Source organism: Phalacrocorax aristotelis, chromosome W (genome assembly GCF_949628215.1).
Source record: "Phalacrocorax aristotelis chromosome W, bGulAri2.1, whole genome shotgun sequence".
NCBI classification, from domain to species: Eukaryota; Metazoa; Chordata; class Aves; order Suliformes; family Phalacrocoracidae; genus Phalacrocorax; species Phalacrocorax aristotelis.
The window spans coordinates 13187102-13259190 of NC_134310.1; the positions used below are offsets into that span (position 1 = coordinate 13187102).

Below are 72089 nucleotides of genomic sequence, written 5' to 3' on the forward strand. Positions count from 1 at the left end.
AAACCAGCACACCTTGACATCCCTTGCCACATTTAGTTCCAAGTGGGCCTTGGCGTTGCTCGTATCTCTACATACCCTGACAACGTTCCTATATTCCTCCCAAGTGGCCAGTCCCTTTTTCCACATACTATAAACCTCCTTCTTCCATTTGAGTTTTTCTAGAAGTTCTTTGCTTATCCATGTGGGTCTCCTGGCTCCTTTGCTTGACTTCTTCCTCACAGGGATGCACCAGTCTTGAGCTTGGAAGAAGTGGTCCTTGAATACTGAACAGCTTTGTTGGACCCCCCTGCCTTCTAGAGCCCTAACCCATGGGATTCCTCCAAGCAGGTCTTTGAAGAGGCCAAAGTTTGCTCTCTTGAAGTCCAAGGTCGTAATCCTACTTGTTGCCCTGCTTCTACCACACAGGATCCTGAACTCCACCATCTTGCGGTCACTGCAGCCAAGGCTACCACCAACTCTCATATCCTCAACCAGCCCTTCCTTTTTTGTTAGTATAAGGTCCAGGAGCACATCTCTCCTCATTGGCTCCTCCCACCTGCATCAAAAAGTTATCCTCAGTTATTAGAGCACTGAGCTCTAACAACAGTGAAGTCACTCTGCATTTTTTCACAGCTTGAAGTGTAAAAGCTGTCTTTTGAAGCTTGGAAAATGCTTACTTTTTCCAAATTTCTGTCAGTGTTGCGGGGGGTATTTTTTTAGATTGTAGGGGAGGATCTAGCAGACGAAAGGAATGGATTCATCTAGAATGGCGTGGAGAAAATATGTGTTGACTGAACCTGTTCATTCTTTATTTAAATAGTTGAAATAGATGGCAATTCTCCTTTTAGTCAACGATATGAAATTATCAACAATAAAACATTCTTGTAAATGTCTGCCAAACCATACAATTTGTCAAGTGTATTTTATTTGGAGCTTATAACATGAATCTATTCTTTTTTCAAAATGCCTGATATAAGTGCCCTCTCTGGCATTTACTGTACATGGGATAGCCCCTATGTATGCTGTCACCAACTTGGTTGAGCCAGGAAGGTTATTAACCCTTCAGCATGAAATCCAAGGTGAAGGTCAGTGGCATCCTGGTCAGAGTCTACAAAGTTAAATGATTAATAAATAAAGCTCTGAAAAACTTAATCTGGAGGAGATGTCGCTGATTTGACATATAATTTTAACACTTTTCTTAATTTGGCTGCCCAGATTATGTGATGAAAATGAAATAGCAAGCTAGCCATGTAGTTCTGCCCCACATTAAATGGCTTTTGATCTTTTGTACTGGGGATCAGAATCTTTTCTGTCCCTGATTGGTTCTCCATATAATACAGATTCAATATTTTAGAAATATTGAAGGTGAACCAGAAAATTCCAGGAAGAAAGGGACATTTTTTCTTTCCCAAACCTCAGGTATCTGAATTTGAATGCTATGTCAGTCATGGATTTTTATGCAGCATTTAGAGTAGAAGTCTGAATACATGGTGAAAGGTATATGGTGTGTATATATTCAAAGCTTATTTATGTATCTTCTGAAAACTCTTGGTTTTGATAAATTGGGTTTTTAAAAATCACAGAATCACAGGTTGGAAGGGACCTCAGGGATCATCTAGTCCAACCTTTCTAGGAAGAGCACAGTCTAGACAAGATGGCCCAGCACCCTGTCCAGACGACTCTTGAAGGTGTCCAACGTGGCCAAGTCAACCACTTCCCTGGGGAGATTATTCCAATGGTTGACTGTCCTCACTGTGAAAAAATTCCCTCTCATGTCCAATCGGAATATCCCCAAGAGCAACCTATATCCATTCCCCCTTGTCCTCTCCCTGTGACTCCGTGTAAAAAGGGAGTCTCCATCTTCTTTGTAGCTACCCCTTAAGTACTGGTACATGGTGATGAGATCCCCTCTGAGCCTCCTAGAGATCCCCTCTGAGCCTCCTAATAATTAGGAGTGGGTACTCTGAAATTGGACCCTCCTTCTGGTACCAACTTTATCACTTGCCCAGAAATGGCCACCCCCAGGAAACTTTATGAGGCACAAAGGCCTCAAGTCAGTAGGATACAAAGACATACCAATGTGCTCTGATACCTTAAAGTTTATTCACACAAGTTCTACTACTGAACTTGGATCAGTGCTGCTAAATATAAGCAGTTACAGAATCCCTTTTCTCCTGTCTTGTTTTTGATGTACCACGGAAAAGAAGCTAGGCTCTTCAACATGACCTGTAATATTGCATAGGAAAATTATGCTTCCTTGACAAGGACAGATTTAAATATGATGGAGTCAAGTACAACATTGGTCACCACTTACATTCCCAAAAGGCTTCAAGATCTTCACTCTCTCTGTCTCTCATTTTCAAAACTTGAGAACAGTCCTAAAACAACTACAAAAGGTTCAAATTCCACTAGCCCAGCATATGGTCCTTTATTGGCTTGAGCTGTTTGCTTATCATTCTTGGTCAAAATCACAAGAAGGCTTTTGATACATCATGTGGTGTTGACACTCACTGGATAGAAGAACAAAAAAAGGATTCACTGTATTTTGTCATATCTCACACAAAGAGAAAGACTACTCAAAACGGGGACACTGGAACTACTGTATCTTATAGTGACAAGGTACAGTGCCCACCTTGTTTTTTTTCTTGGACATCAGTGTAATTAAATGAGAGAGAACCACTATTTCCACTCCTCCCCTGCCACAGATGTTTTAAAAGGTCTGTCAGATTTCAGATATGATAGAAAGGAAACTTTTTTGTGTGTGTGACACTTTTTCTTAAATTGAGAAAATTCCTAATGATGTGAGTCAGCTTTTGGATTAAATACAGTTTTTGCTATAGCTGTCCTAGATGCTGTCACTAGCCAGTTATTTGGGGCCTAAACTGCATAATTTAAGACAAAACTTGTTAGAGTATAAAATATTTCTCATGGCTTGTATATTCATGGTTGAACTCAGAACTGCTCCACTACAGTAGTAGGCGGTGCATTTAAAATGACTGGTTCTTTTTTCCAAATAACAGATTATCTCTCCCTCTAGTCATCACATAAGATGCAAGAGAGTATTTTATCCATTGCCTGAATGATTCAAACCAGTGTAAGTGTCCTATTTCTATTTTCAGGTTATAAAACTCCTCAGATATTGTCAGGAAATTATCAACATACAACCAAATTCCTGGAACCTTTATCTCAACAGAAAAGCCAATCTTCACATAGAAGTACCTCTTTTTGATGGTCAGAGACAGGCTCTTACTTCCTTTTTTCTAGTAAATAGTAGATCATTTGCAGCTACAAAGATGACTTTCACTTTAACACTTCCAACATTTTGTTATCAGAACCTGGAAAAAATAACACTCTCATGAGTGGATCAGCATAGCTGACTTGCACTTCAGTAATGAGTACTCTATAGAAATCCATTCAATGGTTAAGTTGGTAGCTAGAACTTTGAAAATTATCTGTGTCCTGATTTTCTTTCTCTTGGAGGATTAAAACACCTTTAGCTCACTAACCAAAGTCAATCCTATCGTGTGAGGCTATCAGTGAGAACACAGCACTAAAACAAAACAAAAAATGGTTTGGCTGAAACTGCATAAACAGCAGAAAAACTAACTACAAATCAACCACTTTACGCCATAAATACCTGCAGCCATCAGGGTCCATTGAGCTCTCCCTCCATAGCAGCTGGCTGCGCAGCAGTGATCTCCCCTTGAGTAGGGACGCTTCTCAAGGTCACCCCTCAAGGCTGAGAGATCCCTTGCCTGACACCAGACATTGATGGGTTGGTAAGTGACATTTTTTGCATGCATGTAACATTTAAGATACCTATAGTAAGCTTACACAATAATCTTTGTATCCCATACTAACTTTAAGTGTAGTAAATAGTATTGATTGCCAGTCCATCTGTACTTATTAAATATTTTACATACCTAAATTTACTGATTATAAATCAATAAACTAACTACCAGATCACATCTGTCCGAGTGATCTCTGACTCTTCTCCTGTGACATTAACTAAAACAAATGTTTCATTACAAAGGTACGTTGATGCTTCCTATGTTGCATTTATATTAGGTCAGTTGTCATTGAGGTACTGAAAAGATATAAAATGACATGCATGTGGACTTTACTAAAAGTAGGTCCCACTCCTCCTTTTCAAGGTTTTATCACTTAAATATGACAGGCCTATACAGCACTGAAGATTAATGGTGAGCTATTAATTTCCATAACTGTCTATTTAAAAAATGTGGGAAAAAATGCAGAGCATCTCCCTGCCTCTTTAGCATATGAGCTTTCTTCCTCACTCAGATGAATGATTTGCTGCTTCCTAAACTGTGAGTCAAAATAGCTGCTTTTAACTTTCTTAACTGGTTATGTTGCCAACATTTTCAGAAATAGTATCAGCATGTATCTTATGTAAGAAGGGCTCAAAGGCTAACCAGTGAATTTGGAACTGCAATGAAATGCTTTCTTTTGGTTTTTTTTGGGGGGAGAGTTATTTAATAAAGTTCAGAATTTCATCAAGTTAGAGCCACTGCTTTACTTCCACAAATTGTTTGTATAGGAGGGCACAGGAAAAAGCAAATGCTGACTAGAAAAAAAATTCTAGATACGTTCTACCCCTATACTTTGCACTGACTAATAAAACTGTGAATGAGCGTGACAAATAACTTTTGTTACGAATTGCACTAATTCCTCAGCACCCTGAGAAGTTGTGTTCCCTGTAACAGTACGCCATGGCATTCTTTAATCACATTTATTGCTTGTTACCTTTTTATAGAAGCCCTATTCTTGCACCAGTTCGGAAAAGGCTAGTGCCAACCTTGAGAATATGTTGTAGTATAAGTATCATTGATATCCAAGATAAGAAGTAACAGGTGTCCCACCCCCAGCTTCTGGCAGAAGCATCACTACCTGCAGGCAGTCGCATGTTCCACTTGCCCCAGAAGTCCCCCCCACTCTTCCAGTCCCCTGATGTAAGGACCCTGGAAGTCTCTCCCCACAACACATATGGGGTCTGCCATTTTATTTCAGCCACTGTTTCATGGCATGGAACCTCCATTCTGTAAATGTCATACCCCATGTGTTTTCATACTGCTTTTTGATTGGCTGACTGCAATTTTTGACACAATCGTACTCCATGCATTCTCAAGCAGCCCTGTGATTGGCTGGCAGGACCAGCCATCCCTTCCTGTCGGAGCAAGAAGCCCCCTACCACTAAATGCACAGGGTCAGTAATTTTATTTCAGCCACCATTTTATGGCTGATAGCTGCCAATTTTGACAGCGTCCTGTGATTGGCTGCCAGGACCAGCCTCCACTTTCCAGTTAACCTGGAAGTATGTCAGAAAAGGAAGCCCCCGCTCACTACATACACAGAGGCCACCATTTCTGATGGTGTCATTCCCTATGTATATATATAGATATGTAAATAAATATATAAAGTGTGTGTATATATAGATGGTATAGATACGTGGTAATCATACTTTTAAGGACTGAGATAAACCAAATATAGCTGGGTTTTGCTGTCCTGCCAGCAAATTCTACCAAGCGCTGTACAATTTCTCAGATCAGCTTGGAGGAATATTGAAACATGAGGCTTTTGTCTCTCACTCAAGAGAACCCATTTACTTTGTATGTTGTGATGTGGATGTCTCCTTCCTCCCCTATTCTTTCCTCTAACACACTTATTCCTGGTAGCAGTTGGCTTAAGTTGGATCAAGTTTGTTCATTCAGATTCATTTGAGAATGCTGAATTCCTGATTAGTTATAAGCACTGTTATTATATGGAGAGCTAGTTTTATCCTCATTTCTCTTGTGGAAATCAGGCTTCTCATCAATGTGGAAAGTCTGGGTATACAGAACCAATATGATCACAGTTGGAAAACAGTCATTATAGTGAAGACAGACTGAATTTAGGAAAAAAATGACTTGATGAATCAAAGGTTTATTTCAGTTGGTTGTATTAGAGAGCTTCTGAGGAACAAGTTCCTCCCTCATGAAAAAGATTTTATGTTCACTTCTAACTAGTTCCAATGAAATTAATTTTGGATCCAATTATCCTTCCAAGTCTGTGAATGAAGGTGAGAGTTGGCATATTCCTGTATGAAAATAAATTTCAGTATTGTTCTCCCATTCAATCTTTGCTTAACTCCTTGCAGACATTGTTTAAGGAGAAATTTTGAGTGGAGTGATACTGGGACGGGAGCAGTCATCATCTCTGGCCTTAAATGTTACCAAAAGATATTTGTTACCATAGAGTTCTTTCCTATGGGAAGCTGTCATCCTCTTTTTATTTTATTCCTACTCCTTCCCATGAGTAAGACAACATGGATTGAGAACAGCAAGAAAACTTGTACAGTTACCTAATAAAACTTGCCTCTTGGGAAAGCGTGAGGAGTTGGTCCATTATCCTTACTTTTTTTAAAGCTTCTGAAAGGAGGTGACTGTGGAAAGGGATGTGATATTCTTATGACATTTAGCTATTTACACAAACTGTATGGCTACAAGCATCTGAAAGCAAGCCTGATAATTCTGCATAGCCAGTCATGAAGAATGTGAGACATTTGGTTTTGTGACTATGACAGTGAACTTTGCCTATATGATTATTTACTATTGATGTGTGACACATGGAAAAAGAGTTAACTTTGGGTGAGTTTACATAGACAAGGACTGACTGTGCAAGGCAGCAAACTCCAACTTGGCTCACTGTGGCGTGCAATATACTCACTGGCAAACCTGTGTTGGAAGTCAAACTCCATTCTGAGATGAGAAAACTGACCATCTTCAAGACAGTTCAAGTGAAAATGAAGGATTCATGACAGCATTACTTGTGAACTCCAAGGTGGAGATCTTGATATCTTCTTGGCATTAGCAGCTACCTTTGAAAACTTATGGAGGATGCATGAAACAATGGAAGGCTGAAAAAGGGAAAAAACCTGCTGTCTACTTCATTTAAGTTTTAAGAAGGAGAAAAAGGGTAGCTGGTGAACTGTCTTGCAGCTTAATATACATTTCTGCAGAAACACTGGACAAATACAGTAGAGTTTGTAAGTATCTAGAAGGAAACAAGGAGATGAGAAACAGTCAACAGATCTGCTATCATGTCTTATCAATTTAATTTCTGTCTTTGAAAATGTGGAAAGCTTTCTTAACAGAAAGAAACAGCAGATGTTACACATTTTGCTTTTAGTAAAAAATTGTTGTATTGTTTCACCTGATGCTTTTTGGCTAGGAAGCATGGTTAGCTGTATGTGCCACAGGCTAGATGCAATACTAGTTGGAAAACTATTCTCAAAATTCAGCGGCTTAATGTCAGTGAATATGATCTGTATGTAGCACTTATCAATACTTTGTATTAATAACTTGGATGATGAAATAAGAGTACAATCATTAAATTTACAGGTAACAAGCTGGAAAAGAATGAGAATATATAGACAGACTTAGAATTAAAACTGATCTTGACAAGTTGATGAATACTAGTTAACAAGGAAAAGTGCAGAGTACTGCATCCCAGTAAGAACCATCATTTATTCAAATACAGAATGAAAAGCAACTGAGTAAGCACCACTTCTGCAAAAAGGGATCCCAAACTGATTGCAGTCCATAGGTTTCATGAAACAACAGTGCTGTTTGGATGAGAAATTAAACACTACTGGAAGTTAAATTAAGATAGCTTGTGAAAGCAAGGTGAAACAATTGTTCTTTTTCATGATTCAGTGCTGCGAGGTTTCCATGGCAGTGCTGTATTTTAGATACCATGCACAGAGGAAAAATCATTTGGAGAGATTCAAATAAATAGCAACCCGGTCAAAGAACTAGAATAAATTATCTCTAGAGCAAAAAATAAAATTGTTAATATGTTTACCTAACCAAGAGAAAGTAAGCCTCCAAATACATTAAAAAATGTTACAAAAGCAAAAGACAGTCTATTCTCCCATACACATGACAAATACATCAGCAATCAATGAGTTTAAATTACAAAAAGGAAGCTTTGGCTACTAGTTAAGGTTTTTCCCAAAAGATAAGGGAACAATGTACAGGGAAACCGTGGAGCCCTGGTGGCATGCTGTAGCTGTGAAGAACAGATTAAACAAACGTCTTTCAGGAATGGCATGTAGATGATCCTTCTTTAATCAGGTGGATGGACTGGATGCCCTCTTTAAGCTCCTTTGAGTCTTCTAGTCTGTGACATTGACCGTTAGCCAGGCAAATTTTAACTAAAGGTTCAAATTGACTTGCTAACCTCATTGCAGGGCTGTAGATCAAAACTGGGGCAACTAAGAGAAACCTGTAAAGGGAGCATAGATTTTAGGTAAGACTGTGTTATTTTAAACTTCTTCCTTTCCCATGTATAATAGGCAGTTTGTCTTTTGTTACTTTTTATTTTCAGACTGAACTCAGGTACCCAAATGGCAGTGTGTAGTGGAGGTCAAAACTCAACTGGTCATGCTGAATTAAAGCACATAGTAGAATGAAATATTGTAATCTGGATGTCAAAGTACAGAAAACTTGAAGTATGCATTGAGATATTGGCATGAGCAGCCTTGTTGCATGACAGTTGTACCTTTTAAAGATGGCATGCTTTGTTTTAGTCATAAGTGAAAAACATAGCCCTTAATTTCTCATGGGACTGTTTACTTTAGATCAATTGGCCATATGCAGATGAGTCAATTATTTCAATATCATAGTAGCAAGACTTTATTCAGTTTTGAGGTTGTTTATCTTTGCCTTTTGGAGCACTGTCATGGCTTAGCCCCAGTCAGCAGCTAAGCACTACACAGCTACTCGTTCACTCCCCCCATGCCAGTGGGATGGGAGAGAGAATCGGAAGAGCAAAAGTAAGAAAACTCGTGGGTTGAGATAAGAACAGTTTAACAGATAAAGCAAAACAGTAATAGTAGTAATAATAATAATATAATGAAAAGGTAAAGCAAAAGGTGTGTGCACAAGCAAAGCAAAACAAGGAATTCATTAACTACCTGTGAGCGGGGACATCTTAAACTAGATCAGGTTCTTCAGAGCCCTGTCCAACATGACCTTGAATGTTTCTAGGGATGGGGCATCTACCACCTCTCTGGGCAACCTGTTCCAGTGTTCCACCACCCTCGTAGTAAAAATTTTTTTCCTTATATCCAGTCTAAATCTACCCTCCTTTAGTTTAAAACCATTACCCCTTGTCCTGTCGCAACAGGCCTTGCTAAAGAGGTTGCCCCCATCTTTCCTATAGTCCCCCTTTAAGTACTTGAAGGCCGCAATAAGGTCTCCCCACAGCCTTCTCTTCTCCAGGCTGAACAACCCCAACTCTCTCAGCCTGTCTTCACAGGAGAGGTGCTTCAGCCCTTGAATCATTTTTGTGGCCCTCCTCTGGACACGCTCCAACAGGTCCATGTCCTTTGGTCAGTTTGGATCAGCTGTCCCAGCTGTGTCCCCTCTCTCCCAGCTTCTTGTGCCCCTAGCAAAGGATAGGAAGCTGGAAAAGTCCTTGACTAGTATAAGCACTACTTAGGGACACTTAGCACAGACTTAAGAACAACTGAAACATCAGTGCGCCATCAACAGCGTTCTCATAAGAAATCCAAAACACACTATACCAGCTACAGTGAAGAAAATTAACTCTATTCCAGCCAAAACCAGGACAAGCACTAACAACAGGAATGGAAACTTACTTAAACTGTAACAATCGACATCTCTATTGTCTGTTCTTTATTCATCTTCCTAATAACTGAGCATTTGCTCTCTGTGCAGATGAACAAATAAATGTTTACTAGTCTCCTTGGAAAGCAACAGGATTTTACTCTGTGTGTCTGTATATATTTCTCTCAAGGTGAACTTTCCATGACAGACTAATATGCAGTATATCAGTTTTTTCTTCATATAGAGAGAGCATGTATGAATGAAAATGCTACTGAAAACAAGCATACAAAATGCAAGAAAAAGTGAATGTGTAAGCTGGAACTGCAAGGATGCTACTTCCCTCCCCGCTCTTCCTTTAGTCTTATCCTGGCTGCCCATACCAAGCCATAGAAATCTGACATTCAAGCTTTTTGTTTTTAATAGAAGTGGTCTCTACTTGTTTTCTTATAGAATTAAGGGTCACAACTGAGAACAAATGTTATCTTCTGAGATAAATCTAATACAAAAATCTTGGCACACAAAAGAAACCACTAATCCAGAAGATTAAGAAAAAAATTAAGAACAAGCTTTATGTGCATGTGTGTTTAAACAAAAAAAACCCCCCACCCACTTATGTGAGTAGACTTAGAGTAGATCTAAATAATTTAAAACAACTATTAGCACTAATAAAGTTGCATCTTGCAACTCTGATTTCCAGTCTTTCTACCTTCACCAGAAGGCCAGATACAGTTAAATAAAAGCAGTTTTTCCATTTAAAAAAAAATATCAGAAGAGACTTCTATCCTCATTTTAGATGACTTGGAATATTCATTTTGCTGTGTGGCATTTGACACAGAGCAACCAAATGAAAATGGTTTAGTTTTTAATGCTGTGGTATCAAGAGAGCTGACAACTACTGCAGACTTATGAGTACTATATTATGAAATTATAATATTGCAATATTAATAAGTTTTAATGTAATTACAATAAATGTAATATAATTTGGAATGTCAGAAAAAAAAATATTTGTTTCTACATGCTACAAAGCTGTAGCACCTACAATGTCCACTTGAAATTGCTGCACTGTATTCTAAGGGGAAAATTAAATCAAAGTTTGCCATTCTATTGTTCTGTAAATAATAGATTGAAAGAATAATAAACCTTATCTTGCCAATCTACTCTCCCTTCTTTTTTTCATAAAGAGCTGAAAATAGTTGTGAAGGAAGTTTTTTATGATTACAACTAAAAATCTGAAAGAATACCCGCACATATTTTTTTCTTGGTGTTTCTTGACCATTGAAGTAACACAAGCTCTGGGAAATCAGTTTGATGAAGTTACTTTCCCCATTTCTACACACCATTTTGATTTAGTACACTGATTGCCATAATACTGAAAAATTAACTTTAAATTGAGATTATATTTACAAAATTATTGCATCTGAGAGAAAAATGTGCTGTCTTTTGTTTGTTTTCTAGTATGCTCCCTCTTATGTGAGCTTTAATGTGTACCTATGCCATTTTTTCAAGTATTCTTACAGAGGCATTAACAACAATGTTTTTAATACATTATTCTTTGATATCACTTTATTTGAGAAGTGGAAGATGTTTTCAACTTAAAATGCAAAGAAATTTTTATTATACTGGAGTAGATTACTTAAATGAAATATGTTTATAGCACTACAACAAGGGATTTTTTCACCAATTTTATGCCATCAGGTTTTCTGCTGCCTTAATCTTATTGGCACAGAACAGTTCATATACAAATTCTCAGAATAATGGCAGCTGTCTCTTTTCCTAATGTATCTATAGATGTTTGCATTATAAAAATAAATACATAATCCTTCTTGCCTCCAACTGAACTCTTAAACTTGATGGCATTTTGAGTTTTAAAGGTTAATTATACACTTTGAAAAAAATATTTTGTTACTAATTTAAAATTTGTTTTTCATTATTGGATATAATCAGTCCTAAAGTTCATAACTTCAGCTATTCACTCTGAAGATTCCCACACTTGTGAATTCTCTTTCCCTATCCCCTCCCAGTGTGTCCACAACATAGTCCCAAGCAATATGTCAGTGTTACAGTAGTCACTAAGTTATAGCAGAAGGGAAGAAAAGGTCACCAAATCTGCAAGGAGAGCTGCTGTTTTCACTGTCCTCCATTGCGCTCTCTAGAAGAGATTAATTCAGTATTGAGAAATCAAAATATATTGAGAAACTGTTCCCAGGCAAAGAGCTGCTACATTTGATTTTCATCATCTCAGGACTGATGAGCTTCACATTGAGCTGCACTTTTTTCCATTGCCACTGAGCCCCAGTGATAAGAATTCTTGCCTTTCTGCTTGTTATATTTTAACCTACCTATTGATTTTCTCATTTGAGAAGTTAAATGGCGTAGATATTGCAGGAAAGTCTGAAGTAACTTTACACTACTTCAAAGACTTATCTTTAAAGGAAACTGTTGGACACGTCTGCTGCTGTACATCCAACCCATTGATGGCTAATGCTTTAATGCTGTGACCAGTACCCCCTGCTCCTGATCCCTGGTAATATGGTTAGCATAACTAACACCATTTTATAAAGCAAATGGCCATTCACTGTGACTGAGCTGATCACATATTCATTCCCTTTCCCCTCCTCATCAGGTCCTGTGAACTAAGTAAACAAACCAAATAGATTTCTTCTTCCCCTCCCTACCAGCCTCAAGATTCCTGGGCCCAAGGCTGACTACTCCCCTTCTTATTGACTTTGAAAGTCCCAGGCACCTGGCCAACCAGGTGGTGGTGATGACCCCATCACAGAGCATGGAAGCATAACAGCACACAGAGCACTGTCTATAAAATCAAGCAGTTACAAGTTTTAAGTGGGATTGGAACTGGTGTTGGATGGTGAAGTCTATGACTCTTTGGTGGTCAGGGATACCTTCCCTGTCTGTGAGGATTTATCTTCCTCTGAGAACTGAGTTGGTGACTTGTATTCTTTTATGTGTTTTCAAGTCTAGATTAGGATTGTTATGGCAAGCCAAGTATTAAGATTTGACACAATCTGCAGAGGGTCCAGGTGATTAGAGACCATAAGTGGTGCTATAAAATTCTGTGCTATGCTACTTATAAAATTGTACTACACTGATTGTGCTTATAGAAACCTTGTGCTATTCTGATCATAAACTCTATCCTATGCCAACCATAAAATCCTGTTAAGAAAATAAAGCTTTAATTGTAACTACAATTTAGTGCTGTTTTCATTCTGCCAAGGATCCCTAAAAGAACCTGTCTGTCCCTTAATGCTGGGTGACAAATGCATTTAATTGACTTATGTAATGTGGAAAAATTAATTAACAAATGTTCTGGGAACTTTACTGACTCATTTATAGTGAGCTCTTTGCAGATAAATGTACTGTGGAACTTGGCACTCTTCATGCAAGCTATATTAGCTGTCACTGGAAAGCTATTTTTAGACCTTGGGCTATTTAGATAATTGAAGCTTTTCCCATTTTCAAGTAATGCATCCTGTGTTGTGGAACTCAGCTGGCAACCAGCTTTGTGTAAGCGAAGTAGCCAAATAAGGCTCTGTGGAGTACGTTAGAAGAAATAAAGAACTATCTCCAAGTTTGGGCATTTAGTGGCCATCAAAAGAGAGAACTATAGCAAATACATGTATAAGTGTAGGTTTCATTAAGTAACCTACAAAGAGCTATAACACTGGATCATGTTTACTTACGGCATTATAAATGCATGAGTTCTATCAACTTTCTGTATAGTGTTAAAAGTGTATTCAGCATTGCTAACACAGGAATTCAGAGATCTATGGTTGAATACTTAAGTGCTTAAGGGTGAATGGAATTATTTCAGCAAGCCAAACATCTTTAAGAAAGGGCCAGGCCCAAAACAAACTGGATTCTGATGAAATACAATATTTCTGTAACTGCTTTAAGATTTTTTTCCTTTAGCTTTCCTGTTTGAATGTTAGGCGCGTGTAAGAAAAACTTGCTGACTGGGGCTAAACCACAACAGTGAGGTAGGGCTGAATTTCTTGGCACCCAAAATTTATCTGGGTCCAGAATTAAGTGTTCTTCTCTATAAGTAGCCCAAGGAATATGATCCAACAGGCATTTAACAAGATAAAGCTGACTAGAAAATGTGAGGTTTTTAAGTTTTGTTATGTACACTAACCACTGTGGATATACTAAACACATTAAATTCTCTCATCAGCATAACCTTTATCTCCTATAGTGTCCATTAGAGTTTAGTAAGATTATAAATGATGATGTACTGTTCTCCCTTTTTTACAAACCTAAAATATTTGAGAATAGAATAATGGGTCATAAAAGCTGCACTGAAAAACTTAAGTGGTTTAGTAATCTGTGATATGGTTAGTTTCTGTCTTGAATGCTTAAATAAATCACATGAAATAAAGGAAAGTACATTGGTTGGCATAATACTTCCCGTAGCAGATTATATCCAAAATAGTTTTGGGTGTGATATTTTTAAATATCTATTGTGGAATATGAGTGTACTGGTTTTGACTGGGAGAAAGTTAAATTTCTTCATGGTAACTTGTAAGGGGTTATGTTTTGGATTTGTGATGAAAACAGCATTGATACACTGATGTTTTAGTTATTGCTTGTCATGGTTTTAGCTGGGACAGAGTTAATTTTCTTCACTGTAGCTGGTATAGTGCTGTGTTTTGGACTTAGTATGAGAATAATATTGAAAACACGCTGATGTTCTAGTTGTTGCTAAGTAGTACTTATACTAGTCAAGGACTTTTCCAGCCTCCCATGCTCTGCCAGGTGCACAAGAAGCCGGGAGGGGAGGGGGCACAGCCAAGACAGCTGATCCAAACTGGCCAAAGGGATATTCCATATCATATGACATCATGCCCATTATATTAACTGGGGGGAGTTGGCTGGGGGAAGCAGCAATTGTGGCTCAGGCACTGGCAGTGTCAGTTGGCGGGTGGTGAGCGGTTGTATCACTTGTGGGCTTTTTTCTGGGTTTCATTTCTCTCTCTTGGTCTTTTCCTTTTTATTTATTATTATTATTATTGTTATCATTATCATCATTATTACTATTTTATTTTAATTATTAAACTGTTCTTATCTCAACCCATGAATTTTCTTACTTTTGCCCTTCTGATTCTCTCCCCCATCCCACTGGGGTGGGGGGAGTGAGCGAGCAGCTGTGTGGTGCTTAGTTGCTGACTGGGGCTAAACCACGACAGCCCTTTTTGGCACCCAATGTAGGGCTCAAAGGGTTTGAGATAATAACAGTTGCTGGTCACAGCATCGACTCTGTTCTCAATATTACTTTATCCGATCTGCACCATGCTCTTGATTTTGCTGTACCTCTTAGAGATTGGTGTTGGTTTTTGTCATCTGCTGTGCTCTGCAATGATTAGGGATGTTTTGCCTGGGGGAGTTGTTATTAAAACACTGGCCTTGAGTTTTATTTGATATTTGAGGTTTATATTGAAGCTGTTACTGTACATCGGGTACCACCTCATGGAGACAATTAGCAATTATACCTCCTCCTCCGAGAGATTTTTCATGGAGGAAATACAGAATGGCACCTTAGATACCTTCTTTTATAACGCCTCCTCACTCATTACAACTTTTCAGTATTTTGAACATCCTTCGGTAGTTAAGATATATCTATTGGTATTTCTTTGGCAGATTGGTTTGGTATTGCCTAAGGTTACTAAACAATTTAAGAATATCATCCAGAGATCTGCCCCAAGGCTCGATAGTTATGAGTGGCAGGGTATGTGGGATAGTATGGTGTGCTGGTTTTGGCTGGGATAGAGTTAATTTTCTTCACTGTAGCTGGTATAGTGCCAATGGCACATTGATTCTTTAGTTGTGGTTAAGTAGCAGCTAAGTGTTGCTAAGTAGTGCCTATAGTAGTTAGGGACCTTTCCAGTTTCCCATGCTCTGCCACGTGGGCAATAAGCTGGGAGGGGCCACAACCAAGACAGCTGACCCAAATTAGCCAATGGGACATTCCATACCATGTGATGCCATGACCAGTATATTAATCAGGGGAGTTGGCACATGGGGGGAGGTGGTTGTGTCTCAGGGACTCGTGGTGTCAGCTGCATAACATATTGTTTGTTTTGGTTGTTCATTCCTCCTTCCCCCTGTCCTGGGTTTTGCCTCTGTCTTGTTATTTTCCTTTTCATTACATTATTATTTTTGTTGATATTATTGTTTTATTTTAATTATTAAACTGTTCTTATCTCAACACGTGAGCTTAATCACTTTTACTGTTCTGCTTCTCTCCCCCATCCCACCAGTAGGGGAGAAAGCGAGCAGCTGTGTGGGGCTGAGTTGCTGGCTAAACCACAACAGTCTCTTTTGGCACCCAATGTGGGGCTCAAGGGTTGGAGATAATAACAGCTGCTGGTCACAGCACTATGTTCTTGTTTTTGCAGTTGGTGTTAAAGACTGGTGTTCATCTGTTTAGTCTGCTGTGCTCTGCTGTGATTAGTAAAGTTTTGCCTAAGAGAGTAGTTATTCAAACACTGGTCTTCAGATTTATCTGGTATTTGGGTTTTGTGCTGGAACCATTGCTGTACTTTGGATACCACTTCACTAAGGCAATTAAACTTCCTCCTCTGAGATATTTTATATGGAGGTGTTGTGGATCAGGCCCAGTCGGCAACTAAACACCATGCAGCCGCTCGCTCATTCCCCCACCCCTGTGGGATGGGGGAGAGAATTGGAAGAGAAAAAGGAAAAAATCTTGTGGGTTGAGAAGAACAGTTCAGTAATTAAAATGAAATACATGATAACAAATATGATTAAAATAATAATAATGATGATAATATAATAACAAGGAAAAGGAAGGGGGAAAAAAAAGAACCACAAATGATACAACCGCGCACTACCCACTGACTGACGCTGCTGGTCCCTCAGCTGTGAGTTCTACCCGCTCCCCACTGGATCGCTCCTCCCAGTTAGTGTACTAGGCATGACATTACATGGTACAGAATATCCCTTTGGCCAGTTTGAATCTGCTCTCTTAGCTGTGCCCCCTCCCCTCCCGGCTTCTTGTGCACCCAGCAGAGCTTGGGAAGCTAAAGAAGTCCTTCACAAGCATAAGCCCTACTTAGCAACAACTAACCAAAACATTGGTGTGTTATCAACATCATTTTCGTACTAAGACCAAACCACAGCACTACACCAGCTACAGAGGGAAAAAATTAACTCTATTCCAGCTAAAACCATGACAGTATCTACCCCTTATTCCATATCATTTACATCATGCTCAGGTCCAATACTATTCAATACAAACTCAATAACGCCTACCCACCTTCTCATCCTTTAATAGAATATCCAGACATTGTTTATCATTGCCTTATTCTATGGGCCATCCCTGTAAAACGTCTGTGAAATGTCCACAAATGTCCACTGGGTTTATTTAGTCCTTTGTATTCCATCTATTGTACGACTCTTTCAGGGCCATGTTCTTTGACCCAGGTGTCTATGGGGTTGTTTTGGAAATGAGTCCCATTGTCTGACTCAGTTCTCTCTGGGGTGCCATGTCACCACAGGACTTGTTTTTGCAGGACCAGGATAGTGTTCTGGGTGGTGGCGTGGGGGACAGGATATGTTTCCAGCCAGCCGGTGGTTGCTTCTACCATTGTAAGCACATGGCGCTTGCCTTGGCAGGTTTGTGGAAGTGTGATAAAGTCAATCTGCCAGGCCTCCCCATATTTATATTTCAGCCATCGTCCTCCATACCAGAGAGGCTTTACCTGCTTCGCTTGCTTGACTGCAGCGCATGCGTCACATTCATGGATAACCTGTGCAATAGCATACATGGTCAAGTCCACCCCTCGATCATGAGCCCACCTGTATGTGGCATCTCTCCCTTGACGGCCTGAGGTGTCATGGGCCCACCGAGCTAGAAATAATTCACCCTTATGTTGCCAGTCCAGATCCACCTCAGCCATTTCAATCTTGGCAGCCTGATCTACCTGCTGGTTGTTCCGATGTTCTTCAGTGGCCCGACTCTTGGGGACGTGAGCACCCACATGACGTACCTTCACAACGAGGTTCTCTAACCAGGCAGAAGTATCTTTCCAGAATGCAGCAGCCCAGATGGGTTTGCCTCTGTGCTGCCAGTTGCTTTGCTTCCACTGCTGTAAACACCCCCACAGGGCATTTGCCACCATCCAGGAGTCAGTATAGAGATAGAGCACTGGCCACTTTTCCCGTTCAGCAATGTCTAAGGCCAGCTGGATAGCCTTTACCTCTGCAAACTGGCTCGATTCACCTTCTCCTTCAGCAGTTTCTGTGACTTGTCGTGTAGGACTCCATACAGCAGCCTTCTATCTCTGGTGCTTTCCCACAAGGCGACAGGACCCATCACTGAACAGGGCATACTGCTTCTCATCTTCTGGCAGTTTGTTATGAAGTGGTGCTTCTTCAGCACGTGTCACCTTCTCCTCTGGTGATAATCCAAAATCTTTGCCTTCTGGCCAGTCCATAATCACTTCCAATATTCCTGAGCGACTGGGGTTTCCTACTCGAGCCCGCTGGGTGATCAGTGCAACCCATTTACTCCACGTAGCATCAGTTGCATGGTGTGTAGAAGGGACGTTTCCTTTGAACAGCCAGCCCAGCACTGGCAGTCGGGGTGCCAGGAGAAGCTGTGCTTCAGTACCAACCACTTCTGAAGCAGCTCAAACGCCTACATATGCTGCCAATATCTCTTTTTCAGTTGGAGTATACCAGGCTTGGGACCCTCTGTATCCACGACTCCAAAACCCTAGGGGACGACCTCAGGTCTCCCCATGTGCTTTCTGCCAGAGGCTCAAGGTAGGGCCTTTCTCCCCAGCTGCGGTGTAGAGCACATTTTTATTACATCTTGTCCTGCCTGGACTGGCCCAAGAGCTACTGCATGAACTACTTCCTGTTTAATCTGTTCGAAGGCTTGTCGTTGCTCAGGGCCCCATTTGAAATCATTCTTTTTCCGGGTCACTTGATAGAGAGGGCTTACGATCAGACTCTAGTGTGGAATATGCATTCTCCAAAAACCCACAATGCCCAAGAAAGCTTGTGTCTCCTTTTTGCTGGTTGGTGGAGACATGGCTGTTATTTTGTTGATCACATCCATGGGGATCTGACGATGACCGTCTTGCCATTTGATTCCTAAGAACCGGATCTCTTGTGCGGGTCCCGTCACCCTACTTGGTTTTATGGCAACAGCAGCTTTCAGAAGGATTTGGACTGTTTTCTCTCCTTTCTCAAAACCTTCTTCCACTGTGTTGCCCCACACAATGATGTCATCAATGTATTGAAGGTGTTCGGGAGCTTTTCCCTGTTCCAGTACAGTCTGAATCAGTCCATGGCAAATGGTAGGACTGTGTTTCCACCCCTGGGGCAGTCGATTCCAGGTGTACTGGACACCCCTCCATGTGAAAGCAAACTGTGGCCTGCATTCTGCTGCCAGAGGGATGGAGAAGAATGCATTAGCAATATCAATTGTGGCATACCACTTGGCCGCCTTTGACTCCAGTTCGTATTGAAGTTCTAGCATGTCTGGCACAGCAGCACTCAATGGTGGAGTGACTTCGTTCAGGCCACGATAGTCTACTGTTAGCCTCCACTCTCCATTAGACTTCCGCACTGGCCATATGGGACTGTTAAAGGGTGAGTGGGTATTACTGATGATTCCTTGGCTCCTCAGTTGGTGAATGAGTTTATGGATGGGGATCAGAGAGTCTCTGTTGGTGTGATATTGCCACCGGTGCACTGTTGTGGTGGCGATTGGCACCTGTTGTTCTTTGACCTTCAGCAACCCCACAACAGAAGGGTCCTTTGAGAGACCGGGCAAGGTAGACAGCTGTTTAATTTCCTCCGTCTCCAAGGCAGCTACACCAAAAGCCCACTTTTACCCTTTTGGGTCCTTGAAATACCCTCTCCTGAGATAGTCTATGCCAAGGATGCACGGAGCCTCGGGGCCAGTCACAATGGGGTGCTTTTGCCACTCATTCCCAGTTAGGCTCACTTTGGCCTCCAATACAGTTAGCTCTTGGGATCCCCCTGTCACTCCAGTAATGCTAATGGATTCTGCCCCTATATAGTTTGATGGCATTAAGGTGCACTGTGCGCCGGTGTCCACTAAAGCTGTATACTCCTGTGGGTCGGACATGCCAGGTCATCAGATCCACACAGTCCAGTAAGCTCAGTTATCCCTTTCCTCCACCTGGCTGGACGCAGGGCCCCTCTAGTCCTGATCATGGCAGTCACAACTCCCTTCCTGTAAATGTGAATCAGGAGTCCCTCTATTACACTTAGAAATAAAATCTGCGCTTCTACTCCTCTGTCTGGGGACTTGCTCACTGGAAACTGGAGCAGCAGCTTTCCTGGAGGCGCCTCCCTGAGTGACTGTTCTTCCTTGCAGTTCATGTACTCATGCCTGTAGGGTCGAAGTAGGCTTGCCATCCCACCTCATCATGTCCTCTCCGTGGTCACGCAGGTAGAACCACAGGGTGGCCCTTGGTGTGTGTCCTCTCCTTTGAGCCAAAGGACGCTTATTCCTAACAGCTGAGACACTACTCTGTCAAGGTGGGGAGTAGGACATATCTTATTTGAGTTGCTAGACCTCTGGGGATAGTTTCTCCACAGCAGAGACGAGCGAGGAAGAGATATTTTTTTCGTAATCCCGGAGTCTACCACCACCGTTGGTGCCTCGTCATCTTTCCAGGACATTACTGCCAATGAGTTTGCATGCGAAGATGGTGCGCTCCGTACAAACTTCCGCCACATGGGTCGTGTGCACTCGGCTTCATCTGGATCTTTGGATGACCGTTGATCGTCCAGGTCACCATAAATCACCTCAAGCACAGCTAATTCCCTTAGATACTGGGTGCCTTTCTCCATAGTTGTCCATTTTCCTGGGCGATATGTAACATCTTCTTTAAAGGGATACCTTTCCTTCACTCCAGACAGGAGTCGCCTCCAGAGGCTGAGGGCTTGTGTTCCTTTTCCAATTGCTTTGTCAACGCCCCCTTCCCCAGAAAGGGATCCCAGTTGTTTGGCTTCTTTTCCCTCTAGTTCCAGGCTACTGGCCCCATTATCCCAGCATCGGAGCATCCAGGTGACAATAAATCTTTTCGCATATCTCGCAACTTGCTTAAGGAAAGGGATCGGGTGGTCTCTATTTCATTTATTACTTCTTCTTCCTCTCCCCGTGACGGCCCTGCTTTTTCATCATCTCGTTCTAAACGAGTTGACATCTGCTTCCAAGATTTCGTCTTGTGTATGGGGGCAACTGATACTGGCACTTGCTGATTCTCTGAGTCAGCTCCAGTACTTGTTGTGGGGGTGTGAGTAGCCACAGTGCCATTCCTCAGGGCTGGATTGTCTACAGTGCCTGTCACTTTGCATTTCAATCCAGAGACATTCTCTTCCCCTTGGGAGCACTGAATACTGTTGAGCAGGGCTCGGTATGCATGGGCCAGGCCCCAGCATGTTGCACTTATCTGTGTCTCTCTGGAGTTCCCAGTGTAACAACATATTTTCTCCAAATATTCTACCAGTTTTTCAGGATTCTGCACTTGTTCGGGGGTGAAACTCCAAAACACTGGGGGTGACCACTGCCCTAGGTATTTGCCCATGCTATCCCACATGCCCTGCCACTCATAACTGTCAAGCCTCGGGGCAGATTTCTGGGTGATATTCTTAAATTGCTTAGTCAAAACCAAAACAACATGCCCAAAAACTAACAATAAGTGCATCTTAACCACCCAAAGATGTTCAAGATACAAAAAGGTTGTTGTAATAAAGGCAGAGACATCATAGAACAAAGTTGCAAAGGTACTATTCTGTATTTCCTCCATATAAAATCTCTCAGAGGAGGAGGTATAATTGCTAATTGCCTCAACAAGGTGGTATCTAAAGTACAGTAACAGTTTCAGCAAAAACCCCAAATACCAGATAAAGCTGAAAACCAGTGTTTGTATAACAAATCTTGTAGGCAAAACGTTACTAATCACAGCAGAACACAGCAGACTCAGCAAACCAACAGCAATCTTTAACACCAACTGCAAAAAGGACAACATGGTCCTGTGACCAGCAGCTGTTATTATCTCTAACCCCTGAGACCCACGTTGGGCGCCAAAAACACTATCGTGGTTTAGCCGGCAGCTCAGCCCCACACAGTCGCTCGCTCACTCCCCCACCGCTAGATGGGGGAGAGAATCAGAAGGGTAACGCTCGTGGGTTGGGATAAGAACAGTTTAATAATTAATATTAAAAGAAACAACAACAAAAATGCAATGGAAGGAGAACAACGAGAGGCGCAAGGTCCCGGGGGAGGGGGGAAGGGAGGGGAGAGGGGGAACGAACCGCTAAAACGAACCGCACGCGATACAGCCGCTCACCGCCTGCCGACCCGACGCCGCGCCGCTCCCGAGCCGCCAACTGCCCCCCTCAATATACTGGTCATGGTGTCAGATGGTATGGAATGAACCTGCCATTGGCCAGTCGGGGTCAGCCGCCCCCACCATGGCCCTGCCCCTCCCAGCCTCCCGCCCACCCGGCAGAGCACAGGAAGGTGGAATGTTAGCCGACCGCCACGGTGAGGAGAATTAACCCCTTCTCAGCCAAAACCAGCACACTGTGCGTTTTTGAGAAAGGAAAGAAAACAGTCCAAATCCTTCTGAAAGCTGCTGTTGCCATAAAACAAAGTAAGGTCAAGGGACCCGCACAGGAGATTTAGTTCTTAGGAATCAAATGGCAACATGGACGTCGTCAGATTCCAATGGATGTGATAAACAAAATAACAGCCATGTCTCCAGCAACCAGCAAAAAGGAAACACAAGCTTTCTTGGGCATTGTGGGTTTTTGGAGAATGCATATTCCAAATTACAGTCTGATCGTAAGCCCTCTCTATCAAGTGATCCGGAAGAAGAATTATTGCAAATGGGCCCCCGAGCAACGACAAGCCTTTGACCACACTAAACAGGAAACAGTTCATGCAGTAGGTCTTGGGCCAGTCCAGGCAGGACAAGAGGTAATAAAAATGTGCTCTACACCGCAGCCGGGGAGAAAGGCCCTACCTTGAGCCTCTGGCAGAAAGCACATGGGGAGACCCAAGGTCGACCCCTAGGATTTTGGAGTCGTGGATACAGAGGGTCCCAAGCCCGGTATACTCTAACTGAAAAAGAGATATCGGCAGCACATGTAGGCGTTTGAGCTGCTTCAGAAGTGGTTGGTACTGAAGCACAGCTTCTCCTGGCACCCCGACTGCCAGTGCTGGGCTGGCTGTTCAAAGGAAATGTCCCCTCTACACACCATGCAACTGATGCTACGTGGAGTAAATGGGTTGCACTGATCACCCAGCGGGCTCGAGTAAGAAACCCCAGTCGCTCAGGAATATTGGAAGTGATTATGGACTGGCCAGAAGGCAAAGATTTTGGATTATCACCAGAGGAGGAGGTGACACGTGCTGAAGAAGCCCCACTTTATAACAAACTGCCAGAAAATGAGAAGCAGTATGCCCTGTTCAGTGATGGGTCCTGTCGCCTTGTGGGAAAGCACCAGAGATAGAAGGCTGCTGTATGGAGTCCTACACGACAAGTCACAGAAACTGCTGAAGGAGAAGGTGAATCGAGTCAGTTTGCAGAGGTAAAGGCTATCCAGCTTGCCTTAGACATTTGGAAACGGGAAAAGTGGCCAGTGCTCTATCTCTATACTGACTCCTGGATGGTGGCAAATGCCCTGTGGGGGTGTTTACAGCAGTGGAAGCAAAGCAACTGGCAGCGCAGAGGGAAAACCATCTGGGCTGTCACATCATAGCAAGATATTGCTGCCCGGGTAGAGAACCTGGTTGTAAAGGTACGTCATGTGGGTGCTCACGTCCCCAAGAGTCGGGCCACTGAAGAACATCGGAACAACCAGCAGGTAGATCAGGCTGCCAAGATTGAAGTGGCTGAGGTGGATCTGGACTGGCAACATAAGGGTGAACTATTTCTAGCTCGGTGGGCCCATGACACCTCAGGCCATCAAGGGAGAGATGCAACATACAGGCGGGCTTGTGATCGAGGGGTGGAGTTGACCATGGACATTATTGCACAGGCTCTCCACGAATGTGACACATGCGCCACAAGCAAGCAAGCGAAGCAGGTAAAGCCTCTGTGGTATGGGGGACGATGGCTGAAATATAAATATGGGCAGGCCTGGCAAATTGACTATATCACACTCCCACAAACCCGCCAAGGCAAGTGCCATGTGCTTACAATGGTAGAAACAACGACTGGCTGGCTGGAAACATATTCTGTCCCCCACGCCACTGCCCGGAACACTATCCTGGGTCTTGAAAAACAAGTCCTGTGGCGACATGGCACCCCAGAGAGAATTGAGTCAGACAATGGGACTCATTTCCGAAATAACCTCAGACACCTGGGCCAAAGAGCACGGCATTGAGTGGGTGTATCACATCCCCTATCACGCACCAGCCTCTGGGAAAATTGAATGGTACAATGGACTGTTAAAAACTACACTGAGAGCAATTGGGGGTGGAACATTCAAGCACTGGGATACACATTTAGCAAAAGCCACGTGGTTAGTCAACATGAGGGGATCTGCCAACCGAGCTGGCCCTGCCCAGTCAGAAATCCTACATACTGTGGAAGGGGATAGAGTCCCTGTAGTGCACATAAAAAATATGCTGGCGAAAACTGTCTGGGTTCTTCCTGCCTCCGGCAAAGGCAAATCCATTCATGGGATTGCTTTTGCTTGAGGACCTGGGTGCACTTGGTGGGTGATGCGGGAGGATGGAGAAATCCGATGTGTGCCTCAAGGGGATTTGATTTTGGGCGAAAACAGTCAATGAACTGAATGGCACAATGTGAACTGCTATATAATATTGTGTGTCACCTCTGTGTTGTATCAGTGATATCAGAGTACGAGCCTCCCAACCCATGGAAGATAAACTGTGAAATAAGCAATGTACAGCAGTCATGGAATGATGACTAGCTTGGTATGCAGCAACCCAACACCACACACACCACCTCTCCCACCCTGACAGACTGTTACGAGAGATGGAGCCCAGAGTCATGGACTGGGTGAACTCAATGGACATTTTAATGGACATTTTACAGGGAAGGTCCATAGACTAAAGAAACGATGCCTGTGTATTATGTTAAAGGATGGGAAGGGGAGGGGTGGTGGTCGGTAAGTTTGTATTGGATGGTATGGGACCTGGGCATGGTGTAAATGGTATGGAATAAGGGTGGAGAATGTGCTGGTTTTGGCTGAGAAGGGATTAATTCTCCTCACTGTCGGGGGTCAGCTACCTTTCTAGCTTCCCGGTTCTGCCATGTGGGCAGGAGGCTGGGAGGGGCAGGGCCACGGCAGGGGCGGCCTTCCCCGACTGGCCAATGGCATGTTCATTCCATACCATGTGACACCATGACCAGTATATTGAGGGGAGGCAGTTTGTGGCTTGGTGGAGGTGTGGTGTTGGGTTGGTGGGTGGCTGTATCTTGTGTGGTTTGTTTTGGTGGTTCATTTCCCTCCCCCCTCCCTCCCCCCTGGGTTTTGCTCCTCTTGTTGTTCTCCTTTCCATTGTATTTCTGTTGTGGTTTTTTTTTTTAATTTTAATTATTAAACTGTTCTTATCTCAACCCATGAGCGTTACCCTTCTGATTCTCTCCCCCATCTACCGGAGGGGGAGTGAGCGAGCGACTGTGTGGGGCTGAGTTGCCAGCTAAACCATGACAAGTACCATAAGAATTTAGTGGTCTTCAGTACCTTTAACACCAACAGATAGGAACAGCATATATTGGCCTCCTGAGTCCCTGTCTGCTAATCTAGTGAACCTTGCCTTAGGCCAGATGACATTTTGATACGAAACAGAATGGACTATCATCATTGTTAGAGGTTCAGCTGCGTGCAGCATGCAGGAACAAGATGCTATGGTATCGCTTCATTTCTGGAATGTTGAGGAGCTGTATTAATACCTTGCAAAGCTCTACTGACCAACACAAATAGTAGATAGTGCTTTACAGCATCTGGTATCATTAGACTTCCGAGGAATCAGCAAGACACACCTTATTGACCCCAATTCATCAAACCAACCTTCAGATCCCAACTGCAAACCACTGAGTTATCTGTCTTTTAAAGTAATACCCCTTCCCCAGTTTCCTGCCAACCCTACCAAGATGTGCAATCCCTGCCCCTGCAATATGTACTGGAAAATACCAGACAACTTGAACAGAGGTCACCAGTTAAAACAGTTTTTAAACAGTGTCCTGTAAAGGCATTCATATCCTGCAAGTTATTGATATTTTCTATATTTAGGAGATTGTATTGCAGCTTCCCATCTGGAACCTAGCCTCAAAAAAAGCATTGATATAAACCAGAAAAAGGAACTGAAGGTGCTGAAACTTAGCTCTTGTGCTAATTGGTAGTGTAGCTCCAGAAATAGTTTTTTCCCCTATGTAGTTGATATATAGCATATGTATTTCTACAGTAATTTGATCCTTATGGCTATTATTTTATAGAAAGACACATTAAATGTTTAAGTCAATCTACGGCTTACAGTTAAAGCATTTAAAAGTATTTTTTTAAAAAAAGTTTATTTTCCACAAAGAAGAACAATAGATAAAATTAAATTGCTTTCCATAGTTTTCTTAAAACGGAGTCTGCAAGGACATATTCGCCACCAAAATTAAAAAGAATTTTACAAACAGCCATAGACTATAATCTTAAAGCAAAAATTTAATATTGCACTTTGTTTCTCTAATGCTTGGATTTTACTTTTTTTCCTAATTCAGATCAAGATTCTATATCAAATATTGTAATGCCTCTGAAGAACTAACAAAAAAGTTTAAATGGGAAGTCTGATAAGGTTTTAGAATTTTTCATTCTGATCACAGCCTGTGATGTGATGTCAATTACTACAATATTGGTTAATTCTGTTTCATATATATAGTTTTCCATTATAGTATAAGTACTTTAATGCTATGTATATCAGCAATTGTTCCCTAGTCTGTTAAAACAACAACAACAACAACAAAGTAAAATCACCAAATGCCTTTTTATGCCAAAAATCTTACCAACTTTTTTTCTGGTTTGTCTGGTTTTGTCTGGTTGGAGAGGGTAGAAAGAAGGGACATTCACAAAATTGGCCAGCATAAGACATGACCCAGTTTCCAGTTCTTGCTTATCAAAGCCCAAACCTTTGAACTGAATCACTTAAAATGTGACTCTCATTTTAACCATCCTGTCATCATTTTTGAAACCTGAAATATCTTTCATGTTCTCATAAAGGCCACTTATGGAAAAGCCTATTTCGTCATATTTATGAAGCCTTAAAAATAAGACAGAACTTTGTAAGAATGAGCACAATGTGGAAACACCACCTTTCCCTCTCCCCCTCCCTTATGAGCTGTTTTATTGCACAAGGATATACACAGTAAATTAGTTTTTAAGTAGTCAACATCAGACGTGTCTTTGACAACAGCGTTGGGTGGTTTTTTGTTTTTGTTTTTTTTTTTTTAAACATGATTTCTGAAAAGGAAATTTATGTTTACAAATCTCTAACATAAAAGCACTGGTCAGATCTAATGGCTCCATCATTCTTTTCTTCTTTAGGGTACACTCAAGGGGTGAGTGCTTTTTCTATATAATTTCTTGCACTCTAGATGAATGTATGTTTAAAGTTGTTGGGGTTTTCTGTTTTGTTTTAAAGCTCCAGGACTAGCCCAGGAGACAATCAGAGCAATTCTCCGCAAACTAATTTGAGTATGGCTGGTAACACCAATACTCTGGCCTAGTTTTATTATAGTTTTAGTCTTACTATTTTTACAGTATCATAAAACCTGAAGATAACACAAAGTGCACAAACAGAGCTGCTACTTAGTTGCCATAGTTCAAACTTTTCTTGCAGTCTGAAATATACTTTCTACTGGAGACTCATTTTGCATATAATTTTTGGTGATTAGGTAACTATGTATTATTAAAAAAAAAACAAAACACAAAACCCAAAACCCACCACCAAAACAAAAGAACAACCCAAACACAAACCAACCAACCAAATCTTCTCCTTCCTATCCCTACTAGCTGAGATATCTCTCTGCCTATGAGCCCTGGACAGCATACGACTATCCCCTTTTAAAGTTCTTGTCACACTTTGCTGGCATCTTCTAGTGCTGCTTTAACTTTTTAAGTTTTGTGCATGTCCCTATTCAAAATACCCCCCCAAAGAACAAAACCAAAACTTGAACACAAAACAAAAGAAATAACTCAACAGTGCAATGTAACAAAACAAATGGCATTCTAACAGTTTGGCAAGTGATGAGTTCACCTGAGATTAAGTGATCTTTAGCCAGTCTGTAACAAAATGTTGCTTTGCAATAATAGCATAGAGGCAACAAATTCTTAAAAGAAAATAAGAAGGTATACAATCTTGACAAAGTCTCTTAATTAGTTTCCTTCTGTTATCTCTTCCCCCCATCCCCATATATCTGTTGCTTGTCTACTGCAGCTGGCTGCAAAACATACAGCAAGGGTTGGCTTGAAGGCACATGATGTTTGTAAATAAATCCACAATAGGAACCAAGCTGGAGAGGTGATACATGATCAGCCTACTAGGAAAATTCTGAGCATGTGCATATGGATGTAAAGTCCAAGCTACATTAATTAAAAAAAAAAAAGCCAGTGCATTTGTCAGACTTCATCGCTTTTTTTTTTTGTCAAAGCTTTCTTTTGTTCCTTGTGCAGATCACAAACAATTAAGGGGGGTAACAACAGTCCATCATAAACAAGAAAAAGCTGTAGTAACACTGAACCGCATAACATAAGCAATAAGCATGTGCAAATTTTCAAATCATAAGAAGCAGCCATTCCTCTCTCACAACATGGTTTGAGTGTTATGAAGCATATGACACTAGTAAGGCTGCTCCTAGTACGTGCCACTTTAAGGGGGGGTGCTCAGGTTTTCAAGCACGTGAAGCAGTCCTATGACGTGCTGTAGGTGTCAATGCATGATCACAGGTTGTTTTCATTTATTCACTGTACAGGCAAGAGTAATACCATTTCCTTTAAAAGCAAGTCTCCACTATGACACCTTGATCTTCAACATAACAGGTATGATTCAAAACCCAAGTCAAGTCAGCTTTTTATGGATTCCTTCAATGAGAGGGGCAAGATGGTCTCTCATCTGTGGGTTGATCTGGGTTTGGATCAATCTAACCAAAAACAAAACAAACCAAAAACCAAACCAAAACCAAACAAAAAAGCCACAACAACCCAGTGCATTTTAGAATCAACTGCTAGAAATAAAAATCAAAATTCACAAGTTTAAGACCATTATAATGATATATGCCGTTCCCAGTCCAAAGATTATTTAAATAATTGAAAAAACTTTGTCAGACAAAACTTTAGATAAGAATGACTAGAAATATTAATATTACATAGTGGAAGACTTTAAACTACAGGTTGATGGTAATTTAAGGATAAGCATGAATAACTAATATAAAAGTTTAAAAATTTCTGCTTTACTAGCACTGAAGTCTTAAATTATTTGATATATACAAAAAAGATGACATATCACTAGAAATGTAACTTAAGAAATATTTAATTGATTTGAGAGAAGTAGAGAATTTTTGCTCGAAAAGGCAGAAAGTTATCAATGAAAAAACATTCTACTTTTAAATTGAAAGTAATTAATCCTCAAATATCCTATGGGATGTTTCAAAAGTTCATGTGTTCTAAACCTTACCTCTTCTTCCTTTCTATGGGAGAAAGAAGGGGTACAGCCTGCTAACTTAGGTCTCAAAAACTGGATGATAAGAATAGCCTAAGTGTACAGTGCATCTTTTAGACAACACTGTATCAGTTAACTTAATATAGCTTCTTTCTAAATCTTAAAATACCTAAAATGAAAAGGACTCAGGAGTTGTGCTCTCAGGAGTTAAGCTATAGCAGAGTTCTCAGGAAAGTACCTAGCACACAGAAACGGCCCTCTGCCTGCTCATTAGCACAGTAGTGTTTCAAGGCTGTGTGGGGGGAATCGTGCTATGTAATACTATTTTCCTAAAGTGGGTGAATTCAGGCAAAATTTGGCCAGAGGACACTTTTTTCTTTTGTCCTATATCACTGCTTTTTCTTGAAAAATGTAAACATGAAAAGCTTTGAAATTTGCATCTCATTCATGGTTATTCAGTGGCTGCATTTTTAGTTATGTGAAGGCCAAAAATGTTGAAGAACTGTGTACTTCAGAAAACTTAAGTCAGAAATGAATACCAGTATGACACTTTTCTACATGAAGCTTCTGAAAGCCCTACACCCACAGAACTTAGACACACATGCAGGCAAAACAGTTTAGTGGTTGCTATAAAATGTTAGGAAGCAGTAGAGGTGAAAAAGTTGAAACCTTATTTCTTTATTTTTAATACACAAATTTAAAAAATGTTGCTAAAATAGTAAACAACACTTTGAAAATTTCCTGAAAGTATTAGACTAGGGAAGAGTGCTGCCAAGGAAAATTACCTTCCAGGTCTGCAGCTCCAGGAAATAGCATGATAGAGAAGCCAAGGTATCTCACAGAGCACCTTTTAAATTTAAGGTTGCAGCATTCATGTTAAAAATAAAAGATAAAAAAAGAGTAACCCATACTGTAAAACAGGCATGGAAAACTCTTGATGCAATTCATCTGCACCTTACAAACAACAACAAAAAAAATCCTCCCCAAAACCAACTTATTCCATGTTAATCATTTTAATGGTTTCTCCTAATTTTAGAAAGGAGAAACAGGTTCCTAAACTTATTCCACAACACAAAGAAATCAAACAATACATGAATCATCATATTCTGACAGATATACCTACTTCTGAATATAGGGGTGGAGGCAGAAAACGGAACTCCTGGATGTATGCAAATAATGGTCCTTGAAGTGTTCTCTCAAAATCATCAAAAGCAGCTATAGGTGCAAGGCTGGACTGTCCATTTTCCTCTGTGACCACATCTGCATAGCTAGGAGGTGCTGAAGGGAAAAGGTACATACAGTTCAAACAACAAGTTCTTATGCATGTCAAAATATATAACATGATAAATATTAAACTTTAATCAGTGTAAGATTCACCAGCAGGTAGGTGACTTAAAGAATTGTTAAACAAAAAAGGGAGACCAGACTATTTCGTTTTATTCTAATATTAAGCTTATGTTCAAAAACAGACTGACCACTGTTTACTGTGGCTTAATTATCCCCTTAAAATTTAAAGCATACCAAAGATAATTTCTGTACAGGTAGGAATGACAGAACATTGTAGTCCTATGGACTCCAGAAGTCTCCAGGTCTGGGATGTGTACTTAAAAACACCAGGATATTAGATATGTGAAAACAGAAGGAAGGAAATACATAATTCTTTCTTTGGCCATAATATATTTCCCATAGAAAAGAATATTATCTTTTCACAAAGCCTTGGCTACTAAGGCTGGTGAGAGACCCCAGAAACTGCTATTATAGGTTGCAATGCCTTATAACCAAGGATGCAATTGGGATACTGGAGGTGGAAGTAATGAAGTTGTGCACAGATACAACGGCATCCTGTGCTTTCATTTCTACCACCTTCCAAGGCAGCTGGATTTCATTGCCTGTCCTAGAGAGAGAAAGGCAGAGAGGGAAGAAACTCTGTTCTACATATGACAAGCAGGTGGCAAGAAAACATCCACAACAGATTTCCTGTGGGCTTTATTATGAAAGGATGTAATTTGATTCTGTTAGCGAGACTGCAATGAATAAAGCAGACAAAAATCAAAACAGACTAGCAAATTGATTGGGGTTTGTATTGTCAAGTTACCTTCTGGTCTTTCAGGCAGTGTCAGACTAAGCCAATTCACGTTCATGCTACCCTGGCTGCTCACACTTGATGTTCTGCTACCAAATGGATGTAGAGGAATGGTACCAATGACCAGTGGTAAGTTAAGGAATAAATCCATGGCTCCTGGAATATCAACATATACCTGAAAAAAAATAAAAAACCAACAAGTGTATGATTAAAACGTAGGGTTTTATCAGAACTTCACAAGTATTAGTCTAAGTTGTCTTTCCAAGGAAGTTGCCACAAGGAGTTTGTTTCTAATAGTCTTTCAGGGCCCATGCCCCTATGGAGACATGAGCTCTTCAAGTTAAAGAAGTCTTAACATGAGCCCTCACATGGAAACACAGTATACTCATTAAATGCTTGCTTAGGTGACACACAACTGTTTTAAGAACTTGCATGATTTAAACTAAATTTACTTATCAGACCTCCTGTCAGGACACTAATGCCGGAACATGTATTTCTTTCATAACTAATTATTGCAAAATGCTGTGCTAGGAATTTGTATGTAATGTTGGAAGCTACTCATTCTTGAGCGTGAAACAGACTACCCAACATACCATCAGTGAATACTCCACACGGATTATACTACAGTCAAGGATTGAAGGGGAAACAGGTGGAATTTTCAACTGTTTGCCATTCCAGGTTTCTGTTTTGCCAGATGACAAGGATTCCCCACGGAGGTTGGCAACAAGCTGTTTGACTTCCTTCATTTTCCCTTTGGCATAGAATGCCTGTGTTTGGTAAATGGTTGCCTTTGGCACCACCATACGGGAAGAGCAATTCTCAATCTCAGCAAAGATCTGAATTGATTCACCTGAAACAAACAAAAGAAAAACAACAAACAAACAAAAAATCCCAAATTTTCAAGTTCTCTTTACATTTACCAGGCAGCTTAAGCAAACTGTCACATTCTGTATACAGTTATAATGCACCAGGTGCTATCACTGCTTTACCTGGAAAAACATCCACTGACGTTAATAGAAGCAAGATCCCCATGAGCTGTTCTAAAAGGGAGGGAAAAAAATAACAAAACAAAACCACAAAAAAAAAATCCCAAAACATACCAGTCTAATAGATGAGGTCCTTCAATAACCTAGAAATACAAGTAGTGCTGTCTTAGTTAACAGAGTATACCGAGAAGATTGCAAAATGCAGACTGAGGTGGTAAAAATATCCTTAATGTTTCATTTATATAAAAAACAGTAAGTACAAACTGTAGCTTTAAAAGGGAAGGAAAATATATCCTATAATTACACCTATTACATACCTGGGGTGTAGCCCTTTCTTTCAATTTTGGCACTTAAGGATATTGGGCCTGAGGTACAAAGCCAACAACATAGAGTCTTTTCTTTTGTGCCTGCTTGGGGTGACTGCAAGAAGAGAAAAATATTGTCCATTAATCCCTTCAGGTATTCAAATCAACACAGAAAAATAATAATTTTCATAATGCACTTATTTATTTTGATAGACAAAGCTACTTTCATAGGAAAAGTCTCAAGCAATTAAAACAGCATTATACAGATACAATGTTTGTCCTAATTCCATTGCTGTATTAGTATGGCTTTTTCTGCCATCCTCCATCCTACAGCCATACTTAACACAGTTTTCAATAATAAAAATAAATATTGCATAGCTTAAAACAACAGGCTTCATAGCCTAGACATCCCAACATACTGTTGCAGAGCTTTTCATTTAATTAACAGTAAATTAGAACGTCTTTGCACTTTCCATTAAGCTGTATTTCAGAAACAAAATAACTAAGCTAAACTACTGCAATCTTGACTCCTGCTATTTCATCGGTTTCTGAATGATCCTGTTTCATCTATATTAAACAAGACTTATTTTACACAACAACAGGATTTTGGGCTTGATCCAAAGCCCATTAAAGTCAAATGAGACACCTTGAATTTTAATGGAGTTTGTGCAAGGTCCCTTCACAAGCCTGATTTTTCACGCATACACACAAGAAAACTATTTCAATGGACTTCTACACTTTTTTTCCTCTAGATTAAATTTTGAGGAAGGGATAAAATAAAGGAATTTTAGGCCAGACTGAAATCAAATCCTCATTGAAAGCAGTTGTGATATTAAAGTTATTTAAATAAAATGAAATTTCAGGAAAGGATTACAAACAGAATCACAGAATCCCAGGTTGGAAGGGACCTCAGGGATCATCTAGTCCAACCTTTCTAGGAAGAGCACAGTCTAGACAAGATGGCCCAGCACCCTGTCCAGACGACTCTTGAAGGTGTCCCATGTGGCAGAGTCAACCACTTCCCTGGGGAGATTATTCCAATGGTTGACTGTCCTCACTGTGAAAAATTTCCCTCTCATGTCCAGTCGGAATCTCCCCAAGAGCAACTTTTATCCATTCCCCCTTGTCCTCTCCATGTGACTCTGTGTAAAAAGGGAGTCTCCATCTTCTTTGTAACTACCCCTTAAGTACTGGTACATGGTGATGAGATCCCCTCTGAGCCTCCTTTTCTCAAGGCTGAACAAACCCAGTTCTCCCAGCCTAGCCTCATATGGCAGCTTCCCAGTCCTCTGACCATCCTGGTGGCCCTTCTCTGGACCCCTTCCAGACTGTCCACATCCTTTTTGTATAGCGGGCACCAGAACTACACAGCACTCCAGGTGTGGCCTGACAAGCGCTGAGTAGAGTAGGATAATGACTTCCTTATCTCTGCTGGCGATGCCCTTTTTGATTCAACCCAGCATCCTGTTGGCCTTCTTGGCTGCGGCAGCACACTGTTCGCTCATGTTGAGCTTTCTGTCCACCGGGACCCCCAGGTCCCTTTCCACAAAGCTGCTCTCTAGCCAGGTGGATCCCAGTCTGTGCTGCACTCCTGGATTATGTTTTCCCAGGTGCACAACCTTACACTTCTCCTTGTTGAACTTCATAAGGTTCTTGTTATCCCACTCTTCCAGCCTATCCAGATCTCCCTGCAGAACAGCTCTCCCTTCTGGAGTGTCTACTTCCACACTCAACTAGGTGTTATCCTCAAACTTCATCAGGCTACACTTGATGCCATTACCCAGATCAGTTATAAAGATGTTGAATAACATTGGGCCCAATACTGATCCCTGGGTGACTCCACTTGTGACAGGTTGCCACTTGGAAAAAGAGCTATTTACCACCACCCTTTGGGTGCGGCCTGTCAGCCAGTTCCCCACCCACTGCACAGACCACTTGTCTAGGCCATAACGCATTAATTTCTCCAGGAGGAGGCTGCAGGGGACTGTATCAAAGGCCTTGGAGAAGTCCAGGTAGACAATGTCCACCGCCCGCCCCATGTCAACCAGACAAGTCTCTTTATCATAGAAGGCCACCAGGTTTGTCAAGCACGAACTGCCCTTAGTGAAGCCATGTTGGCTTTTCCCAATCATGTGCTTCATTTGACTTGTGATGGCCCCCAGGAGGATTCATTCCATAACTTTCCCAGGGATTGAAGTAAGGCTGATGGGCCTATAGTTACCCGGATCCTCCCTCGAGCCATTCTTGTAGATAGGGGTAACATTTGCCTTCCTCCAGTCCTCTGGGACATCTCCTGTTCTCCATGACTTCTCAAAGATTATGGAGAGAGCCCTTGCGATGATGTCAGCCAGCTCTCTCAACACCCTCGGGTGGATGGCGTCAGGGCCCATTGATTTGTGGGGGTCAAGCTCCTGTAGTAATTCATATACTAACTCTTCCTTCACTGATGGTGAGTCGGTGTTTGGTTCAATTGGCAATTTTGTTCCCAAAGCCTGGGACGCAACAGTGTTGGTAAAGACGGAGGTGAAGAAGGTGTTGAGGACCTCTGCCTTTTCTGCATCATTGGTGACTGATTCTCCTTTTCTGTTTAACAGTGGGCCTATGTTTTCCTTCTTTTTCTCCTTATGGTTGACATGTCTGAAGAACCCTTTCTTGTTATTTTTTTATGTCTACAGCCAGTTTCAATTCAAATTGGGCTTTTGCTTTTCTGACTGCATCTCTGCACTCTCTGGCTATGCCCTTGTAGTTCTCGGCGGATTATCCTCCACTTCTCCATCTCTGGTATGCTTCCCTTTTGGATTTGAGTAGACCCAGGAGGTCATGGTTGAGCCAAGGGGCCTCTTGCTCCACTTACTTCCCTTTCCTTTGTAGGGGATAAATTGGCTTTGTGCTTCCAATAGAGAGTTCTTGAAGAACTCCCAGCTCTCACTAGCTCCTTTGTCTTCCATGGAAGCTTCCCATCGAATCCCTCCCAAATGAGCCCGGAGTGCACTGAAGTTTGCTCTCCTAAAATCCAGAACCCTTGTCTTAGAGCTGACCTTCAGTATGCTCAGCAGGATCCCGAACTACACAATACTGTGGTCACTGCAACCAAGGCTATCACTAACCGAGATATTACAAAGCAGGTTTTCTCGGTTTGTGAATAGCAAGTCCAGCAGTGCCTCCTTCCTGGTTGGCACTTCTAACATTTGTATCAGGAAACAGTCCTCTATGCATTCCAGGAACTTGGTGGATGACATGCGAGCTGCCGTATTGTTCTTCCAGCAGATGTCTGGGTAGTTGAAGTCACCCATCAGGACCAGGTTCTGTTGGCCAGAAGCTTGCTTTAGTGGCCCAAGTATCGCTTCACCGGCATCGTCACCATGGTTAGGAGGTTGGTAGCAGATGCCCACTGTGAGGTCCTGCTTGGAGATGACCCCTTTGACTTTAACCCAGAGGCATTCGATAGAGCAGTCACAATCACCATAGTTGACTTCGATACATTCGAGGTTTTCCTTAATGTAGAGTGCGGCGACTCCACCTCTTCTACCCTGCCTGTCCTTACGAAAGAGCCTGTAACCGTCCATTGCGATCCTCCAGTCATTTGAGCTGTCCCACTATGTTTCAGTTACTCCTACGATGTCATACCCTTCTGAGTGGACATGGAGCTCCAGTTCCTCCTGTTTGTTTCCTAGACTGCGTGCATTTGTATACATACACTTGAGGTGATTACTCTTCTGTTTCACCTCTTGGGAGACAGCTAAGGAACCTTTGTTACCACACTGCTTGGCCTGACTTACTCCCCCGTTGGACGTGCTGGTGTGAGCATTTTGGCAACAGATCCCACCCCCCAAGTCCTTCAGTTTAAAGCCCGCCTCACCAAGTTAGCCAGCCTACTGCTGAAGATTCCCTTACCCCTTTTGGACAGGTGGATTCCATCCCTCCCTAGCATGTTGTCGTCATTGAAGAACACCACATTGTCATAAAAGCCAAACCCCTCACAGTGGCACCAGCCACGTAGCCAGGAGTCGATATACATTATGCACCTGTTTCTGGCTGCTCCCTTCCCTCGAACTGGCAAAATGGAAGAGAAGATCACTTGGGCGCCAATGTTTTTCACTTGCTCCCCTATGGCTCGAAAGTCTTCCTTGATTTTACCCCGGTTACGGCTCTCAGTGTCGTTCATGCCTACGTGAAATAGTAGTAGTGGATAGTAGTCTGTTTTCCTGATGAGTTGTGGCACCATCTCGGCAACGTCTCGGACCTTGGCTCCTGGGAGGCAGCATACCTCTCATGACCCCCTGTCAGGTCGGCAGATGGGTGCCTCAGTACCCTTCAACAGAGAGTCACCCACCACGAGCACTCGTCGTTTCTTTTTACGATGTCCACTTGTGCTGGTTTTGGCTGAGAAGGGGTTAATTCTCCTCACTGTTGGGGGTCGGCTACCTTTCCAGCTTCCTGCGCTCTGCCACGTGGGCAGGAGGCTGGGAGGGGCAGGGCCATGTCAGGGGCAGCTGACCCCAACTGGCCAATGGCATGTTCATTCCATACCATGTGACACCATGACCAGTACATTAAGGGGGGGCAGTTTGCGGCTCGGGAGCTGCGCGGCGGCGGGCAGTGAGCGGCTGCGTTGCATGCGTTTTTTTCGGCAGTTCGTTCCCCTCCCCCAGGGTTTTGTGCCTCTCGTTGTTCTCCTTTACATTGCATTTCTGTTGTTGTTTCTTTTAATTTTAATTATTAAACTGTTCTTATCCCAACCCACGAGCGTTACCCTTCTGATTCTCTCCCCTCATCTACCAGTGGGGGAGTGAGCGAGTGACTGTGTGGGGCTGAGCTGCCGGCTAAACCACGAGACCACTGTGTGTTGCTGGTATAGTTTCCCCTCGTGGGGGACTTTGCAGACTTTGCCCATGGGTATCCTCAGTCATTAAGGCTTCATATCTGTTTCTGATTATGATGGTGGAGGGCGCAGGCTGATGTGGAATCCTGCTTCTGTGAGTCACCAGGGTCCACAGTGCCTCATACAGAACTGTGATAATTTCTCCCCATCAGTAGAAAACTATCTATATGGAAATTATCAATTATGCACTGCAGCAAATTTTTTACTTTGCATTTTTAAGTTAGCAGTACCTCACTAAACTAGTAAGAGTTGCTCTGTTCCTTCCATAGATTTTTCTTTATAACTGTAGAGGAACGGTTCACCAAGTTTTCTTCTTTAATGAGATTCTACAGTTTAGTAGTATCAATTTAGATCGACAAACACATTTTATGTATCATAAAAATCAAGCAACTCCAAGTACAGGATAATTTACCCTTCAAAATACAAGCAGTTAAAGAGTCGCTAAACTGATATAATACTTAAAAGAAGAGCTGTAGTTAAACTAGCAAATAAATATTAGGTAAAATTACATGTTGATGTTGCTTCAGTTGTTATACTTCATTATTTTTATGCCAGAAAAAGAATGAGTAATTCTGTCAGTTCTTACCAGTAACGAAGGAGTGTTGATATCTATATGTTCAAAGACTGTAAATACCTTCTTTAATTTTACTGGTAGAAGCCAAGGCCTATGCAATTCAGCTTTCACCCAATAGCGCACACTGCCATGTCTGCCTTCAAATGAGGTAGCAAGTGGTCTGTGTAGGACAAAGGTCAAAGTTGAGTAAAATTTTTCTCTCCTTCCAATAACAATACAATTGATCAGATTAGGAATTATTATGTAGAACTGTATTTTTAATGCATCATAATAAGCATAACTTATTTGCAAAGTTTCCATATATCAGAAAACGGTAAGATTAAAGCTGGGAGAAAAAAAATAATCTCCAATTCATCCAACAGCAGTTCTGTAGAAGTTTTAAGAATCAATTAAAGAATTGTGCTAGAAAATGCCTGAAGAGTACACATTTCCTTTAGACGTAAGAAGCCACTTTCAAGTGTGGAATAAAGCATGCCCTTTTAAGGTCAAATTAAGACCACCGAATAAAATTAGCATTAGTACCATCCAGTTACTGTTTTGGACATTGTATTCTGTAAGTAATTGTGTATTATTTACTTGGCTGGTATCTCAGTGGTTTATTTTACCTATAACCAAGTGCTTTTGTAGTTTGTTTTGCCTTAAGTACATTAGTTAAATATTTCAATTTAGAGTTCTGAATAGAGAAAGGCTACTTTGAGCATCTTCTAATTTTCCTTTACCCTGATGAGGCCATCTTAAAATATTTATATATAAAAAAAGATAAGCACTGTTCTGCTCTGAACAGTGAAAGACAAAGGAAGCCCTTCTAGGGATCTGGGGTGAGGAATATGTAGAAAGGGACTCCAATGCTTTCAGCATTACGATTTTTTTCTTCCTCTCCCTAACAACATAATAAGATGAAGGACATAAGATTTTTATATTCCAGTCACATCCAGTTAACTGTAACTTGTCTTTTCCTAACATTTTTTTGCCTTTAATCTCAAAGAAAAAAATTTTATATTTGCACTATGTTTGAAATGCATCATAATAAAATATAAGTTATGGGCAAAGCTTCCCTCCCTAACTTCTATAGGGAATAATACTAGCTATGCTAGTACTTTACTAGAATGAATCTTTCTGCTACAGGTTTGACATATCTATTTGCACATCTGAAAAGTTTACCTTTTTTCCTTAATAACACAAATGAAAGGATTTTCTAATCAGTCTTCAATGATTCATCCTGCCCCAGTATCCTTTAAGGCAAAACCAGTAAGGCCAGTCAGTGTCTTGGTTTTTTCACTGTTGCTTTGTATTTGGTTGTACTGGGTCTGGCTGGGATGGAGTTAACTTTCCTCACAGCAGCCTGTATGGTGCTGTGCTTTGCATTTGTGGCTAGAACAGTGCTGATAACACACCAATCTTTTAGCTATTACCGAGCAGTGCTTGCACAGCATCAAGGCTGTCTCTCCAACACCCCCTTTCCAAAGGCCAATAGGCTGGGTATGGGCAAGAGGTTGGGAGGGGACATAGCCAAGACAGCTGACCCAAACTGACCAAAGGGATATTCCATACCATATGGCATTGTGCTCAGCAATAAAAGCTGAAGAGGGAAGGGAGGGAAGACATGGACAGACAGGGCTGACACAGACATTCATGGCTTTGGTGTTTGTCTTCTCAAGCAACCACTACACATACTGAGGCCCTGCTTTCCAGGAAGCGGCTGGACATCTGCCTGCCATGGGGAAGTAGAAAATGAATTCTTATTTTTTGCTTTGCTTCTGTGTACGGCTTTTGTTTTTCCTATTAAACTGCCTTTGTCTCAACCCACAAGCTTGCCCATCTTATTTTTTTCTCCCTGCCCTGTCAATGAAGAGGAGTGAGAGTACGACTGCATGGAGGACTGGCAGCCAGCCAAGGTCAACCCACCACATTGGTTTTGTTTTAAATACATTTTAGAAATATTCTATGGATACAAAATAGAAGAAGAAACAGTAAGGAGGCAGCATCAAACTAGTGTTCTTCAGGCCTTTTATTACCAGCCTTCATTTCTTCAGTATTATCAAAGATGGCTTCATAGTTATTCCTTCAAGTCACTTCAAAAGAATTTTAGTGTTTTAATCAATGTTTGTGCTGTTTTACTGGTCATCTATTGAATCTCAAACATAATATTCCATATTCACATACACTGTTTTGTTCTTTCATATTTGAACATCCCTCCCAACTCAAGGGAATATCGGTATCATCCTTATCACTTCTTATGGATGATTTTCATATGACCCTTAGAAGTCAATTTAAAAGTCTCCATATATATGAGCCTTCTTCAGTGTTCCAATAATATCTACTGTAAAGCCCTATGCTATTCACTGAAACTGATCCGTAAAAGCATTTATCATCTACAGGTTCTGCTTAAGCCAGTCCCTCTAATAAGCAAATGGTTTATTAGCTTTAATATTAGGTATTAGTCTAATATTCTGCCAACTTTTTTTAACCTTAATAACTTCAGTACTTGGCTTTTATAGTAAGAGGCTCCTCCTGCCTCCCTTCTTTCATCTATTTCTAGACACTCTCTCTGTTCCTTTATATTTAATTTTCCTGGAACTTGTGTGTTAGCTAATTTCCATGTTGGTAACTCCTCTACGTATAAATCTTCCCTTCACAATGTATACATTAGACACCTCAAACGTTTTTGTGTGCATGTGGCAATTTATCTTAAGACTTCTGCTATCGCTCTTGCTTCACCTTTGCTTTCGGAGACAAGCAAGATTAGGCATGGGAATGTTTCTTGCTTCATCTACCCATCCATTTGCTTATTTCCATCCTGGCTTTTTGCATAAAGGCCAGCCTGAGCACATATATCCTATTTAAAATAGGGGAAAAAAAAATCTCTTATTTTGTTCAAATGTGGTTAAGCTTGCCACATCTCTTTCAGACTGAGCCAGAACAGTTAAGCTGTTATTTTATCACTAGTTCTGATGGCCTGCATGGTTCCAGTAAAATCTTGTTTCATTTAGAAGATACCTCAGCCACTCTGCAGGACTCAAGTGACACAAATTCCCCTCCCTTCTCCTGTGAAGGGGTAAAATACTACAAGACATAACAAGCCAATAGACCTCGGTCAAAAAAGGAAGTAACCAACTGGGCAACAACGAGCTCCTGTTTTGTGAAAAACTCTTAACCAGTTTTAAAGCAACCTCTTCCATTTAATGAGATTATGTCCTCTGCTGCATGTCTGAGCACAACTCCACCCACCCACAAGAATTTTTCTTAAGCAGGTATGTATCTTAGCCTTCTCTCACACAAGCTGTGTACTGCATGTAAGTACTTACATCTGTGGAAGCTCAAAGCTGAATGCATATTCATGCCTTCCTGAACAAATGGTGTGAAGGCCTTCTTCAGAATTGTCATCATCTAGGAGGGAAAAACCCAATATGCTATTCCACCTGTGAACATTTTACACAGCATAATATATTATATAGTTTTCTTTTCCAGAATAAGAGGGATTCTTTACATTTACATTCTTTACAATACTAAGAACGCAGTGTCCCACAAACAAGTCTCTCCAGTCCATTTATATTAATTGCTAGATGTGATGTATGGCTGCAGAATTTTTAAGGTTAGGTGAGATTCCAAGATTCACCTTACATAAATTAAAACAAGTTAACTTCTACTTTTATGATCTCGATTCTGAGTACCGACATAGTTGTAACTGCTGCCATTTCAGGGTCTGCCTGAAAGATCTGTAATGGAAACTCTTGCTTTCCAGTATGATTTCTAGTTAAAGCTTAAAATGAAATAGAGCTCTCTAATAGTATTAGGTGATCTTAGTATTGTCTGCTACATTAACCTAATAAATTTAGTAATTCAGCTTCCTTCTACCTCCTGCCTAGCAAGTGTCCAAAAATGGATTTTTTTAAAAAGTGCACAAGTACCACCTAGAAAGTACCAAACAAATTCAGGGGCACAAAAGGTAGCAAGCTGCCCAATTAATGTTGTTTAGAGCTAATGTATCCAAAATTCAACATTCAGCTCCATTTTGCTTGGATAGCAAAGACCCAAACATTACCTAATTTCAAAAAGAAAGCTGAGTTGGTTTATAGTCATGACTCCTTGTATTGCTTTAAAGGCTCCAACAAATTTGTGGTTTGTTCTGATATAATTACCATAAAACCAGGAAAAAATGCTGATCCCATTAAAACAGAAAGTTATTTAGAAAAAATAATTTAGCATCTCGCATACAAGACAGTTGGGGTAATAAAAACACATTTATTGGTATTATGCAAAAGATGCTACCTATTGTTAGCACTCTGAAACATCATGAAGGAATTTTGGTACATTTTAAGATTTTTTTAAAATTTTTTTTAAGTTCCCACTGCCCCACAAAAATGCTGATGCTCTAATTTCTTTAGTACACCAGTAATACTGAAACAAACCCATGCAAAACTATAAGACCACTAGAACACTACTTACACAAATGCATCCTCAGCACATCTGCTGGTTTTAGCTGAGAAGGGGTTAATTCTCTTCACTGTAGCGCTGGTGGCGGTCAGGGAACTTTCCAGCTTCCCATGCTCTGCCACATGGACAGGAGGTTGGGAGGGATGGGGCCACAGCCAGGGAAGCTGACCCTGACTGGCCAATGGGATGCTCATTCCACACCATGTGACACCATGACCAGTATATTAAGGGGGGCAGTCATAACTTGTGGAGGTGTGGTGTTGGGTGTGGTTTGTTTTGGTGGTTCATCCCACCCCCCTGGGTTTTGCACCTCTGGTTGCTTTCCTTTCCATTGTGTTGTTGTTTTACTTTAACTATTAAACTGTTATTATCTCAACCCACAAGCTTTACCCTTCAAATTCTCTTCCCCCATCCCACCAGTGGGGGAGCGAGCGACTGTGTGGGACTGACTTGCTAGCTAAACCACAACAGTCATCTTATGGTGCCCAATGTGGGGCTCAAGGGTTGGACATAACAACAGCTGCTAGTCACAGCACCATGTTCTCATTTTTGCAGTTTGTGTTAAAGACTGGTGTTGGTTTGTTGAGTCTGCTGTGTTCTGCTGTGATTAGTAACGTTTTGCCTACAAGATTTGTTATGCAAACACTCGTTTTCAGCTTTATCTGTTATATGACGTTTTTGCTAAAACCATTACTGTACTTTGGATGCCACCTTGTTGAGGCAATTAGCAATTATACCTCCTCCTCTGAAAGATTTTATATGGAGGAAATACAGAATAGTACCTTTGCAACTTTGTTCTATGATGTCTCTGCCTTTATTACAACAACCTTTTTGTATCTTGAACATCTTTGGGTGGTTAAGATGCACTTATTGTTAGGTTTTGGGCATGTTGTTTTGGTTTTGACTAAGCAACTTAAGAATATCACCCAGAAATCTGCCCCGAGGCTTGATAGTTACGAGTGGCAGGGCATGTGGGATAGCATGGGCAAATACCTAGGGCAGTGGGCACCCCCAGTGTTTTGGAGTTTCACCCCCGAACAAGTGCAGAATCCTAAAAAACTAGTAGAATACTTGGAGAAAGTATGTTGTTACACTGGGAACTCCAGAGACACACAGGTAACTGCAATGTGCTGGGGCCTGGCCCATGGCTACTGAACCCTGCTCAACAGTATTCAGTGCTCCCAAGGGGAAGAGAATGTCTCTGGATTGAAAGGCAAAGTGACAGGCACTGCGGCCACTCAAACCTCCATAACAAGCACTGTGGCCAAGTCAAACAATCAACCCGTGCCAGTATCAGTCACGCCCAAACACAAGAAGAAATTTTGGAAGTGGATGTCAACTCGTTTAGAACAGGATGATGAAAAAGCAGGGCCGTCACGAGGAAAGGAGGAAGAAGTAATAAATGAAATAGAGACCATCCGATCCCTGTCTTTGAGTGAGTTGCGAGATATACGGAAAGATTTCAGCCGTTGTTCAGGTGAGCACATTGTCACCTGGCTGCTCCGATGCTGGGATAATGGGGCCAGTAGCCTGGAATTAGAGGAGAAAAGAAGCCAAAAAACTGGGATCCCTTTCTGGGGAAGGGGGCATTGACAAAGATTTGGAAAAAGAACACAAGACCTCAGTCTCTGGAGGTGACTCCTGTCCAGAGTGAAGGAAAGGTATCCCTTTAAAGATGATGTTACATATTGCCTAGGAAAAAACACAACTATGGAGAAAGGTATCCAGCATCTAAGGGAATTAGCTGTGCTTGAGGTGATTTATGGTGACCTGGACGATCAACGGTCATCCAAAGATCCAGATGAAGCCGAGTGCACACGACCCATGTGGCGGAAGTTTGTACGGAGCGCACCATCCTCGTATGCAAACTCATTGGCAGTAATGTCCTGGAGAGAGGACGAGGCACCAACAGTGGCAGAGGTGATTGAGACTCTGGGATTACGAAACAAATATCTCTTCCTTGCTCGTCTCTGCTGTAGAGAAACTATCCCAAGAGGTCCAGCAACTCAAAGAAGATATGTCCTGCTCCCCACCTCGACAGAGTAGTGTCTCAGCTGTTAGGAATAAGCATCCTTTTGCTCCAAGGAGAGGATACACATAACGGGGCACCCTATGGTACCCAAGAGGCACGGGTACGTGAGCGGCAAAGAAAAACAATCACGCAGGGAGTTTCTTCCATGGAAGTTGCTGCTCCAATTTCCAGTGAGCAGGTCCCCAGACAGAGGAATAGAAGCGCTGATTTTATTTCTGAGCTTAATATAGAGACTCTTGATCCATGTTCACAGGAAGTGAGTTGTGAATGCCATGATCAGGACTAGAGGGGCCCTGCCTCCAGCCAGGTGGAGGAAAGGGATAACCAGGCTTACTGGACTGCGTGGATCCGATGGCCTGACACATTTGACCCACAGGAGTATAAAGCTTTAGTGGATGCTCTTGCACAGTGCACCCCAATGCCACCAAACTACATAGGGGCAGAAACCATCAGTATTGCTGGAGTGACAGGGGGATCCCAAGAGCTAACTGTACTGGAGGCCGAAGTGAGCCTCACCGGGAATGAGTGACAAAAGCACCCCATTGTGACTGGCCCAGAGACTCCGTGCATCCTTGGCATAGACTGTCTCAGGAGAGGGTATTTCAAGGACCCAAAAGGGTAAAAGTGGGCTTTTGGTGTAGCTGCCTTGGAGATGGAGGAAATTAAACAGCTGTCTACCTTGCCTGGCCTCTCGAAAGACCCTTCTGTTGTGGGGTTGCTGAGGGTCAAAGAACAACAGGTGCCAATCGCCACCACAACAGTGCACCTGCAGCAATATCGCACCAACCAAGAATCCCTGATTCCCATCCATGAGCTCATTCACCAACTGAGGAGCCAAGGAGTCATCAGTAAGACCCACTCACCCTCTAACAGTCCCATATGGCCAGTGCGGAAGTCTAATGGAGAGTGGAGACTAACAGTAGACTATCGTGGCCTGAACGAAGTCACTCCACCGTTGAGTGCTGCTGTGCCAGACATGCTAGAACTTCAATACGAACTGGAGTCAAAGGCAGCCGAGTGGTATGCCACAACTGATATTGCTTATGCATTCTTCTCCATCCCTCTGGCAGCAGAGTGCAGGCCACAGTTTGCTTTCACATGGAGGGGCGTCTAGTACACCTGGAATCGACTGCCCCAGGGGTGGAAACACAGTCCTACCATTTGCCATGGACTGATTCAGACTGTACTGGAACAGGGAAAAGCTCCAGAACACATACAATACATTGATGACATCATTGTGTGGGGCAACACAGCGGAAGAAGTTTTTGAGAAAGAGAGAAAACAGTCCAAATCCTTCTGAAAGCTGCTGTTGCCATAAAACCAAGTAAGGTGAAGGGACCCGCACAAGAGATCCAGTTTTTAGGAATCAAATGGCAAGATGGACGTCATCAGATCCCAATGGATGTGATCAACAACATAGCAGCCATGTCTCCACCAACTAGCAAAAAGGAAACACAAGCTTTCTTGGGTGTTGTGGGTTTTTGTAGAATGCATATTCGAAATAGAAATACGATCGTAAGCCCTCTCCATAAAGTGACCCGGAGGAAGAATGATTTCAAATGGGGCCCTAAGCAATGACAATCCTCTGACCACACTAAACAGGAAATAGTTCATGCAGTAGCTCTTGGGCCAGTCCAGGCAGGACAAGATGTAAAAAATGTGCTCTACACCACAGCTGGGGAGAATGGCCCTACCTGGAGCCTCTGGCAGAAAGCACCAGGGGAGACCCAAGGTCAAACCCTAGGGTTTTGGAGTCGGGGATACAGAGGGTCCAAAGCCCGGTATACTCCAACTGAAAAACAGATACTGGCAGCATATGAAAGGGTTTGAGCTGCTTCAGAAGTGGTTGGTACTGATGCACAGCTGCTCCTGGCATCCTGACTGCCGGTGCTGTGCTGGATGTTCAAAGGAAACGTCCCCTCTAGACACCATGCAACTGATGCTACGTGGAGTAAATGGGTTTCCCTGATCACCCAGCAGGCTCGAGTAGGAAACCCCAGTCGCCCAGGAATATTGGAAGTGATCATGGACTGGCCAGAAGGCAAAGTCTTTGGAATATCACCGGAGGAGGAGGTGACACGTGCTGAAGAAGCCCCACTGTATAACAAACTGTCAGAAGATGAGAAGCAATATGCCCTGTTTACTGATGGGTCCTGTCGCCTTGTGGGAAAGCACAGGAGATGGAAGGCTGCTGTATGGAGTCCATCCATCCAGCTGGCCTTAGGCATTGCTGAACAAGAAAAGCGGCCAGTGCTCTATCTCTATACTGACTCCTAGATGGTGGCAAGTGTCCTGTGGGGCTGGTTACGGCAGTGGAAGCAAAGCAACTGGCAGCACAGAGGCAAACCCATCTGGGCTGCCGCATCATGGCAAGATATTGCTGGCCAGGTAGAGAAACTGGTTGTAAAGGTACGTCATGTGGATGCTCACATCCCCAAGAGGCCACTGAAGAATGTCGGAACAACCAGCAGGTGGATCAGGCTGCTAAGATTGAAGTGGCTGAGGTGGATCTGGACTGGCAACATAAGGCTGAACTATTTCTAGCTCGGTGGGCCCATGACACCTCAGGCCATCAAGGGAAAGATGCAACATACAGGCGGGCTTGTGATCAAGGGGTGGACTTGAGCATGGACACTACTGCACAGGCTATCCACGAATGTGAAACATGCGCCGCAAGCAAGCAAGCGAAGCGGGTAAAGCCTCTGTGGTATGGGGGATGATAGCTGAAATATAAATATGGGGAGGCCTGGCAAATTGACTATATGACACTTCCACAAACCTGCCACGGCAAGCGCCATGTGCTTACAATGGTAGAAACAACGACTGGCTTGCTGGAAACATATCCTGTCCCCTGTGCCGCTGCCCGGAACACTATCCTGGGTCTTTAGAAACAAGTCCTGTGGCGACATGGCACCCCAGGGAGAATTGAGTCAGAAAACGGGACTCATTTCCTAAATAACCTCATAGACACCTGGGCCAAAGAGCACGGCATTGAGTGGGTGTATCACATCCCCTATCACGCACCAGCCTCTGGGAAAATTGAACAGTACAATGGACTGTTAAAAACTAAACTGAGAGCAATGGATGGGTGGAGCATTCAATCACTGGCATACACATTTAGCAAAAGCCACCTGGGTCAGTCAACATGAGGGGATCTGCCAATCAAGCTGGCCCTGCCCAGTCAGAAATCCTACATACTGTGGAAGGGGATAGAGTCCCTGTAGTGCACATAAAAAATATGCTGGCGAAAACAGTCTGGGTTCTTCCTGCCTCCAGCAAAGGCAAACCCATTCATGGGATTGCTTTTGCTTGAGGATCTGGGTGCACTTGGTGGGTGATGCAGGAGGATGGAGAAGTCCAATGTGTGCCTCAAGGGGATTTGATTTTGGGCAAAAACAGTCAATGAACTGAATGGCACAATGTGAACTGCTATATAATATTGTGTGTCATCTTGGTGTTCTATCAATATCGTAGTACAAACCTCCCAATCCATGGAAGATAAACTTTGATGAAACAAGCGAAGTGCAGCAGTCATGGAACGATGACTGACTTGTTATGTAGCAGCCCAATGCCACACACACACCATCTCTCCCACCCTGAAAGACTAATACAACAGATGGAGCCCAGAGTCATGGACTGGGTGAACTCAGTGGACATTTTTATGGACATTTTACAGGGAAGGTCCATAAACTGAGGGAATGATGTCTTTGTGTTACATCAAAGGATGGGAAGGGGAGGGGTGGTGGTTGATAAGGTTGCATTGGATCGTATGGGACCTGGGCATGGTGTAGATGATATGAAATAAGGCATGGAGAAGGTGCTGGTTTTGGCTGCGAAGGGGTTAATTTTCTTCACTGTAGTGCCTGTGGTGGTCAGTGACCTTTCCAGTAGCTTCCCATTCTCTGCCATGTGGGCAGGAGGCTGGGAGGGGCAGGGCCACAGCCAGGGGAGCTGACCCTGACTGGCCAATGGGATAGTTATTCCATACCATGTGACACCCCACTGGTGGGGGAGTGAGGAAGCGCCTGTGATGGGCTGAGTTGCCAGCTAAACCACAACAGCACATAATGTCATGAAATAACAATCTTCAATACACTGAAGGAGTACAATGTGTATAATGCTTTTTTTGTTAAAAAATACTTGGACATTTGTTTGTTTTTAAAAGGAAAGTAAAAAAAAAAATTTCCTTGCACATAACTTTTTTCATCCCCTCTCCACTTCCTTCCTGCCAGATCAGCAGTTCTACTGAGCCTGAGCAGCAGTAGAACTGTGGTAAACAAGTACTGAGCTGTCAAACACAGACCAGGCTGGAGCAGAAGACTGGCCTGAACAGGTGCGAGCAGATCCCCTGCCAGCCACTCATATACATACAGTATACATTACACCCCACCACATTTGCTCAGCAACTCTGCTCACAGCCTAGCCTGACTATTGCAGAGGTAAGGAGAGAGGGAGGGGCACCACCCATGCCTCACCCTCTGGTCTCCTCATACCACAGGGCTATGGCTGCTGGCTTCCCCCAACCTGCCCTATGCTACATGCAAGGTGACACCCCAATCCTGCACTTCTCTCAGGAGCATGTGCTGACCATTACTGAAAGGCGATTACAGATAGCACTGGCTGGAAGTGTGGGAGGGGAAAGACAACCGAGTGAGGGTTGTGAGAGGCTTCAGGACCACGTGTGCCAGTGGCTGGCCCTGCTCACAGCCCCTTGCTGGCCCAGTAGACATGCACTGCAGGAGCTTGAATGCTTCTGTCTGTCCCCAGAGTTGGGTTTTCCCAAGAAAAGCAGCATGCCCTCTGAGCCGTCAAGGCCGACATTTGCCAGGCAGGCCCCGTTCCCAACAAAAAGTGACCAGGGTGACAGCACTCCTCCCCTTAGCAGTGCAGCATCCCCAGCGTCCTACCAAGGCCGCGATCGGATCTATAATCAGGGGTGGGGGGTGGTGGGGAAGGCAGGCAGCAAGGGAGAAAGCAGTAGCTGCTGAATTGAAACACACCACCACCCCCCCAAGCCTCCCAGCAAAGTAAACTTGTACTCCTTGCTTCACAGCTAGTGCCCTCCCCCACCGTGCATACTCTGTAACTCCTCAGGGAAGTGGGGCCCCAACCCTGCACAGGGCTGACCTCGGGGTAGCCAGAGACCATCCGCCCCACCCCCAGCACACATCAGAGTGCGGGCAGAGGAACCTGCTCCCTCAGCTCTTCCCCCGCGTCCCAGCCCCCTATAATCAGCGGCTGGCATCGCCTTAGCAATAGGCTAACAAACCCCAGCAGGCCAATGACAATGCGAGGACAGGGCGTGGCCTTCCGGACTATGCTAGGGTACGAGGTGTTGAGTTAAACTCCACTGCGTGCAGCGAGCGTTCGCAGTTCTGCCCCTGCAGCCGAGGGAGGGGCAGTGGTGTCCCGGGACAACTGCTTTACGTTTTTACGTGCCGCACATGCAGCGGTGCGCACCCTGTCTCGCTTCTGGTGTCGGAACGTGTCAGATCTGTCCCTTCCCTGCCACCTTTTGTTCCCTTTTCCAGCCAAGGCCAAGCACCTACTATCAGGGTCAGCATTTGGAGCTACAGTCCATATGTAAAGTCATTGCTGCTGCTTAAGCAGACATTTAGAAGCATAAGGTCGCCCTCCTACTTGTAAGTAGACATCCTGCTACGAATGACTCAAGCATGTTTGCACGTTTCTGTCCTCTGCAAATCAGAGGTGAATGAACTTTCACGAGAGAATTATTTCTAAGGCGGCAGTATAAAGAACATTTGAGCTACAAAGCCACCTCATGAGTGACCCGTGTTTGCTTTCATCACGATAACATAATTAAAATCAATAGCAACTCCCCTCTGCTACAGCATTTATTTCAGAAGTGCTTAATAAAAGGCTCGATGCAACCTAGAGTCGAACTTGTTTAAAAATTGCATTTTACTGCGGAGGATCTCTGCAGTAAGTATGCTGCATATTTAAAACAAAAACAAAACACTGTGGCGTATTAAAAGGCATGGACTCCGACTGTGGTGAATCGAAGACAACTTTATTAAAGCTAAGCAAGCTTTTACTCCCTCTAGGTGGCTGAGGCAACAGCCTGTAGTTGAGCTTCAGTACCTTTCCATTGTTATACAGAAATAGCTTACACATGATAAGTAACTTCTTTATCTGCAAGATCAGGGTTTAATTGCTAACAGACACCTGGGTACAAAACCACAACATTCTATGCATTCCTTCTTGTGTTTTACTGCTTTATCTCTTCCTCCCACGGCTTTCTTCCAACAAGCATAATTGTGTCTTTTTCCCAGGGTCGTTCTTGGTTTGCTGAAGTAGCTAAGCTTGCTCCAGAGATATCCACAAAACACTACACCAAAAAACCCGACCCAAATTATGTAATCAGTTTTAACATTTTCCTGTACTAGGGATTAAGTCATCGCCACCACCCGACGTGTGCAACCAATCTGCTGAGAGGAGTACTCCCTTCTTTCTACCCAGGCCCGGTCCCAAACAGGATTGAACCGCTTCTAACAAAGGGTGGAAACTTCAGAAAAAGCTTAGAGTCCCTTATACTTTCACAATGTAACTATGCGAACAATAGATTAGCAAACTCCAGACCTACAATCCTACTCACAATATAATACCCCATTATTACAAAATAAGAGAACTTGCAGGGCACTTTCTGTTTCTATAGGGGCTTAGCAGACCAGGTTCCAGAACTCCCCAACTCAGAAGCAATACTCCAATCGTACAACCATAAACTCTTATTTGGCCTTTCAGACAGATTTTTACATTTGGGTCCCCCATAGAGAAGCTGAATAAAAGAAATGAAAGTAATTTACAAGTATACTAGTTTACAACAAAGGAAGAGATGGAAAATTGAAGGTGGGGTGGTGATAGCCACAGGGAATCTTTTATCTGCCAACAATGAACCAACCTTAAAAATCACCACATATCAGTCTGAAAGTCAGACCTGTATCTATTATGTGTCAAAAAGTCTAGTGTTATGTTTTAATTACACTTATGATTCGATAGGATGCTACCAAGAAAGTAATTTACTGCATATCTGGTTTTGACTTAACAGTTATTTTCCCCATGGAGAAACAAATCCTGCTAATATCACTAAAAAAAAAAAACCGACATTGCAGATCAAAAAAACCCCAAACTGTATGCAGGTATTTTAAGAAAGTCCTGTTTGCAGGTACTTCGAAAATGCACCTCGACACGGTTTTAATGTAAATGTTCAACTAATCAAAAATAAAACCTAAGAACGTAACCGGCATTTCCTCATCTTTAGAAACAGCAAAGTCTATGAGACTGCATATTAAAAAGGGATAAACCAAGACGATGCAAAGATACGTCTTTTTCCGGGAAGATGTCTGCATGTAGCGAATGAATAAGTGAAAAGCTTACCTCTTTCGTGCCCGAGTAGAACGTCCTTATGGTTAAAATACTCTACTTCTTCAGTGTAATTTTGTGTATAGGCAGTGTTGGATCCAGCATTTCTAGATTCAGTCCAACGTACTTTTGCATGTCCTCTTGCATGAATTTTAAGAGATTTCACTCTAACTTCCCCAGTAACTTCTAAATTGACCCTTCCTGAGACTGTGTCCCCACTAGAATAGACGGGGATATTGCTGTCATTGAGACAGTCAAAGCTTATTGTCAAACTCTTCACCTTCCCCAGCACCATATTTTATAACAAAGTGTATAAAAATATACTGCAAGGAAAAAAAAAGTCAAGGTCTCATACAAAATGCAATCTTCACTTTACACTTAACAACGCCTCTGCCACGCGAAGAGCCCGCCAACAAGATCAGCAAGTCCCCTACAAACACCTAATCGGAACAACTGGGGGTAGGAACAAGCAACTGCGATTGTGATAGCAACAACCACCCAGCGCTGCGGCCTCCTTACAAAGGGAGCTGTCTGCACGTTGCCAGCTCACTTTAAGAACAGCTTTGTGAAAAACAACCCCACCGCGCATGCGCGAGTCGAGTCGTGGCAGCGGTTTCCTCCGTCGCTTGCGTGTATCTTCTTTTGTTATAGCTCCAGTCTCGCGCAGAGATCCAGAGTACTCCCTGGTGGAGCTAGGATTCCGCTGCAAGCCCGCAGTGCGATGTTAAGATAGGTACTGGACAACTGAGAGAAAAACGTCTGTGGCGGGGGGGTGTGAGGGCTCCTTGTCCGGAGGGCTTCGACGTCTCGTCTCGTCTCACTTCCTGACACGGCCTGGGGGCCCTGGCTGGCTGGCCGGAGGCGTCTCAGAAGGAGCTGGCAGCTGAAATTGGGCAGTGGGTGGTGAGCGCCGGGTCCCGGAGTCTGGCTGCGGCCGGCACAGATTCTCCCCCTCAGCCACGGGTTGCCTGGTTAACAGCAAAAATAGCAACGATTCTGTCACGGAAATGCTCGCCATGTCACTCAGTTACAGATCTCGCCCAAAACTTTTGTTCGCGGAGCGGCTAGCCCTGAGCAGGCTGTAGGCAGGAAGACGGGCCGAGGACGACAGGTGAGCGGGGCACGGCCGCCTTTGCCGGCCTGGCCCTTCCCCCTCTTGCCCCGCCCTCAGCAGCACCTGCCGTATTCACTGAGGGGTAAGGGTACAAAAGCGAGGCATTATGCAAAAGTAAACATTTAAGCCTCTATCTAGGTGAAATTTCCTATGTTAATTCTTCTAAATATAATTGTTCTACGGTATCTTAGTTTGGGGTCTGGTTCGTTTGCTGCTGTTTGGTTTTGGTGGTGGTTTTTGTTTGTTTTGGGTTTTGTTTGGTGTGCTGGTTGGTTGTTTGTTTGGTTTTGATGGTGTTTCCCCCCCCCCCCCCCAGTGGTGCCGTTGCCATTTCTTCCATTCATGGAGTTCAGACAGGAGGGTCACAATTCCTGTCCTTCCAGTTCTGGGTTTGTTATCACCATGTACCTCTGTCAGCGTGGATCTGCACAGAATTTAAAGTACACAGCAGTTACCTTCTGCAGGTCCTCAAAGATCTGCGAAGTTTAAAGACCCAAATCTTGCTAACCAAGTGGATATTCATATGGATTTTTTTATATACGTGTTGATAAAGAAGGGGACCTTCTTACATAATTTGGATATGGCATTATAGTGTTTTGGTTTTCTTTTTTTTAGTACAGATACTGTATTTTGTATACTTGCTAGGTTTGCCCATTCCAGGCTTGTTGGAGATGGATAAAACATTTTGGTTTGCTGGTGTAACACCCCCACCCCCGCATTATATGTGATCTACAGACAATATAGCCCTAACTTGCCTTCCTCTCTCAGTAGAATTGCTGTCTCTTGCCAAGCCATATTTGGACACACAACTTCAGAATAACATGGCTGGTGCCATGATTTGGGATGTGTTCTAAGCATTTCAGGCTATTAGTGATATCCTGAAGAAAATGTAATTTTCTGCTAAGCCATAACAATCAACGATGAGAGCTTGGCAAAACAGAATTTGACTGCCAGAGATGGGAACTGAGAGATAAGGAAGCGCTTGTTTTATGGCTGTATCCTTGAGGAGAGCTGAGAGACTGATAAAAGCACACATCCTGCCTCAGAAGACACTGACAATGAGGTGATAAAGTGTATAGTCAAGTAGAACAACTAATTGGGATGTTGATAAGAACTAAAACAAAGTGCCTTTTTTGTGAATTATCCTCCTTACAATACTAAAAATCATGGCCCCCAATAAGCCCCTTACTCTCTGAGCATGCGTGGTAAATTAAAAGGGTGCTGTACCTTTAAGTTGAAGCGAGAAATTAACCAATTATTAGCTGAGGGGTGTGAGTATTAGCTGTGACTGACACATTTAACTGTATGAATGCCTTGTAGTTTCTCGGTGTGGTGTGCTAGCTTTGTGGAGTTACCACCTGGCACCAATCTTTGTGCAGAAATGACTTGAATAAAATACCTCTGCTCTCTGTGTAGTTTGGTGTTTTGCACACTGGGCGAACGAAACTGCTTTTTGGGATAACGTTAGGAAGATCATTTCATTTGTGAGCTAACTTGTAGTATATTAGATTTGAGCAATATGCAGACTGTTGGAACCCTGGTTGTATGTCATGCTGGGCAGCAGACAGCTCTTTCCAGTTTCTGGATTATAGTCTGGTGGAAAATGGAGTGAATGGTAGCTCTAATTCTCATACATATTGGATATGTTGAGAACAGCACTGATAGAAATCTAAGTTTCACTGCAACAGTGGCACAGCAGCAATTCAGAGCAGTTTCTGGGGCTGCCGGTGTAGTTCAGACTTCTTGGATATTTTTCTAAAAACACAGAACCGAGTCCATTGAAATTTCTGGGAAATTTGGATTTCTACGCAATGCAAAAATCCACAATCTTTGACGCTCCCTAATTTGCATATATTAATATGTTGCTGTTCTGAGTTAATTAAAAGCTATCCTGAGTGATCAGATGTGCTGATTTACGTGAAAGTGACACAGTTTTGTGACTAGTTAGTAGTATAGGGACAACTTTTATCCAAGATAAGAAGTAATGGCTGCCTCCCGCCCCGCAACCATGTGTACCATTTGCCCTGGAGGTCGCACCCCCTCTTCTGGTCACGTGGTCTGTTGCCACTGGGTGGCAGGACCAGTTGGCCCTTCCAGTTTACCCATAAGTACATCAGACCAGGAAGTCCCTTCCCCCTACATACACAGAGGGACACTTTTTTTTTTTTTTTTTAGATGCCATTTTATGGCAGGGAGCTGCCATTTTGTTAAACCTAAAAACCCATAAAACCCATGTGTTTTCATGCTGCTCTGTGATTGGCTGATGGCCATTTCTTGATATTGCCATACCCACGTGTTCTCAGGCAGCCCTGTGATTGGCTGATGTTGTGGTTTAGCCCCAGTCAGCAATTAAGCACCACGCAGCTGCTCACTCCCCCCACCCCCCCCCAGTGGGATGGGAGAGAGAATCAGAAGAGTAAAAGTGAGAAAACTCGTGGGTTGAGATAAAGACAGTTTAATAGGTAAAGCAAAACAGTAATAGTAATAATAACAATATAATGAAAAGGAAAAGCAAAAGCTGCACGCGTAAGCAAAGCAAAGCAAAACAAGGAATTCATTCACTGCTTCGCATGGGCAGGCAGGTGTTCAGCCATCTCCAGGAAAGCAGGGCTCCATCATGTGTAAGGGTTACTTGGGAAGACAAATGCCATAACTCTGAAGATTATCTCCTTCCTTCTACTTCCTGCAGCTTTATATACTGAGCATGATGTCATATGGTATGGAATATCCCTTTGGTCAGTTGGGGTCAGCTGTCCCGGCTGTGTCCCCTCCCAGCTTCTTGTGCACCCAGCAGAGCATGAGGAGCTGAAAAAGTCCTTGACCAGTGTAAGCGCTACTTAGCAACAACTAAAACATCTCCGCATTATCAACACTGTTTTTAGCACAAATCCAAAACGTAGCCCCATACTAGCTACTATGAAGAAAATTAACTCTATCCCAGCTGAAACCAGGGCAACAAACCAGTACACATGGGCAATGACGCTGTCAAAAGTGATGTCCTCCCTGCCTGTAGTGAAAGGAGGCTTCCTTTTCTGACATGCTTCTGTAAACAGAAAGGGGTGGCTGGCCTTGCCGGCTGTGCTGGTTTTGGCTGGGATAGAATTAATTTTCTTCACTGTAGCTGGCATGGTGTGTTTTGGATTTGGTATGAGAATAGTGTTGATGGCACACTGATGTTTTAGTTGTTCTTAAGTGTCCCTAAGCAGTGCTTAAACTAGTCAAGGACTTTTCCAGCTTCCCATGCTCTGCTAGAGGCACAAGAAGCCAGGAGGGGAGGGGGCACAGGCAAGGCAGCTGACCCAAACTGACCAAAGGGATATTCCATACCATATGACATCATGCTCAGTATATAAAGCTGCAGGAAGTAGAAGGAAGGAGGAGATCTTCGGAGTTATGGCATTTGTCTTCCCAAGTAACCATTATGCTTTTGCTTTGCTTTGCTTGTCCCACTGTCTGAAGAGTAACTTTTCCCGCCTGGAGCTGTTGATTCAGTTCTCCCCCACTACCCCAGCAGAGGAAAACAATACCCTGCTGCTTCTGATGATGACCTGATATAAGCCATTTCTGAAATTCCCCTGAATACTTTGAAGGGGAACATTCCATTAACACCCCACCAGATACACATGCTGAAAAAGGACCATTGTCCTGGTTTCAGCTGGGATAGAGTTAATTTTCTTTGTAGTAGCTAGTATGGGGCTATGTTTTGGATTTGTGCTGGAAACAGTGGTGATAATGTGGAGATGTTCTAGTTGTTGCTAAGTAGTGCTTACACTGGTCAAGGACTTTTTCAGCTCCCCGTGCTCTGCCGGGTGCACGAGAAGCTGGGAGGGGACACAGCCAGGACAGCTGACCCCAACTGACCAAAGGGATATTCCATACCATATGACATCATGCTCAGTATATAAAGCTGGGGGAAGAAGGCAACAAGGGGGGACGTTCAGAGTGATGGTGTTTTGTGGCGTAGGACGGGCACGGACTCTGTAGGGTGTAGGCACAGAATCACTTTATGATAAAATTCTCTGATTATATATAGAATTTCTGTAAAGGGGAGCCCCCTTTATTCCCTAATCACCACCCGATTCATGTTCCCAGTATAACTCGATGTTTATATTTTCTGTTCCTCCTGGCAGGCACCCAACTGTTGTTTCTCAGCTCCTTATCTCCCGAATTTACCCAGCCACCTGTTGTTTGCAAACCGCTGGAACATGCAGAGCTTGCTTTGTACATGTCCTTTCTTTAACCCATTGTCCTTGGCCATTTCAGCAAACAGGCCGAAGTCGCATATTTCTCATGCTGTTTTTATTAAACAAGATTATGTTCTCCACAGCGTTTGTCTTCCCAAGTAACCCTTACACATGATGGAGCCCTGCTTTCCTGTAGATTGCTGAACATGCACCTGCCAATGGGAAGGAGTGAATGAATTCCTTGTTTTGCTTTGCTTGCGTGCACAGCTTTTGCTTTACCTATTAAACGGTCTTTATCTCAACCCAGGAGTTTTCTCACTTTTACCCTTCTGATCCTCTCCCCTGTCCCTCTGGGTGGGGGGAGTGAGCGAGCAGCTGTGTGGTGCTTAGTTGCTGGCTGGGACTAAACCACAACGTTTGTGATTGGCTGAGGGCTGGTTTTGACACTGTCATACCTATGTGTTCTCAGTTCTCCCTCTGGTTGGCTGCCTGCTTCCTTTGTACCAGGAAATGCTCAGATATAAAGATATATACTTTTATATACAATGTATACAGTATAGAAATATATATATAAAGGAGTGTACATATATATAAAAATATGTATTTTATTTATGTATACATTGTTACACTATTTTTATGTATTCTTATATATATGCATATGTGTATCTATATATAGATAGATACATACATTTATAAAGATATAGCGCGATTGGCTGTTGCTGTCAGATGACCCAGACATCAAGTGTCCCTGATAGTCCACCAGAGCCACGGCATCGCTTGCGATCCCATGTTTGTCATCAGCGATTGGGTGAATCGCCGCATGGACGCATTGATGCTCATCTTTCTTACTGCCTCAGTAAAGTTTGGTTTATAATGTGTTGTCAGACTCTATTACTGTTCAGACCACACTAATTGGCATAGTCGGCAGGATGGAGTCTTTCCAACACCTGCTGGAGACTTTAGGAAAGGAGCAAGGTTGAAGCTCTCTCCAATGGGTAGAGGATTGGGTCTGAGATAATTGGACGAAGCACCAGGCTATCAGGGATGAATTTGAACAGTGGCATGAGGCCAGCCATTGCAAACACGGTATGGGCAAAGGTGCCTTGATCGGCCTCCTGAGCTGTGCCCTAGATGCTGCCTGGGCTTAAATTACCTGGATGCGCAGCGCCCTTGAACGGGAGGAAGAAGCTAAGCAAGAGGATGAGAGGGACACAGCAGAATGGCGATCCAACTGCATGGCCTCTCAAACCCATGTATCAATACTGCAGAGTAAGTAAGCGCCCTTGGCCCAGTGGGGCCCAGTTCCCTCGAGGCCTGGCACGATTGTCCTGTTACAACAGCCCAAATTAGGGCCACCATCTACCAAGATGATGATAATGATGATAACTGGGACATTTTTGGCCCCAGACCAGACCCTGACCCCCTTCTGACCCTACAGAGAAAGATGCACCTGCCCCTCCATATTCCCTTCCACTCTCCTTATATCTTGTTGTATTTGGTTTACGTGGCAAGGTTGGGTTTGTTGCGGTTTGGTTGGGTTTGGGTTTTTTTTGGGGTGGTGGGGGAGGGGGAGCTGTAGGGGTGGCTTCTGTGAGAAGACACCAGGAGCTGTCCCCATGTTAGACAGACCCAGTTTCAGCCAGCTCCAAGACAGACCTGCCGCTGGCCAAAGCTGAGCCAATCAGCAACATTGGTAACACCTCTGTGATAACATATATAAGAAAGGGTAAAAAAAAACACTGTGCAGCAGCTGTGAGAGAGAGGAGTAAGAATATGTGAGAGAAACAACTATGTATGCATGTCCATACCTCCACTTCTGTTAAAAGATATTTACTATGCTCCTGGGGAGGTGGGAAGCTTTGGTGGTATAAATCCCCTTTTTGAAGGTGCTAAAAGGAGAATCACAGAATCACAGAATCACAGAATGGTAGGGGTTGGAAGAGACCTCTGGAGATCATCTTGTCCAACCACCCTGCTTGAGCAGGGACACCTAGAGCAGGGGGCACAAGACTGCGTCCAGGAGGGTTTTGAATGTCTCCAGGGAAGGAGACTCCACAACCTCTCTGGGCAGCCTGTTCCACTGCTCTGTCACCCTCACAGGAAAGAAGTTTTTTCTCATGTTTAGGTGGAGCTTCCTGTGTTCCAACTTGTGCCCATTGCCCCTTGTCCTGTTGTTGGGCACCACTGAAAAGAGTCCGGCCCCATCCTCTTGACACCCACCCTTCAGATATTTATAAGTATTGATAAGATCCTCCCTCAGTCTTTTCTTCTCCAGGCTAAACAAACCCAGGTGTCTCAGCCTTTCCTCATAAGGGAGATGCTCCAGCCCCCTGATCAACATTGTAGCTCTCCACTGGGCTTGCTCAAGCAGTTCCATGTCCTTCTTAAACTGGGGGGCCCAGAACTGGACACAGGACTCCAGATGTGGCCTCACTAGGGCAGAGTAGAGGGGAAGGATAACCTCCCTCGGTCTGCTGGCCACACTCCTTTTAATGCAACCCAGGATACCGTTGGCCTTCTTGGCCACAATGGCACATTGCTGGGTCATGATGGACCTGCTGTCCACTAGCACTCCCAGGTCCTTCTCAACAGAGCTGCTTTCCAGCAGGCCAACCCCCAGCCTGTACTGGTGCATGGGGTTGTTCCTCCCCAGGTGCAGGACCCTACGCTTGCTCTTGTTGAATGTCATCAGGTTCCCCTCAGCCCAGCTCTCCAGCCTGTCCAGGTCTTGTTGGATGGCAGCACAGCCTTCTGATGTATCAGCCACTCCTCCCAGCTTCATATCATCAGCGAACTTGCTGAGGTTACACTCTATCCCTTTGTCCAGGTCATTGATGAATAACTCAGGGTGTCAGTCATTCCCCACTTTATTTATTGCCAAACATCAGTCTTCCCCCCCCCCCACCAAGATGTAAAAGACTGGCTGCTCTGGCAGGAAAAAAGCAGTTCTTAGCCTAAAAGCCTCTGGGGTAGAAGTGTTTAAATGAAAAACCAGTTTACGCATGTGATGCCTTTGTAGCACCTTCAAATACTTCTAAAAGGAACCAGGCTTTGCTGGGATGCATCTACTTGACTAGGGATGCAACCTGTAGCTTATCTCAGGGGTTCTTAAATAGCACCATATATTTACTCTTCAGAGTGATGGTATGAATCTTTTTACCCTTGCAAGAAACATTCTAGACAATGTAGAGGATGCAAAGATTCCTGTGATGTACATACTTAGTCAAAGCTTTCTCAGTTTCAGCACTCTCACAAGCAGAGTTGATCAAACTATCAACCATAACTATATTTACTTTATTAGGGGAAAATCACAGAATCACAGAATCCCAGGTTGGAAGGGACCTCAGGGATCATCTAGTCCAACCTTTCTAGGAAGAGCACAGTCTAGACAAGATGGCCCAGCACCCTGTACAGCCGAATCTTAATTACAGTAATTACAAACTGTAGCTTTAAAAGGGAAGGAAAATATATCCTATAATTACACCTATTACATACCTGGGGTGTAGCCCTTTCTTTCAATTTTGGCACTTAAGGATATTGGGCCTGAGGTACAAAGCCAACAACATAGAGTCTTTTCTTTTGTGCCTGCTTGGGGTGACTGCAAGAAGAGAAAAATATTGTCCATTAATCCCTTCAGGTATTCAAATCAACACAGAAAAATAATAATTTTCATAATGCACTTATTTATTTTGATAGACAAAGCTACTTTCATAGGAAAAGTCTCAAGCAATTAAAACAGCATTATACAGATACAATGTTTGTCCTAATTCCATTGCTGTATTAGTATGGCTTTTTCTGCCATCCTCCATCCTACAGCCATACTTAACACAGTTTTCAATAATAAAAATAAATATTGCATAGCTTAAAACAACAGGCTTCATAGCCTAGACATCCCAACATACTGTTGCAGAGCTTTTCATTTAATTAACAGTAAATTAGAACGTCTTTGCACTTTCCATTAAGCTGTATTTCAGAAACAAAATAACTAAGCTAAACTACTGCAATCTTGACTCCTGCTATTTCATCGGTTTCTGAATGATCCTGTTTCATCTATATTAAACAAGACTTATTTTACACAACAACAGGATTTTGGGCTTGATCCAAAGCCCATTAAAGTCAAATGAGACACCTTGAATTTTAATGGAGTTTGTGCAAGGTCCCTTCACAAGCCTGATTTTTCACGCATACACACAAGAAAACTATTTCAATGGACTTCTACACTTTTTTTCCTCTAGATTAAATTTTGAGGAAGGGATAAAATAAAGGAATTTTAGGCCAGACTGAAATCAAATCCTCATTGAAAGCAGTTGTGATATTAAAGTTATTTAAATAAAATGAAATTTCAGGAAAGGATTACAAACAGAATCACAGAATCCCAGGTTGGAAGGGACCTCAGGGATCATCTAGTCCAACCTTTCTAGGAAGAGCACAGTCTAGACAAGATGGCCCAGCACCCTGTCCAGACGACTCTTGAAGGTGTCCCATGTGGCAGAGTCAACCACTTCCCTGGGGAGATTATTCCAATGGTTGACTGTCCTCACTGTGAAAAATTTCCCTCTCATGTCCAGTCGGAATCTCCCCAAGAGCAACTTTTATCCATTCCCCCTTGTCCTCTCCATGTGACTCTGTGTAAAAAGGGAGTCTCCATCTTCTTTGTAACTACCCCTTAAGTACTGGTACATGGTGATGAGATCCCCTCTGAGCCTCCTTTTCTCAAGGCTGAACAAACCCAGTTCTCCCAGCCTAGCCTCATATGGCAGCTTCCCAGTCCTCTGACCATCCTGGTGGCCCTTCTCTGGACCCCTTCCAGACTGTCCACATCCTTTTTGTATAGCGGGCACCAGAACTACACAGCACTCCAGGTGTGGCCTGACAAGCGCTGAGTAGAGTAGGATAATGACTTCCTTATCTCTGCTGGCGATGCCCTTTTTGATTCAACCCAGCATCCTGTTGGCCTTCTTGGCTGCGGCAGCACACTGTTCGCTCATGTTGAGCTTTCTGTCCACCGGGACCCCCAGGTCCCTTTCCACAAAGCTGCTCTCTAGCCAGGTGGATCCCAGTCTGTGCTGCACTCCTGGATTATGTTTTCCCAGGTGCACAACCTTACACTTCTCCTTGTTGAACTTCATAAGGTTCTTGTTATCCCACTCTTCCAGCCTATCCAGATCTCCCTGCAGAACAGCTCTCCCTTCTGGAGTGTCTACTTCCACACTCAACTAGGTGTTATCCTCAAACTTCATCAGGCTACACTTGATGCCATTACCCAGATCAGTTATAAAGATGTTGAATAACATTGGGCCCAATACTGATCCCTGGGTGACTCCACTTGTGACAGGTTGCCACTTGGAAAAAGAGCTATTTACCACCACCCTTTGGGTGCGGCCTGTCAGCCAGTTCCCCACCCACTGCACAGACCACTTGTCTAGGCCATAACGCATTAATTTCTCCAGGAGGAGGCTGCAGGGGACTGTATCAAAGGCCTTGGAGAAGTCCAGGTAGACAATGTCCACCGCCCGCCCCATGTCAACCAGACAAGTCTCTTTATCATAGAAGGCCACCAGGTTTGTCAAGCACGAACTGCCCTTAGTGAAGCCATGTTGGCTTTTCCCAATCATGTGCTTCATTTGACTTGTGATGGCCCCCAGGAGGATTCATTCCATAACTTTCCCAGGGATTGAAGTAAGGCTGATGGGCCTATAGTTACCCAGATCCTCCCTCGAGCCATTCTTGTAGATAGGGGTAACATTTGCCTTCCTCCAGTCCTCTGGGACATCTCCTGTTCTCCATGACTTCTCAAAGATTATGGAGAGAGCCCTTGCGATGATGTCAGCCAGCTCTCTCAACACCCTCGGGTGGATGGCGTCAGGGCCCATTGATTTGTGGGGGTCAAGCTCCTGTAGTAATTCATATACTAACTCTTCCTTCACTGATGGTGAGTCGGTGTTTGGTTCAATTGGCAATTTTGTTCCCAAAGCCTGGGACGCAACAGTGTTGGTAAAGACGGAGGTGAAGAAGGTGTTGAGGACCTCTGCCTTTTCTGCATCATTGGTGACTGATTCTCCTTTTCTGTTTAACAGTGGGCCTATGTTTTCCTTCTTTTTCTCCTTATGGTTGACATGTCTGAAGAACCCTTTCTTGTTATTTTTTTATGTCTACAGCCAGTTTCAATTCAAATTGGGCTTTTGCTTTTCTGACTGCGTCTCTGCACTCTCTGGCTATGCCCTTGTAGTTCTCGGCGGATTATCCTCCACTTCTCCATCTCTGGTATGCTTCCCTTTTGGATTTGAGCAGACCCAGGAGGTCATGGTTGAGTCATGGGTGCCTCTTGCTCCACTTACTTCCCTTACCTTTGTAATAAATTATTATGGCTAATGCCTTCATGTAAGTCCTCCACAAATTTGATGAAAGGTTATTTACAGAGCAGTTCCTGACACAACGGTTGCCAACAACTGCCCCACCATGCAGTATTCTCAGGCACAACAGACAGCAAGCAGTCAGCATTCTCCAAGAGTTCTGACAAAATAACTTTTCTGACAGTGTCTAGGCCCTACCAGAATAACAGAAAAGAGGTGCCTCCAGCACATGCCCATAATAAAAAAACCGTAGGGGAGGCTTTTAAAATTTTTAGGTAGTACCCTTTTGTCATAGACCACCTTCTGCATCTTCCCAAGGGGCCTGGTTTCTCTTGCCCACTTCTGCTTGTTCCTGATGATAGAGCACAGATCTGTCATGATCTTTTTAGGGTCATCACTTTCTGGATTTATGCTGTAATCCAACACGAGATCCCTCAGGGCCTCAAAATTAATTTTTTCTCTGTTGCATTGAGAGTGATGCCTTTAACCTTTTAACAACACTTTCTTCCAGACTGCAAATAGCCTTAAGATTTGGGGCCAGACGATGCAAACTCAGCAATGTGCTCAGCTCGCAATAACTCGCTCATCAACTCGCCTAAATAGTCACCGAGCAAGGGGTTCCAGTCCCCAGGACGACTCACAAATATTACAGTCTGTGTCATCATAAAGGCAACAGTCCTGCAGGGTATCTAAGAGATCATAAAGCTCTAGGCACTCATATGCCATGGTGAAGCAAGCTATAAAAATGTTAGTGTTGCACACCAGGATAACATGTCCTTTGATGTACTTCCATGAGACAGTGGCCACGTCCTCATCAATAAAGTTACAGGAGGACACATCGTAAGTCGGAAAAAAGAGATAACCATACAACTCGTCTGGTTCTCTTACAATGGTGGTTTTGGGTAGGTTGGATCTCTGTCCCAATTTTCCCTACAGAGAATTTAAAAACAGTTTCACAATTTGTCATTTGGCAGGGCTTTTCTTAATATGTTCAGGATGCAAAATTACATTTTCTTTCTGCCTGTAATCTTCAATGTATTTAGCTTTTCTATCATCCTCTGTGCACTAGTCTGGGTAGCCTGAAGCTTCCTGCTTCTCTGGCAGAGGTGGAATTTTATATAATCTGAGAAAAGACTGCTACCCCTCTATTAAAAATGCCAAGCCTCATAGATTTCACAAACCATCTAGCCTTTCTCCAGAGCCTTGTTGAGTTCTGGGGAACACCAGGTAGCCACAAAGGACTTTTTCTTCTTCACTGTGGCTGCAGAGGGCCAGGCAGGTTTCAGCACAAGTGTGGCATAAGGGCAACAATAGCTTGCCATTTAGTCTCATGGGAAGCACAGGGGAAAAGAGCCCCCGAAGCAGGTACACCTTTACTTTGACCATGCCAAAGTAGGATGTCAGTGTGTCAAAATTTTCAAAAATAACTTTGGAGTACCCAAAATGGTATTGTTTTGCTTTGCTGATGGAGAGAGGCTAGTAAAATCATAATGATGTATCTTTTCATCAGGGGCTTCTTTGTAATACAGACAAATGGCATTTGTCCTGCCACTGAAAGGTGCATCTCTGGGGACCAGCGGTGTGGGCAGTTTGGTCCTAGCTAAGAACTCTTCAAGCTCCCCATCTGATTTTGTCATAGCAACCCACTGCTGCTCCCATACAGATCCAATGTTAAAACCCACTCTCTTTAGGTGGTCCATCTTTTCTGGTGTTGCGTAATACAAATAACCAAAGGTGGCCCCTGCCAGAGGATTCCAGTCATTTTCATGGTAGCATTTGACACAGCCATGGAAGAAGCATCCATTACATTCAAAAGCTATCAGCACCCCATCAATGACTGCATAGCCATCCAAGAATTAGGATCCTACTTGATATTCACTACCTTGTAATGCATGATGGATTTGAATACTTTCCTTTTCATGCACATACAGTAGCCATTCAATAGACAGGGTCAAATATTTCTTTCCTCCAGTGATAGACACCTGGAGGGAGAAGTGCAACCATATTAGGTTTAAGGAACATAAACCAGTACATGGCTATGCAAGTAGAGGCCAGCATAGTATGCTGAAAAGGACCTATACAGTAATATACCTTCACCTTTTCATCGGCATCTTTCTCATAGAATGTTCAACAGGTCATCACCATAATCTCATTCCTGTATGATCGGCAGGCCTCCCTCAAAATTTTTGCATCTTACTGAAAATAGTAACTCAGTACTTTGTGCAAGTCAAGCAGACTTGCAGACCAATCAGGAAAGGGAGAAAACAACTTGTTTTTCTGGAAGAAAATGAGGCAGAAGTGGAAAAGCCCCTGGAGACTCCTGAGGCACCAGACCCTGTTGTTCAGGGAGTGCTGTATAACTTGCATCCATGGCATTGGAAGAATGCACAAGTGCTCCTAGGGCAGACAACAAGCATAGGGCAACTAGGGCAACCCATGCATATTTCTGCTCAATTTAGTTCACTGCATCCTTCAGATTCATTCCCCTTCTAGTCTGAGACCACCTAAAGGCTGGAAAGTTTGTATGAAAGCCATGGCTGTTGTGAATGTCCCATCTTCTGTCATGGGTCATACAGCAAACTGGGATCTCTTTGAACAACTAAAACTGACTGAGGAGAACCGAGAAGCACCACATATACCACCTAAGAAGAGAAAGATACCTAAAGCCCAGTGGCTTACCTGGTAAAGTTTACTGTTGACAATAAAAGACTAATAAAATCTTTAAACTTTTTGTCCACAGTGTCCATCATTGGGGCAGGGTGTTAAATATATACATAAATATATACACACAGAGCCTTGCTGTCGGGCTGTAAGTTTTATTTACAGAATACATTTATGAAAATCATTACAAGAGATGCATGTCTGGGTCTTCTGAAACATATTTGGAGTAGCTCTGGTCATGGGGAAAGCATCATCATCTGCTCATTTTGTCCTAGCTCATTAGAATATAGTTTTAAAAGCCGTTCAAGAGGTAATCCCTTGTTATGATAATGTAGGAAAAAGACACAGTGGTATACACAGGCCGTGGATAGGGGATGCTGCAGTTGCTTCATCTGGAAAGCAACATCCATAGTGTCATGGTTTAAAAAGGACATGATGCTTTCCGGAAAGAGTGCGCTGTTTGTAGGGTAGCCATAAGAGTCAAAAAACTCTGCAGTTCTGATATGCCAGTGTCGTGGTTCAGCCTCAGCTGGCAACTGAACACCATGCAGCCACTCGCTCACTTCCCCACCCCCACCCCTGTGGGATGGGGAAGAGAATCGGACGAGCAAAAGAACTTGTGGGTTGAGATAAGCACAGTTTAATGATTACAATAAAATGATAATAATAGTACCAATGATTATGATAATAATGACAATAATGTTAATATAATAAAATGAAAAAGGAAGGGAAAGGGAAAAAAGGAAATTCCTAGCTATTTGTGGGTTGACCTCAGTAGCTAAGCACCACACAGCCACTTGCTCACTCCCCCACAGTGGGATGGGGGAGAGACTCAGAAGGGCAAAAGCAAGAAAACTTGTGGATTGAGATAAAGACAGTTTAATAAGTAAAGCAAAAACTGCGCGTGCAAGCAAAGCAAAATAAGGAATTTATTCATTACTTCCCATCGGCAGGCAGATGTTTATCCACTTCCTTGAAAGCATGGCCTCACCATGCTTAACGGTTACTTGGGAAGACAAACACCATAGACAAAAATGTTCCCCCTTCTTCCTTCTTTCCTTGAGCTTTTATTGCTGAACATTACTTCATATGGTATGAAATATCTCCTTTGGTCACTTCAGGTCAGCTGACCTGGCTGTGTCCCCTCCAAACTTCTTGCACACACCCAGCCTACTTGCTGTGGGGGCAGAGTAGGAAAAAGAGAAAGCCTTGACACTGTGCAGGGGCTGTTCAGTAGTAGCCCAAACATTGGTGTGTTATCAACACTGTTTTAGCCACAAATGCAAAGCACAGCACCATATGGGCTTCTACGAAGAAAGTGAACTCCATCCCAGCAAGACCCAGTACACCAGTGCTCTCCAGGTTGGTTAAGTGGATGCATATTCACCAACCCGCTAACTGGTCTTGGAGAAATGTGGGCCATAGGGAGCCAGTTGCTTGAGTAAATGACTAGAAATTTTCCTCTGGAGTAGGGGGTCTACTGAAGAAAACCACAAGAGCTGTTCAGTGTCCATCCTCACATGTAGCTGAAGAGCACATGTCTCTTCTAATTTCTATCACCTTGTCAAATTCACTGTACATGATCATATTAACAGTGGTGGTGAAGGCCCTTGCAAAGCGGTTTCCTGTTGTAATCAGGAAATAATGACCAGCACATTCTTGGTCTGGGGACAGGTCAAAGGCAAATGGGCTAGGACGTGGGGTAAGCAAAAGGGTCTGCCAGAAAACAGAGCTAGAAGGTGGGTCTCTGTATGGCAGCAGATACCTGCCCACAAGTTTTCTGGCAGTACCTTAGAGGGGGATGAAGGAGAGGCCGGAGGAGTTAACACTGGGGCGCTGGGAGGTGCTACAAGGCTCACGGAGGCCACCTGCCGATGGCCATTCAAAAGCTGCAACAAAATATTGTTCGTCAATTGGGGGGGAGGGGGGGGAGAAGCCCACGCGTGTCCCCTTTAAATTCCCATTCTCCTTCAGTTTTACTTTTTGCCCCTTCTTCATCCCAAGGGGCATTCAGAGCTAACTCAATGGCAAAAACATAGTTCATGATACATGTCACGGTTTCCACATATATTCCATACCATAGATAATATAGCCTTGCCCTTCTTCTGTATTTTTGATCATGGGCATGAAACACTTGTGCTGGTTTATGTTACAGATCTGTTTATAGCACATTCTGCACTTCCAGTCTTTACATTCATGATGCTTTTCTACATGGGCCTTATGCTTTTCACAAAAAACCAAAGCCAAAAAATCAATTTAGTTTTAAACACCCAGGGCATTGTGCCTCTGTAAGCATTTCCTAGACCTGCACAACAGCCTGAAGCTGGGGCATCTTATCCTTGTCCCCAAATTAAATGCACAGTCACAAGACAAGCAGAGCCAGCAATAATATTTATAGCTATGGCCATGGTTATACAACATATGACAAAACTCACAAAATTTTCTCACCCCCAATAGTTTCCTAACATCCTTAACACCATAATAATGTTCATCACGTAAAAGGAGTGTGCTGGTTTTGGCTGAGAAGGGGTTAATTCTCTTCACTGTAGTGCCTGTGGTGGTCAGGGATCTTTCCAGCTTCCTGTGCTCTGCCACATGGGCAGGAAGCTGGGAGGGATAGGGCCACAGCCAGGGCAGCTGACCCCAACTGGCTAACAGGGTGTTCATTCCATACCATGTGATGCCATGACCAGTATATTAAAGGGGGTAGTTGCAGCTTGGGGAGGGGTGGTGTCAGGTGGTGAGCAGCTGTGTCATGTGTGGATTTTTATGATAGTTCATTCCCCCCATCCCCGGGTTTCACACCTCTCATTGTTTTCCTTTCCATTGCATTTCTGTTATTTTATTTTAATTATTAAACTGTTCATATCTCAACCCATGAGCTTTACCCTTCCAATTCTCTCCCCTGCCCACCGGTGGGGGAGTGAGCAAGGGGCTGTGTGGGGCTGAGTTGCCCGTGCCTTTAGGGTCAAGGTAGGCTTGCCATCCCACCTCATCATGTCCTCTCTGTGGTCACGCAGATAAAACCATAGGGTGGCCCGTTATCTGTATCCCCTCCTTTGAGCAAAAGGACACTTACTCCTAACAGCTGAGACACTACTCCGTAGAGGTGGGGAGTAGGACATATCTTCTTTGAGTTGCTGGACCTCTTGGGATAGTTTCTCAACAGCAGAGACGAGCGAGGAAGACGTATTTGCTTCATAATCCCGGAGTCTCAATCACCTCTGCCACTGATGGTGCCTCGTCCTCTCTCCAGGACATTACTGCCAATGAGTTTGCATACGAGGATGGTGCGCTCTGTACAAACTTCCACCACATGGGTCATGTGCACTCGGCTTCATCTGGATCTTTGGATGACCGTTGATCGTCCAGGTCACCATAAATCACCTCAAACACAGCTAATTCCCTTAGATACTGGGTGCCTTTCTCCATGGTTGTCCATTTTCCTAGGTGATATGTAACATCATCTTTAAAGGGATACCTTTCCTTCACTCCGGACAGGAGTCGCCTCCAGAGGCTGAGGGCTTGTGTCCCTTTTCCAACTGCTTTACCAACACCCCTTTCCCCAGAAAAGGATCCCAGTTGTTTGGCTTCTTTTCCCTCTAGTTCCAGAGTACTGGCCCCGTTATCCCAGCATCAGAGTAGCCAGGTGGCAATTTGCTCACATAGACAACGGCCAAAATCTCTTCACGTATCTCGCGACTCACTCAATGACAGGGATTGGGTGGTCTGTTTCATTTATGACTTCTTCCTCCTCTCCCCGTGACGGCCCTGCTTCTTCATCATCCCGTTCTAAACGAGTTGATGTCTGCTTCCAATATTTCTTCTTGTGTATGGGTGTGACTGATACTGGCACTTGTTGATTCTCTGAGTCAGCTCCAGTACTTCTCCTGGGGGTTTGAGTAGCTCAAGTGCTTGTCCTGGGGGTTTGAGTGGCTGCAGTGCCTGTCGTCAGGGCTGGAGTGACTACAGTGCCTGTCACTTTGCCTTTCAATCCAGAGACCTTCTCTTCCCCTTGGGAGCACTGAATACTGTTGAACAGGGCTCGGTATACATGGGCCAGACCCCAGCACATTGCAGTTACCTGTGTCTCTGTGGAGTTCCCAGTGTAACAACATACTTTCTCCAAATATTCTACTAGTTTTTCAGGATTCTGCACTTGTTCAGGGGTGAAACTCCAAAACACTGGGGGTGCCCACTGCCCTAGGTATTTGCCCATGCTATCCCACATGCCCTGCCACTCATAACTATCAAGCCTTGGGGCAGATTTCTGGGTGATATTCTTAAGTTGCTTAGTCAAAACCAAAACAACATGCCCAAAACCTAACAATAAGCGCACCTTAACCACCCAAGGATGTTCAAGATACAAAAAGGTGGTTGGAATAAAGGCAGAGACATCATAGAAGAAAGAAGAAAAGATATCATTCTGTATTTCCTCCATATAAAAACTCTCAGAGGAGGAGGTATAATTGCTAATTGCCTCAATCAGGTGGTATCCCAAGTACCCTAACAGTTTCAGCAAAAACCCCAAATACCAGATAAAGCTGAAAACAGGTGTTTGTATAACAAATCTTGTAGGCAAAACATTACTAATCACAGCAGAACACAGCAGACTAAACAAACCAACACCAGTCTTTAACACAAACTGCAAAAATGAGAACATGGTGCTGTGACCAGCAGCTGTTGTTATGTCCAACCTTTGAGCCCCACATTGGGCAGCAGAAGTCGACTGTCATGGTTCAGCTGGCAACTCAGCCCCACACAGTTACTCACTCACTCTCCTACTGGTGGGATGGGGGAAGAGAATTTGAAGGGTAAAGCTTGTAGGTTGAGATAATAACAGTTTAATAATTAAAACAACAACAAAAATGCAATGGAAAGGAGAACAATGAGAGCCACAAAACCCAGGGCAGGAGAGGGGAAATGAACCACCAAAACAATCCACATGTGATGCAATCATTCACTGCCTGCCAACCTGATACTATCAATCCCCAAACCACAACTGCCCCTCTGTGTGCTAACTGCCCTGGTTAATATACTGGTCATGGTGTCACATGGTATGGAACGGCCATCCCATTGGCCAGTCAGGGTCAGCTTCCCTGGCTGTGGTCCCGCCCCTCCCAGCCTCCTGTACATGTGGCAGAGCATGGGAAGCTGGAAAGTTCCCTGACCACCACAGGCACTACAGTGAAGAGAATTAACCCCTTCTCAGCCAGAACCAGCACAAAGTTTTGCTATGTCTTTTCTAATCTTTCTACTTATAGCTGAGGTGGCGGGAAGTGCCTCCCTCTACCTCCAGTTTGTAGTATGCAACCTTTGCTTTCAGTTGGTGAGGTCCTCCTGGTGAGCCATGGTTTTGGATTAGGTTGTGGCCCCTGCAAATTCCACATGCCATAGCTCACTGGAACTTGCCCCTTACACAGGAGGAGCTTTGCAGTTGCATTATTAAGCCAAATCTGGATTCTGGCTCTTGTCTCTTAGGCTTTAAATAAGGCTGGACTTGGCTTGTGAGAAAGTATCCCCTCCCTATTCAAGACCCATCAAAGTAGCTTCTCTTGCTGTGGATATTAAAGTGCTCAGAGCTCATGATTAAACTGTCAGTAGCCATAAAGCAGGTGGATTGTCTTTGCAGAAGCGTAAGCCATAGCTAGACAGTTTTTAGAGCACTGTAGCTACAAAAGCCTTCTCTAGTGAGAAGGGGTAATTTACTCATAGCTTATACCCCAAAGTCCCCATAAATGAGGAACTGGGAAATTAAGCTTTAAATAATTTTTGCTCTAGGCTCTGGAAA

At 43.2% G+C, this 72089-nt stretch overlaps 1 protein-coding gene across 7 annotated transcripts; it reads right to left on the reverse strand.

Moving 5' to 3' along the window:
• Nucleotides 1–2060: 2060 nt before the first annotated feature.
• LOC142049329 (arrestin domain-containing protein 3-like) lies at nt 2061–52512 on the reverse strand. 7 transcript variants are annotated; one of them, XR_012657684.1, is made up of 11 exons: nt 52002–52512; nt 41446–41527; nt 38153–38300; nt 32697–32799; nt 31987–32243; nt 31406–31568; nt 30434–30588; nt 6703–7029; nt 3199–3314; nt 2294–2489; nt 2061–2205 (listed from the first exon to the last, which is right to left on the reverse strand). XR_012657684.1 is itself a non-coding variant. In XM_075076938.1 (9 exons), the coding sequence occupies exons 1-9, from the start codon at nt 52279–52281 to the stop codon at nt 28711–28713; spliced, it is 1332 nt and encodes a 443-aa protein (XP_074933039.1). In that variant the 5' UTR covers nt 52282–52512; the 3' UTR covers nt 27349–28710. The 7 variants fall into 7 exon arrangements, 4 of the variants coding, with proteins under 4 accessions (XP_074933043.1, XP_074933040.1, XP_074933039.1 ...); XR_012657682.1 differs by having other exon boundaries at nt 2061–2489; nt 6703–6892; XR_012657683.1 differs by having other exon boundaries at nt 2061–2489.
• Nucleotides 52513–72089: the final 19577 nt, after the last annotated feature.

What these genes read in the sequence shown, in the direction of transcription:
- LOC142049329 (XM_075076938.1), bottom strand. Translation starts at nt 52,281, where the DNA reads ATGGTGCTGGGGAAGGTGAAGAGTTTGACAATAAGCTTTGACTGTCTC. An exon ending in ACTGCCTGAAAGACCAGAAG is followed by an intron (nt 30,589 to 31,405) that starts GTAACTTGACAA and finishes TTTTCCCTTCAG; the next exon opens with CACCTCCTAGCTATGCAGAT. An exon ending in TGGAGCTGCAGACCTGGAAG is followed by an intron (nt 28,793 to 30,095) that starts GTAATTTTCCTT and finishes GTTTTTGGTTAG; the next exon opens with ATTGATCCAAACCCAGATCA.